This window comes from Gracilinanus agilis, chromosome 4 (assembly GCF_016433145.1).
Source record: "Gracilinanus agilis isolate LMUSP501 chromosome 4, AgileGrace, whole genome shotgun sequence".
Taxonomy (NCBI): domain Eukaryota; kingdom Metazoa; phylum Chordata; class Mammalia; order Didelphimorphia; family Didelphidae; genus Gracilinanus; species Gracilinanus agilis.
Window position 1 is genome coordinate 476409722 of NC_058133.1, and position 64374 is coordinate 476474095.

Here is a 64374-nt window from a genome sequence, read left to right on the forward strand (position 1 = left end):
GGCGGCGGCGGCTGCACCAGGCCCCGGCTACGGGGCTGCCCTCGGCACTGCCTGAGGGGGCCTTTGAGCCGCCTTGACTCAGACTGGCCAGCGCAACTACTTCTCCCAGTTCCCGAAACAAACAAAAATGTCTTTCTCCACACCGGATTCCGATGTGTGGTATCTGTTTCAGAGTCTGAGTCCTCCCTCCCTGGGATTTTCCTCTTCGCGTCCTCAGTGCTTAGGACCCCGTTGAGCCCATAGTAACCTATGGAGTCGGCTGAGGTGTCTAATGCATGCCTATCCAGAAATAGAAAAGGGGGTGTGTGTGGGTGGGAGTGCGGAGTAGCTACCTTAGGCCAGAGGCGTGGCTACTTGTGGACGGGGGCGTCCCCACTAAAGGGGCGGGGCTAACCTTCTGGGACGGAGTGCTAGCTTCTAGACTCCTACGGAGCTGACTAGGAAAATTCAGGGAGTTAGGAGGCGGAACTGAGTTTGAGATAATCGTTGACAGAAATTGCATTAGGCATTCGGGCTGGAAAAGGAGCTAGGAGTGGGGTTAGACCGGTGTGCTTTGATTATTAAATGATTATGCAAACAAGGACTATAGATTAATTAATTGAATGTCTATCTCCTCTCTACCGCATCCCAGCCCCCTCTGGGTGAAATCCAACCCGGGAGGCCGAGGGCTGTTTTGGGGGCCGGCGGCACAGCAGAGGGGTCTTTAAAGAGCCTCTAGCTGAAAGTAAGAAGACGGCGAAGCCCACAACAGTTTTTCCCTGGAAGGGCCGGGCTACGGGCTCGAACCTTCTCCTGGCTGAGTTTCCCGAGGCGCCGTTACCGGACCTCCCGCGAGGCCCCCATTTCCCGCGCTTTTACCCGCCACCTCCGAAGAGGTGATTTTCTTCCCCTCCCCCCACTCTCCAGTAATCAGCCTTCAGCTCCCGGACGTTGTAGTTGAGTTCTGGCTGGGCCCCATAAGCCAGATCTAGCTTCCCTTCCCCCTACCCGGCAGCCGACTCGGGGTGAGTGAGGGGCGGGGCAAGTGAAGGGGCGAGCCTGTGGGAGGGTCATGTGACGCGGGGGGGGGTCCCATTCATTACCCGCGCCCTAACCCACCCTGGCAGTAGCACCATCTATGTGGCATTCGAGATGCGCACCTCCAGGAAAACTCAGTCTGTAGCACTTTCCTCTGACCCCAACTCTAGGAGGTGGGCGGAACCAGCCCTCTGGCCTCCTTTTCCCAAATAAACTGAGAGGCAGGTGCCGGATTCCCTAGGCTCCGTCCAGTCTCGTCCCGTCCCGTTCCGCCCTCCCCTCCCCCGCCCCACGAGTCTCTCCAAGTGGTGGGGTTCTTGTTTCATCCCTCACCCCAAATTGGGAGCCTCTTGAGGGCAATCGAGAACCAGCTCGTATCGCTGTATCTTTCATCAATCACGGATTTGTTCGTTGAGCTCCCTCTCACGTGTGCAAATGTACACCGACATAGACGTGCAAACGGACATACATAGATTATGCATACACACACCTTGGAGGTTCTCTGTCACCTCGACTTTAACAAATCAGCAAGCAGGTATAAAGAGGAAAGGGGATTTGCCTAATGTCATTCTGTGGCAGGGGCTTAGACCTGATTTCAAATCCTGCCTTAGAAGCTGTGTGACACCGAACCTCCCCCCTCCCGGCTCAAATCATTTCACTGTTAACTCATCCGTAAAATGGGCATCATAATAGTTTCTACCTCACAGGGAGGTTGTGACTATAGAATTGTAATCGCTAGTTATTATTATCTTTATCTTTAATAGGTACATTAATAAGTAAGCTGCAAATTCAAGACTTTCAGTTTCGAGTCTGGTGTTCCTAATATCTTTCCATTATAGCACAGAGCCTCATAGGAGGAATTCCATATCTGTTTTTGGATGAATACTAGATGCAGGAGGGAAATACAGAAGAAATAAAAAATGGAATCACTCCCTGCTTAGTTTGGGTACTTTCCTCTCGGTGACTTCTGTGACATCTACTTTTGAACCAGGGCTGACTATGTTTCCTTCTGCCTAATGTCTCTCCTAAATGTCAATGCCTCCTAAATTTCTTGTCATTTTCTCCTCTGGTAATATGGCTCAGGATTTCTTAATTGGTGTGTTCCTCAAGGGTTCCTTTGGCAGCCTAGAAAAACCTATAGACATCTTAGAATAATAGTCTTAAATGCATAATATATATAGAATTACAAAAGAAACCAATTATGTTAAAGTTATCAAAATATTTTAAGAGTTCATAAACCTCAGGCTAAAAACACTAGATCTCACTTGTTACCACTAGTTTAACCTTCATGTTGATGTAGAAAGGGATATCCAAATCTGCTTTAGGTTACACCCTTTATTTGGAGTTCTAGATTTTTGTTTTCAACTACCTGGATATTTCCATTGCCCCTCAAACCTAACATATCGGAAACTGAACTCTTTCCCTTAGACTTCCCAGTTAATGGTACTGCTACTTTAAGACCTGTTTAATTCAGCCAACATGAGTCTGAGAAATCAAAGATAATAGCTAGGTTGTGAGCCTGTGTGGGAAAATAGTGGTACCCTTGACAGTAATAAAAAAATTTGGAAGAGAGAAGGAGGGTTTGAGGGAGAAAATAAGGAGTATAGTTTTGGACATTTGAGTTTAAGAGTTCTGTTGAATATCCAGTTAGAGATATGGTCTTTTAGGACATTATCAGAGCAAACGTTTAAATCTCTGTTCTGTCTTTAAAAATTTAGACATAAGCAATGTCATCTTATAGGAATGGAGAGGAGGTGTAAAATGGAGCCTGAGGGAGAGGTTAGGGCTGGATTAGCAGATTTGAGTCTCATCTTTATAACAACAGTAACAGCATTGCAGTAACAGTAATGAGGATGGTTATATCTAATTAGTCTAACCTTGCTTTCATCTTTTTTACTTGCTAAATTGGTCAATGAATGCCCTTTTCTCCAGCATCAGAATTGTTTCTATGTTCAGAATTTCATTCTTGAGAGCTTCACATCCTTCCTGGTCTAACTTCCCCTGTAGAATTTTAGTCCCTGGGAACCTACCTTTCTTCAAATCCTTTGAAATCTGCCCTTCCTATATCTAGAGTTCATGTTAGACAATGCCCAGATTTCCTTTCCTTCTTTTACATATGTTCTAAGATGGAATAGTTACTTCCCTTCAAGGTGGCTATCATTTCCATCCTAGCAGCCAGCCCTGTTGGTGAAAATCAGAACAAAAAGAGCCAGTTTTGCTCATTGCTTCTTCTGCCTTTAGAATGATAAAATTATCATGAAGATAATTCAGGAAATTATTAGTTGTTCCTGTCAGAGAGCTATAACAGATGTATAGGAAATTAAAGTCCCCTATGACACTTATGTCATGCCTCCACTTCACATTTGTGACTGATTTCCCAAACTTCTTATATTTCTGTCCAAGGGTTGCCTCCAGTGTTAATTCACTGATGTTTCTGACACTTTAAACTTCATCTTAATGTTCTCCCTCAAGCTTCCGCACTCTGCTACCTGTATTTCCTCCAGAGTACATGCTCTTAATATGTAATATAACTCTATCCCAGTGGCCCCTTTTGTTGATTTTGTTTCTTTTGAATAAGATACACTTTTCCATAGCCATAATCCAGTCTTAGATCTTATCCCACCAGCTCTGACATAACTATGAGGACTAGTTTGCTTTTTTACATTTGGGTCTTTAGTTCATCCTATTTGTTACCTATACTTGCCTATAAGTCAGGGGAAACCATGGGTTACCTTACTGGCTCCTTTCTTGAATTTGTATGCTATGAATTTGTGGGTCTGTCTGTGAGCATATTCTCTCTGCTTTCTAGTGTCAACTTGGAAAAACACAGAACTACTAAAGTAGTCAGCAAAAACCAAGTCTTTAAACAGGAAAGAATTCAGACATCACACAGAGTCAAGCGCCTAAAAACCACACAAAAACCAAGGGCTTTGGGACCAGTATCTCTGTGAGAATCACTGTGCAAGATGATTCTCCAAATAATAATAGTACTTGGGGACTTATAAACTTTTTGGGAAACTGAGGACAGGGAAGTATAATTGAGTGGCTTTATCATGGCTACAAGAAAATGAGAAGTTCAAGACAGGATTATCTGGGAAAAGCTGATGCTTTAAAATAGATACAAAAGGAAAGGGCCCAGTGGAGGACTGGGCTACCTGGGAGAGGACTCTGATTTAATGGGAGAAGCTTCTAAGACAAAAAGGGTACTTAACATTTGATTCTGCCTAGTAGTCCTACCTAAATTGGGATCATTAAGTAATTTAAGGTCTGTTGTTCAGTCTGAAACTAGTGAGTCAGGGACTTCCCTCTGGGCTTAGGACAGGAGTAAATTTGGGGTTCCCAAAAAAACCAGTTGACACAAGGTAGAATATTTCTATTAAATCTAGCTTGGTGGATATACTTAGACAGTTTACCTTCTCTTCCTTTCCTTTTTAGGTTGAAGCTCTTTTGAATAGATTTACAGGTCATCAAGCAAATACATTTTTATTGGCATCCATTTAGGTCTATCCCACTCTTGTCAAGAGCCCTTTATTCTAGGGGGCAGATGGGCAGCTCAGTGAATTGAGAGTCAGGCCTAGAGATGGGAGGTCCTAAGTTCAAATCTAGCCTAAGACACTTTCTAGCTTTGTGACCCTGGGCAAGTCACTTAACCCTCATTGCCTATCCCTTACCACTCTTCTGCCTTGGAACCAATACACAGTATTGATTCTAAGACAGAAAGTAAGGGTTTAAAAAAAATTAAAAAATTAAAAAGAGCCCTTCATTCTTATATTTTAAGACTGGACTTTGTAATATTAGCCTTGCATTTAACTTTCTTTCCAGAAATATCATTTGCCCCTATATGAATAACCAAAAGTGGGTAGTTGTCATCAAGTTTGTCAGGTCTTGAGATATGTTCCCTAGGAATTGCAGTTGGCATTTCCTTGTTATTATAATTAGGTCAACGAATAGCTATTTAGTACCCCATATTAGGAAGTCACCAATAGCTACTACTACCAATCTCTTCTTCCTTTGACCTTTACTGAATCAGTAAATATATGATGGCACAGATGGACCTACATCATCATTTCTTGGAGGACATTCATCTTCTTCCTCTTCTAGAGCTATATTCCTTTTTTGAAAATGGCCTTCTATGTGTTACTTAGCTCCTAGTGTTCACTTGTCTTTCTTCCCTCATTCCTCTTTTTCGCATATTCCCCTGATAGAGATGACAAAATTATAAGACTGGAAGGGACTGCTAAACTATAACTAGACGTGATGATAAAGGCCACATGTGATTGTCTTCCCTTTTTTTGAAAACCTCCAGTGAAGTTGAAATCCAGAGGCAACTTCATCCACTTTTGCAGAGTTAAAATCATTAAGAAGTTTTCTTTACGTCAAGCTTAAATCTTTGCAACTTCCACCCATCAGTCTTAGTTCTGCCCTCTGGGACCACACAAAGTCTAATCTCACTTTCAAAAGACAACCCCTTTAATATTTTAGGTCGTTATCATGTAGTTCCCCTTACCTTCCCCCACTCTTCTTCTTCAGGCTAAACTTCTCTGTTTCCTTTAGTTCATCCTTATATAGCATGAACTTGAGAGACCCTTTACCATTCTGGACACTCTCTTCTTGATACTCTTCAGCTTACCAATGCTTTTCCTAAAATGTGACTTTCAGAACTGAATATAGTATTCCATGTGTGATCTGACAAGGCCAAACTCTTCTCTTCTCTCCTCATATAATGAAATGAAAACTTCTGATTCTAACATTCAAGACTCTTTCCAGTCGGTTTCCAATTTTACCTTTCCAGTTTTATTGCTCCCTATTTCCTTTTATTTACCTTACGCTTCAGGGAGAGTGAACTGTTTATCTTCCTATCTTAGAAACATCCGGTATATACCTGTCTCCATGACTTCCATTTCCCATACCTGGAATGCCTCCTCTCATCTTGACTTGTTGACAGCCTCTGTCAGTCCTTTAAGGCTTAGCTTCAAAGCTACCTCTTCTGTGAAACTTGATTTTCCCCTTTTCTGAACTCTAGCATTTTAGTGCTTACATATTTCTTACATTATATATCGTCAGATTTGTTTGTATGTGTATTTTATCCCTCTAATAAAATTATCAAATTGCCAAAAGGAGAATGTTTTATTCATCTTTTAATCTCAGTACCTAACAAAGTGGCTTGTCCATAATAGATTCAATGTTGTTTGAATTGAATCATAGGATTTGGGAGTTGGAAGGGATCTCAGTGGTCATCCACTCTATTCCATACATGAAAGAAACTCTCACTGTTACACAGCTAATAAATGGTCATCTAGTGTCTACTTGATCTAAAGTTTTAGAGCTGAAAAGATCATCTGGGATAATCTCATTAATTTGAAAGATGAGAAAATTCTGGTCCAAAGAGATTGAATAACTTGCTTAGTCACATAGCTATTGAGGAGCAGAGTTGGGAAACAAAACACATAGGCCCCTTCTAAATGTAAATCTGTAATCCTTTTTCTCCTAGACTTTTTATTTTTCTTTTTTGCCACATTGATTTCTCCAGAATTAAGTCTAATGTCTGTTGATGAAATGAAGATTGGAATTGGGACAACCGTACACAAGTAGGAAAAACCTTTAAATCACCTCTAAATTGGATGTTGACAAAAACGGCACAAGACATAGTAGCCCAGTTTATTATAGGAAAGTTTATCAGAGGTGTTTTGAGCCAGGTCTTGAAAGAAATGATGGACATCGTCGCGGAGGGCACTTCAGAACTTCAAAAGACCTGTGTTGGTATAGTGAAGTATCCACTGATAGACAGCAATTCCTCTATAACGTTCTAGAATGTTATAAAAATTTCTGAGGCAAAAACAAAACACCCCCCCCCCAACTCCCCCTCCATTTCATGATGGTGAACTTTCTGGAGAAGAGCCTCATTGAACTAGAACTATCTTCAGGTGAAAACATAACATAATCTGTCTGGAGGCCCATACTTGTTTCTTTTTAAAGTGTTGCTGCCTTTTGTTATTACATTGCAGTGATTTCCTTCTTTGTATCTCTCACTACTAACAAAGGAAAAAATAGTTAAGAAAACCCATTTGCTCAGTGACTTCACCTGATAGTATATGCAGCACCTTTCTCCCTTAGTCATTCTGTTTTTCCCTATGGAAAGAGAAGGAAATATGTTTTACCATCTGGTTGATACCCTTATCATTAGACTTAGGCTGCCTTTCATTGTTTCTGTGAAACTGTTGCAGTCATTATGTTTCTTGTTTTCCTAGTTCTGCTTGCTTTACTTTGGGTTAGATCATACAAGTCTTTCATACTTCTCCAAATTCCTCAGATTTGTTGTTGCTTTTATAATACAATATTATTGCATTATATTCACATGCCACAGTTTTGGGGTCATTTTCCAGTTGATAAGAACTCAGAATGGCAGAAAGTGTTAGGAGAGACCTTGGTGGCCGGCTAATCTAATCTAGACAACAAAGAAATCTCCAGCCCAGTATACCCAACAAGTAGTTGTCTAACCTCTGCTTGAAGACTTATAAGGAGTGAATGCCCATTATTTCTCCAGAGAGCTGTTCCACTTTGGGAAATTGTTAACAAATTTTTCCTGGCATTAAGGGTAAATGTTCCTCTTTGCAACTTCCTGATCTGCCCTCTGGGGACAAACAAATTAAGTCTAATTCTTCATCCAGGTTGACAGCCCTTTGAATTTTGCAAATAGCTCTCATGTGCCCAGTGACTCTTCTCTTCTAAATAGGCTAAACATCCCCCATTTCTTCATCTGATCTTCAAATGTCATGGATTCAAGGTCCTTGAATGTTGGGTGGCTTCCTCTGGACACACTTTGTTCTCAGCTTTTTTTTTTTTTCCTACCACAAAAAATAATTCTATGAACATTTTTGGTATATGTTCATCAGATTTGTCTTTCCTTCTTTGACCTCTTTGAGATATACACTCAGCAGTGGCATGACTAGATCAGAGGTTATAGATGGTTTAGTCACTTTTCTTGAATAATTTAAAAGTATTTTCTACATTGGTTGGACCAGTTCACAGCTCAATAATATTTCAAGTTCTATGTTTGGTCTTTTCATCTTAGTGAAGTCTTTCAGAGCTTGAATTCTTATTGGCATAGTCTGCAGGAGTCACCTCTTGTGCCATGAAGCATTGGAATGGAATTTCAGTGGTGGGCTATAAAGGCAGAGTTCAATTTTTGCTTTTTTTTTTGTTTGTTTGTTTGTTTTTAAACCCTTAACTTCTGTGTATTGGCTCCTTGGTAGAAGAGTGGTAAGGGTGGGCAATGGGGGTCAAGTGACTTGCCCAAGGTCACACAGCTGGGAAGTGTCTGAGGCCGGATTTGAACCTAGGACCTCCCGTCTCTAGGTCTGGCTCTCAATCCACTGAGCTACCCAGCTTCCCCTTTGCTTTTTAATTGTAGAGCAAATGGCAAATTCATTTAGTGAGAAGAAGGAACAATGGATAATGATGAAGTTGGATCTGAAAGCATAAGCCATTAATCTGCATCTGTTGAAAGTTCCTGTACTAGGAGTTAATGAAATCATAAGACATATGGTTATTGACCTAAATTTTATGGATCCAGCCTTCTGCTTTACAGTCTCTGAAGCAAGTATCAAGTGGTAATGAACACTGTTTATGTTTGGAGTCTAAAGCCAGAACACAGCTTTAGAATAATGGTGTGGCAGTGTTCTAAAAGGCCACAAGATGGGGATATTAATCCATAAAAGAAGACCTTTTTTCTATTAAAAAGAGATTTGACACTCCACTCATCCGGAGTTGGAAATTCTTTTCCATAGCTAATGATAAAAACAGAATTTTAAGAGTACATTTGCTTTTAAGCTGAAAATAGTAACAAAAGTACTTTTTAAAAATAACTAAATCTTATAATACTTGCCAATTTTGAAATCTACGAGGGCAAGAGTTGAAGAGGAGAAAAAGACTAAGCCAGGGCCTGAAGTCATGGAGGAAAGAAGGGAAGTTTAGTGGAGGTTGGCTTGACAAAGCCTACCAGAATTTTGGATGGGTGGTAGATATGGATTGAGTGAACCTCAAAGGAGGAGAGTGACAGCGGTAGAGGGAGAACTTAAAAGTGTCAGTGGGGAACAAAGAATATTCCAATTCTTCCACTTCGACCAGGGGGTTGTGGGGGAAGAGTGAAAGTGCAGCCAGTGAAGGAATGCTAGGTGGTCAGGGAGAGTGCGCCCCAGGAGGGAGCCAGGGCTCAGTCAGAGCCAGAACATAGGAGGAATGGGGAAGGAAGAGATTGAAAATGAAAGCAAGATGGTTGCTGATGGAGTAGACATTCCAAAGAATGCAGGGGTAGTAGCTTTACAGTGGGCCAAGGGGGTGGGTTCAGGGGAATGGGAAGAAAGGACAGGGCAATGTGAGATGGAGAAGAGAGTTTGAATGAGGATGCAATGAGTTCAGAATCACTGGTGGGGTAGGATATGAGGAGGGGGGCAGTTGGTAGACTTTACAATTTTCCTATTGAATTTCATCCTGTTAGAATGTGACTAATACCCTAGCCCAGGGATTCTTAACCACAGAACCACTGTGGATACTTTTCAGGCAGTCTTTGAACTTGGATTGGAAAAAAATGACATCTTTCCTTCCATTAGGAATATTAAAAGACATTGTTCAAAGGAGAGATCCATAGGTGTCACCAAACTGCTAAAAGGTTCCATGACACAAAACTCATTTTGGATCCTGACTGTCTTCTAGGTGGCTAGGCTGTGCAGTGGCGAAGAGTGCTGGGCCTGGTGTCAGGAAGAACTGAGTTCCATCTGGTCTCATGCACTTGCCAGCTATGTGACCCTGGGTAGATCATTTGCTTTCTGTCTGCCTTAGTTTTCTTAACTGTAAAATGGGGATCATAATGTTTCCTACCTACTGCAAGCTTTTAGTGCTCCCAGAGGGATGTGATCCAGGGCAGGTGTCCTCACTCCCCTCTCCTCTCCACCCCAAAGGCTGAGTTCTGCAAGTTCTTGGCCTGGGTTTGGGTTTGAGAAACAGACCTGTAGGTTTGCCTCCTTTGTTAAACTGATTAGAAGGAAGGAATAAGCATTTATTAAGTACCTACCATGTGTCAGGAGCTGTGCTAAGCACTATAAACATTCTCTCGTTTGATCCTCACAGAGCTCTGAGGCAAGTGCTATTATCCCCATTTTTCAGATAAGTGACTTGCTCTGGGTTACACAGCTAGTAATTGTCGGAGGCTAGATTTGAACTGGGCTATTCCTGGCTCTAGCACTCTATCCAGTGAGCTACCTGGCTGCTTTAGCAGTGGCTCATCCACCAGCAGCCACCTGGAAAACTGCTGGTCAGAGCGATAGAACTGCGGGCCCTTATTGGGTTTGGGATTCATGCCCTGGTCATTCATAGGCAGCAGGCAGGGCTGGAGGTAGGAGCTGAGACTCTCCTCGGCTGCCCTATTCTTCTGAACTTGTTCCTTGCTCAGTTCCTGGCCCAAAACCAGAGACCACTCTGCATTCCAGAATGCTTGCACAGATCTGTGACCTGGAATTGGGTAGTCAGTGACAGAGCTGCCAGTTGGCATCTTTGTCTGCAGCTTGCTTGAGGTCATGGTGCCCCCGTTTGGGACTGGGACCTCTTCTTGCCCCAGTGCCCAGCTTCAATTCTCTTTAGCTCCTTGCTCTGGAATCTTCCCTGTAGGCAATCTTGGCCACTCTGACCCCATTTCTGCAGACTTCTCTTTCCTTATGCCAATTTCACTGGAAAATGACTCATCGCAACTTTTCTTAAATTTGTCATCAGCATTCAGACTGGTGCATTTTCTAGATTTTTTTGGAGTTTTGGGGAAAAGGGAGGGCTCATATTCCTGCTACTCTACCACCTTGACTGTCTTGTCAACTATTTCTTTTTTTCTTTTAACCCTTATCTTCACTAAATATTGGTTCTAAAGCAGAAAAGAGAGGTAAGGGATAGGTAACTGGAGTTAAGTGGTTTGCCTAGGATCACACAGGTAGGAAGTGTCTGAGGCTAGATTTGAATCCAGAACCTCCCATCTCTAGGTTTGCCTCTTTAAGCTCTGATTCACCTAGCTGCCCTTTGGCAACTATTTCTTAATGATCTGTTTTAGAATTTTCCTAGGAATCAAAATCAAGCTAATTGGCATAAAGTTTGAAGATTCTGTTTCTTCCCATTTTTGAAAATTGGGGCAAGATTGGCCCTTCCTTAATTTCTCTTGTTCCCCACAATCTTTCAAGATATCACTGACAAATATTCTCTCAATTCTTTGAGGACCTGAGGATGTCATTCATCTAGGCCAGGAGACTTGAATTCATCAAAAGCAGCTAGGTGCTCTTTTTTTTTTTTTTTTTTAAACCCTTAACTTCTGTGTATTGACTTATAGGTGGAAGAGTGGTAAGGGTAGGCAATGGGGGTCAAGTGACTTGCCCAGGGTCACACAGCTGGGAAGTGTCTGAGGCCGGATTTGAACCTAGGACTTCCCGTCTCTAGGCCTGGCTCTCAATCCACTGAGCTACCCAGCTGCCCCCTAGGTGCTCTTTTACTCCCTTTTTGTCTTCAACTCTGTGTTGGTCATTTTTATTCTGTTATTTTCACTGAAAAGGTCATTCTCCTTTATAGAGAAACAAAATAAGAATCAAGCAGCTGAGACTTCTCTCTGTTGGCAGCTCTTGTTGACCCATCTACCCCAAGCAAAGGCATTATCCTTCTTTTAATTCTTTTTTTTCTTCTCTCAGTAGAGACTTAAAGAACTCCATTTTTGTTGTCTGTTGCTTTCCTGAACATCTTTGACTTATTCAAAGTTTTTACATTCCTCATACAATTTTCACAGGCTCATGTGGTACACATCTTCTGTTATCTTACCTTATTTCTATCTTCCATGCATTTCTTGTTTTGGGTTTTTTTTTAAATCTTACTTTTTGTCAGTAGCAACTCTAAGACAAAAAAGGGCAAGGGCTAGGCAAATGAGATTAAGTAACTTGCCAAGGGTTACACAGCTAGGACGTGTCTGAGGTCAAATTTGAACTCAGATCATCTTGACTCCAAGCTTGGTGCTCTATCTACCGAGCCACCTAGCTGCCCTTACCTACATTTCTCTTTTAAATCCGTTAAAGCTAAACTAAAACTCCAGTCCTTAATTTCCATAGAGTTTATTAATATTTACTTGAAATAGAGAGCATAGAGATAGAGGGAAATTTAACCCTATTCTAATCTCACCACAGGGCGCTTCTTCAAATGACTATATATCTCAGCCACTGTCCTTTCACTGCCATGTCCAAGGGAATAGAGAGAGATCACTTCCTGGTACCCCTTCTTTTATTTCTTCTCCTTTACCCCTGGATCCTAACCTGATCCTTTCTGGTTCATTGTGCCTAGGTCACTTCTCCTGGGTCCTATGTTTGGAGTGCACTCCCCTGATATAAAGCTGGCAGTCCAGAGACACAGGTGAGACCCCAGGGGATTCCCTTCACACAGATCTAATATGGTTTGTCCATATTAGCCTCTTCAGAGAAATATTATTTTTCCTCCTCTTTAAAATTGTTTGCTCTTTTGTATCTTTAGAATTTCATTCTTCAACAACTATCCCTCATGGATTCACTTCCCTGAAGTATTTTATTCTATGGAATCTAGCTTATCTTTCCTGTGAATTCTTTGAAATCAGCCTTCCAAAAATTTAAGGGACATGTCAGACTATGCCTAGATTTCCTCTTCATCAGAACCTCCAAGAGTGAGTAGTCATTTCCTCACCAATTTCAATTCTTTTCAATAAATATTTTTAAGTTGTTTATTTTATCTTTTTAAATATTTCAAAATTTTATTTTTAACACTTAAAAAATTTATTGAATTCCAAATTCTATCACTCCCACCCCTTTTCCAGCTGCTGAGAAAGCAAGCAATGTATCCATTTTTCATGTGAAATCATGCAAAACACATGCCCATATTAGTCATATTTCCAAAAAAGCAAGAAAAATATATAAAGTGAAAAAATTATATTTCAATTTGTACTCAGAGCTTATCTGTTCTCTCTAGAGGTGAAGAGCATTTTTTCATTGTGAATCCTTTGGAACTATCTTGGATGGTTGTATTGATTAGAGTAGCCAAGTCTTTCACAGTTGACCATCATTACAACATTGCTGTTACTCTGTACAATGATCTCCTAGGTCAGTGATGGCGAACCTATGGCACAGGTGCCAAAGATAGCCAGCCTGCAGAGCCCTCTCTGTGAGCACACACACTGTCCTCCCCAGACTTCATTGCCAGAAAGCCAAAGGGACTCGGGGCAGAGCTGTTCTCCTCCCTCTCTCCATGCGCCTGAGGACATTCCTCCTTTCCTTTACCCCTTTGTCCAGTAGCCAATGGGAGTTCTTCCTCCCTCCTCTGTCTAGGGTAAAGGAGTGAGTGGCCCCATCTACTAGGTGGGGGTATGTGGTGTAGCACCCTGTCTCTAAAAGGTTCATCATCACTGTCCTGTCTTCTCATTTTTTATTATTTCATGCTTTTTTTTTTATTATTTCATGACTTACTGTGTTTTTCTGAATCCACTCCCCTCATTTCCCACAGCACAATAGTACTCCACTGCAATCGTATGCCACCACTTGTTCAGCCATTCCTCAATGAATGAGCATTCCCTTGATTAGAAATCAAAAATTCTTTCCCATCACAAAAAACCTTCTATAAATATTTTTTGTACTTATAGGTCCTTTTCCTTTTTCTTTGATTGTTTTGGGATACAGAGCTAGATGTATTGCTGGATCAAAGGATACTTCCAAATTGTTCTCCAGAATGTTTGGACAAGTCCAGCAATAGTTCATATTTTTTCCTTATTCTCTTTTTAGTATTTGTAATTTCTTATAGGTGTGAAGTGGTGTCTCATAGTAGTTTTAATTTGTCTTTCTCCAAATCAGTAGTGATTTAGAGCATTTTTTCATATGACTGTAGATAGCTTTGATTTCTTCTTCTGAAAACTGCCTGTTTATGTCCTTTGACCATTCATCAGTTGCAGAATGGCTCTAATTTTTATAAATTTGGTTCATTTATATACTCATGTTTTTTTTTTAATAAATAAGGCCTTCATCTGAGAAGCTTATGGTAAAATTTGTTGATATTACTTCATTGTCTATTGTCTTTTAGCAAAATGTAGTTTTCCTGATTATCCCTTTTAATTAGTTCTATTTTTGCTTTTGCTTTGTTTGAAATGCCTTTTTTTAGTTTAGGTGAAGTATATTAGATTCTGTTCCAACCCTTCATTTTAATTCTGGTTTGTGTTTTTGTGTTTCAAAACAAAAGTTTGAAACTTTGTGTTTCAGGCGTATGTCTTGTAACATCTTATAGGATCCTGGTTTCTAATCCCTTCTGTAATCTGCTTCCATTTTATGGGTGAGTTCATCCCATTCACAGTTATGATTATTGTGTTTTTTCCTCCAACCTATTTTCTTCTGTTTCATCTCTCTCTCTCTCTCTCTCTCTCTCTCTCTCTCTCTCTCTCTCTCTCTCTCTCTCTCTCTCTCTCTCTCTCTCCCCCTGTTTCTCCTCAATAATTTATTTTGCTTCTAACCACTTATTCCTTTAAATTTCCTCCCTTTAATTCCACTTTCCTTTTGCTTATCCTTTCCCCCTTCCTTATTATATAAATTATATTTTTTTACACAGCTGAGTATGTATATATATTCTTTCCTCTTTGAACCAATTCTAATGACAGTACAGTTCAAGCATTGCCCATCACCCTGTTTTCCCCTCTACTATAAAATATTTTCCTTGTGTGCCTCTTTTATGTGAGAAAATTTTTCTCATTCTATCTTTCTTCCCCCTTCTCCCAATACATCCCTCTTCCTGATCCCTTCATTTATTTTGGAGATCACTGCAACATAATTGACTCACATCTATGCCTTCTATGCATGTAAACTCTTTTTAACTTCCCATATGATAAAATTCTAAGGAGTTACATGTATCATCTTCCCTCCTAGGAATGCAAATAATTTAACTTTATCGAGACCTTATGGTTACTCTTTTCATGTTTACCTTTTTATTCTTCTCTTGAGTCTTATGTTTGAATGTTACGTTTTTCTATTCAGCTCTGGTCATTTCATCAGTAATGCTTGAAAGTTCTCTCTTTTATTAAATATCCATTTCCCCCCCTAAAGGATTATATTCAGTTTTTCTGGATTGGATGTAGCCCTAGCTCTTTTAATTTTCAGAATATCATATTCTAAGCCCTCTTCTTTTTAAAAGTAGAAGCTGCTAATCTTATGTGATCCTGTCTGTGGCTCCACAATATTTGAATTATTTCTTTCTGGCTGCTTGGAGTATTTCCTCTTTAACTTGGGAGCTCTGGAACTTGTCCACAATATTCTTAGTTTTCATTTTAAGAATCAGGAGGTGATTAGTGGATTCTTTCAGTTTCTATTTTACCCTCTGGACCTAAGCTAACAGGGAAACTTTCCTCATAATTTCTTGAAATATGATGTCTAGGCTCTTTCTTTGATCATGACTTTTAGGTAGTCTAATAATTCTTGTATTTCCTGGATCTGTTTTCCAGGTCAGTTGTTTTTCTGATGAGATATTTTACATTTTCTTCAACTTTTTATTCTTTTGACTTTGTTTTATTGTTTCTTGATATCTCATGGAATAATTTGCTTCCACTTGCCCAATTCTAATTTTTAAGGTATTAACAGGAATTAAAGGAAAGGGAAGAATAAGGGCACCTGTACCATTAGAACTTAAAACAGATTTGAGGCTTTTCATAAAGAGGAGAGAGCTAGATAATCTGAAAGGAAAACTCTTATCTTCCCAAGAATGATCTAGTAGAACCAAAGAGACTAACAAATAAGAAGTCAGAACAAGAGAAGAATAGCAAGAGTTGGTGATTTCTTGTTCGGATGTCTAGAGGCAGCTAGCTGTCAACCTGATAAAAATAGAAAAGTCTATTGTCTTCCTTGTCAGCTAGGTGGTGCAGTAGATAGAGCCCTGGACCTGGAATCAGGAATTTTGAATTCAGATTTGGCTCTCAGATGCTTATCAGTTAGGTGACCCTGGACAAGTCACTTCACCCTATTGCCTCAGTTTCCTCATCTGTAAAATGAGCTGGAGAAGGAAATGGCAAATCATTCTAGTACCTTTGCCAAGAAAATCCCAATTGGAGTCAAGAAGAGTTAGATACAACTGAATGACTGAGAAACAACAATGTGCCAGTCCCTAAGTATGTGAAGAAAGGCATAAGACAGTCCTGTAGCAAAGGATACAGGGCTGGGATGAGATTGGTCAGGGCAGGGAACGGGTAGGATAAAGACACCCTTAAGTTAGATGGGAAATGATGAGTCTGGGAGCAACTCAGAGAGAGGGAGGGGGCCCTGGGAGGAAGTGGAAGTTTCAGTGTTGATTCAATTCCATAGGAACAGGTGTTCTTGGAAGTAATAAAGTTCATTCAGGAAAGCAGCTTCTTGCCCAGGATTACACTGCCTACTTTCTTAGGCAGGATTTGAATTGAGATCTTTAGGCTCCAAGCCCAGCAGGTTCTTCACTACCCAACTAGATTAGTCACAATCTTTGAAACCTTGAAAATAGCAATTTGGATTTGGAAACACACCTTTTCATTTTCTATGTTTCATGGAAAGAGTAGGGGGATGGAGGCAGGTGTGGATAGAAGTAATGAGTTTAATCTGCAAGAAAGTGAATTTTAGCTTCCTGTAAGGTGTTGTTGAGAGGTAGCTTGCTAGCCCCTAACTCATGCTAACTGTGACCATGGGCAAGACCCTTAAACCTCCCTCTCCCCTACCTAGGACTGTGTTCTCCTAAATAGTTTGATAATACACCCCTATTAGTAAAAAATTTTGTTTATAAATTGCATGCATGTACTAATGTACTAATATGTTGCATTATGAGACATACAAAAAAGACATTAACAAATAAAAGTGAAGAAAACAATTAAAAATATTAAAGGTACAAAACCCTTTTTGCTCTCACCAAACTATTAATTTTTTAATTTTTAAATATTTATATTAGCATATAATATTTTTTTGAACTGTTTTGAGCAGTTAATTTTTTGCTTTGTTTCTTAGAATTTTTAACGTGTTTTGCACTGGCTCCTTAGAAATTTTAGGTGTTTTACTCAGATTCTTAATAATTCACACAATAAGCTACCATTTATTCAAATCCGTTTTAAGATAAATTTGTAATTATTAATATTATGAACAATGTTAGAAACTTAAATTGAAAAATTATTCCATCTAAAGAAGGGGTAAATTGATGATTGTCATCAAAGTGCTTAATAGGAGTCTTCTCTTTTAGAACCTTAATCTAGAGGTTGGATAATCAGTGTATAAACTATATTTTTTTAATTTTGTGCTTATTGCATTTTTGTGTTTAAACTGTTAAAAAAGCAAAAAAGGCAAAATGGAGTGCAACTTTTAAGAAAACAAAATTTAATATTATAACTTCTTATCAGTAATTGAAACATAAATGCTATTTAATTTCATTTTCTTAAATTATAATTTGGATATATTACATATTTAATACAAAGTGATCATTTTAATTTTGAGATATTTTTTTTCTGAGGTTTTAAAAAACATTGCACTATGCAATATAAAGACATTATCAGCATTCCATATTTTTACTGCTAGCACAACAAATAATATTTTAAAAAATTTAGAATTTAGTGTAGCATGACAAAAATTATCTTTAAAATCAACTTTCATAAAAACAAATATTATTTTAGAACTTTCTTGTTATTAAGAAACTTTTATCATGTGAAAATGTTCCAAACTATGATAAAGTTTTTATCCATTGTGTTTTATTTTTTAACACACACTGTTGCAAAAAAGGCAACATTTTCCATTTTTCTTGGAATACACAGTATTGAGGAGTGATAGTGAGCTGTTATTCCTTGTATTAATCCTATTCTATCCAAATGGTTCTGAAAATGAATCTATGGATATTTGATGAATAGTGTTGCATTATTGCCATCTATTTCTTCTTTATCCTTCTTGAGTCTCCATCTCCAAAATCCACTCTCCAATCCTACTCAGTTCTTTTATATTTTTCTTTTTTGTCTCTGACCTCTTAAAATGAGTATATCTGGACTGGTACCTTGGTCTGAATATGGCTCTTTTATATTTTCTTTAATTTCTCCAAAACTTTCCCAAATTTCTTTCCTCCAAATTCAAACTAGCTATAGGGTTTCTTTTTTTTTTTCCAGCTCAAATCTTTTTTCTCCTACTTCTTTTCCCACTGAACTGTAGTTTCTGATGGGTAAGAGTTCATATCTAGACCAAACTGAGTCTAGTTTGTCACTCTAGCTGCCCTCCCCTTTCACCTTTTCTGCCTGGAACTTTGGGAACTGTAACCAACTTAATACAATTATTTCTAGAAAACATATGACTTTTAAAAATTTTATTTTATTTTCAGTTCCAAGTTTTTTCACTTTCCTTCACTCATTGAGGTGAGAAAATAAAGCCCATTAGAAATATCTATAGTCATGCAAAATAATTTCTGAATTAGCTATGCTGGAAAGGCTATGAATAGTTTTCAGTAGAAAAATTTCAAATTATTAAGTATGTGAAATGATGTTTTAAATAACTAATAATAAGAGAAATATAAATCAAATCAATTTCAAGTTTTCACTTCACTCTTAGTAAATTGCTAAAGATGGCAAAAGATGAGAATAGTCCATGTCAAAGATATTATTTAAAAATGGACATGCTAGTACATTTTTGGTGGAGCTGTGAATTCATCAATACAACCATTCTTGAAAGAAATTTGGAATTATGTTCAGATATCTATTAAAATGTCCATACTCTCCAATTCAGAGATTCCATTGAGAGGGATATATCCCAAAGAATTCAATGATAAGGAGGCTCTATATACATGATTTTAGCAGCCCTTTTTTTAAGAGCAAAGAATTGGAAACAAAAGTAGAGACCCATTGATTGGGTAATGACTAAAATTATTAGCATTATGAATGCCATGGACACTAATGTGCATAATTATTATAAAGGAGAAACAAAGGAAGACTTATGTGAACTGATGCAAAGTGAATTTGGCAAAACCATTAAAAAATACGTGTAATCACTTCTGTATATATGGAAATAGTAATCTTTTTGATGTTTAAGTTTAGAAGTAAAAAAAAAAATTGCTGTGAAATCATGACGACTAAACTTGACAGTCTCCCTCTCCCCAGTAGACAGAAGAGCATCTTTTTTTTTTCTTTTGCAGAGGTAGAAGAGCAAATAGATTTTTTTGATATATTGACTGATTTTGCTGAACGACTTTTTCCTTCTTTTTATTATGAGATAGCTCTGGGAGCAGAGGGTGGGAAAGCTACATTTGGTAGGTAATGTAAAAACAAAGTACATCAATACAATTTATTTTTAAAATTATAATTAAGGATGGCCTGCAGAGTTAAATGCCCTGCTAACCATGTTTTTTCAGCCTCTTATCTAAGGTTTAAAAATTCTCAATTAAGGATCTTTGAAGGAAATGACAGAGATTGTTGAGTTCAGGGAATTGTTTAGAACATAGTGTGAAGAGTAGTAGTAAATGCCAGGAGAGGTAGTTACATACGAGTAATTTTGTGTATATGTTTCTATACATTGATATATGATTCTATTTGCCCTTCTCTAGAACAATTTGTCTTCCTTTTCACCTCCCCTTTCTTAGAGTAATTCCTTCTCTGATTATTCCTTAACTGATCAGTTAATATACAGAAGTATATTTATCATCCTTTACTAGTTTTGTGATCCTTGTTCTTAATGTTAAAAGTGGACGAGAAGTAAAAGTCCACCATGTATTTTTCTTAACCTCCTCCGAAAACCCTCAGATGAAATGGTTTTTTTCCTTTCTAGGTCCTTGATAGGGAAAAAAGGGTCTTTGGCCCTACAATAGGTACAATAAGTTCTACTACAACTCTGTACTTGTGTGTGGGTTGAGATATGTTCCCCATGGAACTCTCTATTGATATGCATAAGTATAAAGTTTCTTGTTCAGACAAGAATTTGAAGGAGCTGGCAAAGACAGTATCCATGAATATCAGTTGTTTAATTTTAAATTGTGCTGGAGGGGAGGGATATAGAGGAAGTTAGAGTATTGGATTCAATTAATTAGATGATCTTTATCTCTTGAGCCTCTGGGATGAGCCAGAAGGGTAAGGATGACTTCTGATATAGACAGGGATAAAGGAGACTTAGGCAAAATATGCTTTAGACAAATACATGGTATATTTGGACAAGTACCTACAGGCCTGTTTTCTTATGCGCACTATATGGTTTCTAAGGCTCTTTTCAGCTTTAAAATGCTTTGTTATATCGGGGCTTGACTGTTTGACCTGTAAACTGAGAAAGCATTCAGCTATTCGCATCTCCCTGAAAGAAAGGCAAAGAAATCAAGGTAGGAGGGCATGGCAGGTTTATTGGTAGGTAATATTGAAGCCAAGGGCACTAGCCTGGGAAAGGAAAAGGGAAGGACAAGACATGGTCAGAAAGGGGAACACAGAAATCCATATGGGAAAGGGAAGGGGACAGCCAAATAATAAGCAGGGTCAGAAAGAAGGGCTCCTCCTCAGTTGGACAGATTAGGTGCATGTAGGAATATTCAAATTTCCCCCCATGTACCTATTAAGGGGGTGTTGCTTTGGGATCTTTGTGTCCAAAGAATAGGGAACCTTGGGGCATGTTCCCTTTCGGGTCTTTATTCCCTTGTCCGGTGGTTTGTGCTGCCTCTCTTCCCATGGATTGGGGGGCCTCCTCCCAATTTTTGTTGCCCTTGATGACACTCACTTTAGGAGTGATAGGACTTTTGTCCCCTATTTCTTTGGCGTGTTGGACACTAGGTTCCATTCCTCCCTTCAAACCAGTGTCATCTTCCTTCTCCAATTTTACGGGTAACCTAAAGGCCCAAGACTCCTGGGATACCCTGGGGGAATGGGCAGCATCTGTAGCAGGCAGTGGCTTCTCAGGGGAGGAGCTCTGTTCCCCTTCACCATTTGATTTCTTTCGAGGACGCCCTCTTTTACGCTTGGCATCAATCCCTATCTCTTCTGTATCCTGGCCTAACACTTTGGCTGCTAGCTCTTGTCCCCTGGCATCACTCATAGGCACTTCAGCTGTCCTCTTCACTCCCCTGCCCCGGGGACCCATATCCACCCCTGGGCCTATCTCCCTGTTTTTCTCTGGGCCCTGGGACTGGATGGGACCTTCAGGTGGTGCTCGCCCAGGAATAGGCACAGCAGATACAGTGGGCAAGATCATGTTGATGATGGGCAGAGTTCCCCGGGGTACCCTGGTCCCACTGGGCAAAGGCAGTGTAGTGACTTTTAGGGTACCCGAGGGAAGTTTAGGGGCTAGGACTGGTGGGGAGACTCGGAGAGGCCGAGGAAGTTGCGGGTGAGGTACCCGGGGAAGGAGCACGGGCAGTCGGGCCACTAGAGCATTCACTTGGGGGTTACTGGCTGCTGGGGCTGGGGTTTCTGCAGTTTTCTTCCGCTCTCCTCGAACTGGGAGGGCAGACCCAGTTCGGGGCTCCACCTCTTTGGGGGGCTGAAAAGAAAAGAGTGGAGGAGCAAGGGATAAGGCTAGGGGAAGATGGATCAAATAGAAATATATGGAGGGGACTAAGCTCATAACTTCCTGGCCCACCTCCCCCCAGCCCCGCTGGAGGACCTAGAAGTTGGGATTCCTTGGCCTTCGCACCTGGGGCTGGCCCTTAGAGGCTTTTCCATCTGGGTTCTCCAGACCGTTCTTGGTAGCAGATGAGGGATCCCGTGGGAGCCTTTCAGGTTCATCTGAAAAGGCACAAGATTTTCCAGTGTGGGGTATGGAGGAAAACCAGCAATAAAGTATGTGGGTTGGGACTCTCGGGTAAAGGGGAGTCGGGTCAACATACCAGCAAGTACCATGGCCATGAGCAGATGGGCATGAGCGGATCGAGCAGAGATGAGATGTTGCTGCAGCAGGAATCGGGCCACCTCGACGATGGAGCTGAAGGAGCGTTTTAATATACGCTCTGCCCAGTCACAGGTCAGGGCACATGCTGCTTCCACTAGTTCGTCCCGAGGACCTGGACCCACTTCTGGGCCCAACTCTGGCTACGGGTGGTAGATGACAACACACCTAGCTCCCCAGCCAAGGCTCGGGCCCCTGGAGCCCTCCCCAGGGATTCCCAGCCCAGGGGCTTCTGCTAAGGGAAGGGATCTTCAGCCTGAACCTCTCCTTCACCAGAATCCCAGGCTTTCTGTAGCCTCAGCCTAGCCAGAAGACAGGACACGGGACCCAAACCGAGTCAGGCTTAGAAGCACGCCCAATAAACGGATTCTCATCCAGGGATGGGACCAGGGGATGGAGGGGGTCTCTGAGTGCTCGTTGTTGCTACTCACACTCTCTGAGCCCTTGAGGTCAAGTCCAGGCAAGGGTGGCATAGATACCAATGTCTTTCTTCGGATACCACTGTAGCAATATCTGGTGTAAGTTAAGGAGAAGCCAGAACCAGGGATACCCTAATACCTTATTTATACCTGCACGTCCCATCCCCCCCAATTTGTCTCACTTTGGTCTTGCAGCACTCACTTTCCCACCTTTCCATCCAAGGATACTTGGATTGGCCCCGGCCTCCCAGCCGCCGGGCCTTGATGTCAGGGAAGATCTCCCGGATGATTTTGCCAAAGTTGGCGGTGCTGAGTGGGCGGCAGCAGGCTAAGCTCTCACAGTACCTCCTGGGGAAGGTGGATCAAGCATGGCCAGGTGCCCAAGAAAGGAAGATCAATAGAAAGGGATATGGTTGGGAGGATGGTTCAGGCAGAGGGGGGGGGGCAGGGGATGTAGATCTAAGGATGACGAAGTAAAGGTAGCCCTAGGGATGAGGAGGAGTCCCAAGGGGCTCACCAGAGGGGTCTGGGGTATACAAAGGTACAACCCGGAGTTACCTGCAGTCCTCGTGTGGCCCCCACCCCCCTCACACACCTATAAGCATCATAAACATCCTGCTTTGGCAAACAGGTGGCTGTATGCTCCTCTAGGTGGTTTCGAATCCATCGGTAGGCATACATATACTCATCATGGCTGAGTGCACTTGGCTCCAGGTTGCTGGGGGTGAGAGAAGGAGGTGACTGTGACCCCAGGAGCAGGCCTTCCTCAGTGAGGCTTCCACTCCACACCACAATAGCCAGCCCACACTGAACAAACCCTTGTACCCCACCTCCCCCAGGTGATCTGAACCCAGGGCAGGAACCCTCAATAACCAGAAACACAATCCCAGCTCCCCCTTCCAATGAGTCATTTTATTAATAACGAGAGACTCCTGCTGCAAAAATTCCCCACACTGATGCAGGCATTTGGTCTGTGACAACTAGTGTGTCCCAAAGGCAGGATTTGAACCCAAGCATTCTGGCTGACTATGCCACTTGCTTCACTATTCTGTCCCTTTTCCCCCTAAACTTCATCTATAGTTCTGCAGACCAGCTTTCTAGTACTAAGCTTACCTTTTATCACCACCACTGGGGCCTGAGGGGAGCTGAAGGTAAAGATAAAGCTTGTCGTTGTCTGAGAACCTCTGCACATCTTGCTGGGATTGGGGAAAGAGGGGAAGCAGACGTGGCAGTGAGGCCCTCGATGGGTCCTGTGATGCCTACTTCACCAATTTTAGTTCAAACTGGCCCCCCACCCCAACCCCATTTTACAGGCCAAGGAGCCCAGATCCATGAAGGTTGAGTGACTTGTCTAAGGTCACACATAGTCTACTATATAACTATGATTAGAGACCCCCTCCACTGGCTTCCACCTCCCATTTTCTTTCCACTAAACTACCATTCTGCTACTGTGAATCCACTATTTCTAGCAGATTCTGTCCCATGTTACTTACCAGGATCCCCTCTACTTTGTTCTGCACCGCCTTGCTGTGGGAAAGAGAAAGCTGAACCATCAGGAGGAGGAATTCTAGCTCACCCTTTGGGCTCTAATTGCCAGGGAAGGGAGAGAAAGCCTTTAGCAGAGTCCCTGCACCTAAGAAAACACTACCATGGTTATTTACTGAGATCAGAAGATTTAAAGCAGGGGGAACCCAATTTTACAGTTGAGCCCATCATAATTAAGCCTTCCTCCCCCCTCCACTCCACCTAATAATACCTGTGTGCTGGGGAGAGACATGCCCAGGGAGGAGGCAGGGGGGCCCTAAGGCTCTGCTAAAGCAAAAGGGGTGGCATGAGTGATGGAGCAGGGGCTTACGAGATAGACCCTCGGAGCTTCTGTAGGAGAGTGGTGGGTTCACCAGCATCCCCACTGCCTGGGGCAGCTCCACCTGTCTTTGGACTCTTGGCATCAGGTTCATCTTCTGCCATCCTGGCACTAAAATTTGATTGAGACAGATTTAAATCTTGGATGTCTTCTCCACCCTTGGCACCCCTCAAGTTGCTCAAAAAAAAAAAAAGGACCCGTGAGCCTGGACCCCCCCAGTGGACTGATTCACTACTGGCCTCTCCTACCAAGTGCAGTTAAACTCTGGAAAGTCCCTCAAACTTTTTTTTGTTTGATTAGCTGCTACCTGAGGGTCAGGAGGTGAACCCCTGAAGGAATGTGGGAAAATGCATAAGTGCCACCACCCCGACCCCCTACAGCATTCCCTCCACAATTGGACAATAGGGAAAAGGGGAAATTGGGGCTGCTACTAATACGGGGAGAGGAAGAAAACCTACATGCATGACCCCCAACCCCCCATGATGTATCTCAGTCACTCGGCACAACTGCTCATCCTCAATACTCCCCCCCCTCCCCCAGCCCGTGCCTCGCTGGTTTACTCCTGGGCCGCAGCTCACCTAATCGTTGCAAAATGGGGAAGGGGCGTGGGGCACGGATCCCCGGCCAAGGAGGGGGATGTCCCAAGAACTGAGACCTCTGCGTGTGCTTGTGGCTAGGGTGGGGGTGGGGGTGGGTGGAAAAGGAGTTGGAAATACAGCTTCCATTCCCTCTGGCTTGCTTTATGTTCAACACTGCCCCCTCCCCACCTTTATGCACTCGCCCTCCTTCCCACGCCGAAAAAAGGGAGTAGAGAAAGAGAAACTACCTCCGAGCCACCTCGACTCTAGGTCGGCTTCACGGTCCCGGCTCCACTCGTTGCTCGGTCTTTTTTTTTTTTTTTAATTTTTTTTTTTTTATTGGTCGGTTCCGCCCCAATCTGCCCGGATACACCAGCTTGCCCGGTCTACTATTGGTCCCTGCCGCCTCCCGAGACAGGGCGTCCAGCTCGCCCCGGCAGCTGCTCTAGTCTGCCTAGTAACAGTGATCCAATTGGTTAGCGGGGGAGGGAAAAATCCAAAGTTGGCAATATTTGAGCGGTAACGGGGAAGTCCGGGTTGGGTTTCGGTTAAGTTGGGGTCGGTTGCGACGGGTAGCTCCGGGAGGTTCTGTTCTTAAAGGGGCCGCAGCCAGAAAGCTGGTCCCCGGATTCTTTGTGCTTTCCCCTTCCATGGGGGGGGTTTCACTTTTGTCGCTGGCACGGAGCGGCGGGCCAGGCCGGGGACTTACTGTGCCAGGGGCCTGCGGCCTGTACAGGGAGCGGGCGGGGATGCTCCCGGGGTGTCAGGCGACGCTGCCTCTGCCGCCAGCGCGGCGGCGCGGACGTTGGCGCCCCCTCCCTCCGCCGTGGTAGCCCCCGCGCCCGCTGCGCGCGCACGAACAGCTCCGGCCCTCAAGGGCCAGAGAGAAGTATCTTGCGCGGCCTGGGCCCTCCGAGGAGGGGGAGGCCGCGTTCCACTGCATGGGTAAGTTACGGAAGGGCAGAAAGACAGCCTGGGAATTGTTTTGTGTCCAACACAGCTAGAGGAGGCTGGGATTGCACCTCCTTACCCCGTTGGCATCGGACGGGTCATAAATCCAAGTCACCTGACACCCCCATCCCCCCAGGTCACACCTCCCAGTCTGAAGACAGCCAATCAGTCCGGGGCCTTGGGACGCGGAGGACTACCCCAGATGGTACTGCGCTCCGCAGGTAGACTCGGGTGAGTGCTGCTGAGGTGTAGCGGACTTTTGAGTCAACCACAAATACAACTTCATTTGAAAGATACAGGAATAGTAAGGCCCCGGCCCCTGAATGAGAGAATCTCTCAGGGTTCTTTCCGACTCCTAGCTGCTATGGTGCTGCACAATTACCAGTCTCTTTTGTGTGTTATGGGCTTGAAGGCTTCTCTCCATTTACCTCAAATTACTGTCAACCACTCTGTTGGTGTAAGCAGGGGATCTTAACCCTTTTTTTGTGGGTTATGGATCCTTTGGGAAGTCTGGTGAAACCTGGGAATCCCCTTCAATTTCTAACTTCCCTAGTACTTAAAAAAAAACAAAACAAAACAAAAACCCTTACCTTCTGTCTTATTGATTCTAAGAGAGAAGAACTGAAAGGCTAGGCAGTTATAGTTAAGTGACTTGTCTGGGATCTGGAAGGGATCAGCTAGGAAGTGTCTGAGTTCAGAAATGAACCCAGGTCTTCTGGATTCCAGGTCTGGTTCTCAAGCCACCTAGCTGCCCCCATCCCATCATATTCAACTTATTGCTTGCTCTCTATGTATGAAATTGTGAACTCATAGGGGTGTTTTTTTTTTAAATTAACATTTAATAAAATTGCCTCATTTGTTTCTGACCTTTTTCTTCTGCGTATTGTTTTTAATGTTTTATTTATAATTCTTTTCTTTTTTTGTTCCATCTCTGTCAGTTTGAGGACTTTTCTGCCTGAGGGACAAGTGAACAAGGACTTGCCAATTGCCTAAGTAACCCTTTTGTATGTCAGCAGATGTGGTGTAGGTCTGAAAACAAAACTACTGAACATGTGCTGATTAGACTTGATGGAGGACTGTTGACCGAAGACTTTCATTGCTGAAACATTGGTGACATTTCCACCAAGGAAAAAACAGAAGCTACCATAGCCAGTGACAGATTCAGCAGATGGCACCAGTAGCTTGACACCAGTCCCTTGAGAGACCTCAGAGGACAGACCTTGGGTGGAAGACAGTTGCAGGGATAAGGTTGAGGGGGAGCTCCAGAATCGCAACAAGAATGTTTCCAGAGGCTTCAGAAAGCACTAAGGCAGCCAGTCAACTGGATATCAGGGTGGGAGAACTAAGGCTGACTACATGCTCTAGCTTCAACCATGAATTTCCCGGGAAGTTGTCCTCTTGACTACCAGTGTTTGAGTCAGTTAGTCAGTAAGCCAGTCATGGTGTTAGGAACTGGGGATACAAAGATGAATATGGAAGAGTCCCTGCCCTCAAGGAGCATACATTCTAGGGCAGGAGTAGGGATGAGAAAATATACAAAATACGTATTCCTGTATGAATGAGATTCAAAGGTAGGGCAAGGTAATTTGAGTGACTCTTCCGTGCATCAGCAGATGTAATGTAAGTGTGACAACAAAACTGCTGAATATGTGCTGATTAGACTTGATGGAAGACTGTTGACCCAAAGACATTCATCGCTGAAACAGCAGTGATGTTCCCATGAAGGAAGAAATCCCAGGCTGTTGAGTGGGATCAGGGAGGGCTTTGTCAAGGTTACCCCTGAGCTGAACTTTGATGTTTAGATAATATTTTCCCTCACGGCACTGATAGTCTGCTAGGATTATATACCACAGAAGCAAATACTGTAACATGTATGTAGACATGTAAAGGGAGAACAAACATGAAGAGTACCAGCCTTTTCAAGAAATTCTCATGGATTTAAGCACCTAGAAGAGAAGCCAAGAGCTGAGAGACTATGGGAGGAATATTTAAAGATTAAGGGAGGAATGACATAGATAAAACACACAAGAGAAAGAGATCTTCAGCGTCATATCAGCCTGCCAGCTCCTTGTCAGAAAGAAAGAGAGAAAAAAAGAAAGAGAGATGGAGCAAGCTGCACTGATTTTATTTAGGATATTAGGGGTTCTCAGGATGTCAAACAAGTAAAAAGGTATTACCATAATATTGACAACCAATTACAAGATAAAGGACAACAATTGTGTATAACACAGTTGTACAGCAGGGTGCCCAGGAAAGAAGCTGACTTCAAAGTCCTTCCTGATTTTGATCTAACCTTCTTCCCACACCAAACTTATTTAGATGTTAAGTGTAAGTCTTAGACATTACAAAAAGACCTTTACAAAGAGCTTGCTAGAATTCTAGATTGCAGATAATAATAGATGCTTAATTTTTAAGTTCCACAAAATTTAAGTCCCATCCAATTCAAGGATTCAGAAATCAATCATGTGAAATATTAGAAATATATCCATAAGTCTGTTCCATGAACACTTTGCTCATTAGTGAGCTTTTGAATACATCTTTAATATCTTCATGATTTGTTATAACTGAAACCCTTCAAAACGTCATGGGGAGGAGGAGATGAGGGAAGGCTTCCTGGAAGAGGAGATGGAATATGATTTGGGCTTTAAAGAGTTGGTAGCTATCCCTTCTTCCTAAAAGGCTCCTTTAATACCTCTTCATGGTGTGGAAGTGATCCTAGGTACTTGAAAGTATTGTCAAAGAAACAAGCTCCGGCAGTGCTGGGCAGGGGCAGACCAGTGACTGCAGTGATCTGCTATATCTGCTGCTTTCTGAAGTCCCACCTACCAAGCAGAGGCTCATCAGTGGACAAGAGTCTGCTCACTTGGTGAAGAGTTCTTTGGCAGTAGCCCTTAGGTGATAGTAACAGAGTGGCAGGAGTGGGGCATTCTGTGAACATTCACTTAAGTGTTGTTAGGACAAATGTGAGGTCCTTGTCTGATAACCACTGATATACTGTAAGAACTAACTCGTGTCAGTTACAGGAGCATCAATTTCTACCTGGAAGGTCTTTAAGGGCCACATAGTCTGATTTCCTAATTATACAGATGGAAAGAGACCTGGAGAAGTTACAGGGCAAGTGAGGAGAAGCACTTGGTCAAATGGGCACCATATCTTTGGTGTCTTCTCTGTATCCATATAGCTTGACATTTTTAAATGAATTTGGAATATAAAAGAATATTGCATCTCAATGGAAGAACAGCTCAGGTTCTCCTTGGAAAATTAATAAAGGAATTTGTGGAGTTAGCTTAATTGTGTGTCTAAAAGCAACTAGAAATGTTTCATGGAACATTTTATCATTTTGTATTTCAGTAATCATGATGAAGTATTTGTAGAAAGACCAGTATGAAAAGATTTGCAGCTTATGTGCTAGCATTATTTGCAGAGTAAAAAGAGTAGTTGTTATGCAAAAGACTAACTCATACCCTCAAAATTAAATCAATATATACCTTGATGTTTAATAGCTTCAATATAAAGGTAGGCATAGAGGAGGAAGAAGAGGAATGTCTGAAAATAGTGGTTCAGGAATAAGAAGGCTCAAAGGTTTATAGACTACCTAGAAACCTTGTACCTCTATGTCATTAATATGTTCTTTTCTTTTTAAACCTTTACTTTCTGTCTCAATATCAACTCTTTTAAAAATTTATTTTATTGATTAAGAACATTTTTCCATGGTTCCATGATTCATGTTCTTTCCCTCCCTTCCTCCCACCCCCATCCTCTAGCCAACACACAATTCCACTGGGTTTTACATGTGATCAAGCAGTTGTTTTTCTTCTGTGTTTCTGCTCCCACAGTTCTTTCTCTGAATATGGATAGTGTTCTTTCTCATAAGTCCCTCAGAATTGCTCTGGATCATTGCATTGCTGCTAGTAGAGAGGTCCGTTATAATCGATTGTGCCACAGTGTATCAGTCTCTGTGTATAAGGTTTTTCTGGCTCTGCTCCTTTCACTCTGCATCAATTCCTAAAGGTCATTTCAGTTCACATGGAATTCCTCCAGTTCATTATTCCTTTGAGCACAATAGTATTACATCACCAACAGATAGCACAATTTGTTCAGCCATTCCCCAATTGAGGGGCATCCCCTCATTTCCCAGTTTTTTGCCACCACAAAGAGCGTGGCTATAAATATTTTTGTACAAGTCTTTTTCCTTATTTTCACTTTGGGGTATAAACCCAGCAGTGGTGTGGCTGGATCAAAGGGCAGACAGTCTTTTAAAGCCCTTTGGGCATATTTCTAAATTGCTTTCCAGAATCCAATCCTATCCTTCTTGATTTCTTGTATCGTTTTGTTTTTGTTTTTTGTTTTTAACCCTTAACTTCTGTGTATTGACTCATAGGTGGAAGAGTGGTAAGGGTGGGCAATGGGGGTCAAGGGACTTGCCCAGGGTCACACAGCTGGAAAGTGTCTGAGGCTCTCAATCTACTGAACTACCCAGCTGCCCCGATTTCTTGTATTGTTGGTCAATTTCTTGCCCTAGATATTTTCTCTCTTTTTTTTTGTGACATTACTGTCTCTAGGTATGTCTCCTCCTTACCTGACAGTTCCTCTTCAGTCTCCTTTATGAAATCATCATCTGTATTAGCCCTCTTGTTGGTGGTGTACACCCAGGTTCTCTATACCTCCTCAGTGACCTCATCCACTCACACTGGTTTGCTTATCTCATTCTAATGATTCCCATAGTCATATACCCTTTACTTCTGCATCAACAACTGTCATCATTAGCTAAAACTAGATGTTCCATAGGCATCTTAAACCCATTCAAAATAGTCCTTATTATCTCCTGCCTTAACTCACCCCTTTTCCAAACTTTCTTATTTTTATCAAGGGAACTGTTTCTATTTTTGTTCGGTCACCCACATTTAAAACTTTGGTGTTATCTTCAACCTCTCACTCTCAAGTCTTATCAATTCAGCCTCCACAAATAATATCTCTCACATGTGTCTCCTCTCCATTCACCATAGTTCGGACCTTCTTTACCTCTCTCCTGGATTGTTGCGGTAGTCTCCTAATTAGTTTTCCTGCTGTAATCCATCCCCACACAGCTTTCAAAGTGATTTTTTTTCAGTGCAAGTCTAACCATGTAACTCTACTCAATAAAATTCAGTTGTCTTCCAGTTTTCTTGAGGACTAAAGTTCTTCTCAGCCTTGTTTCAATTTATTCAGCAGATGGAGCAATGCAAATGTCATGGATGAGTTTTATAAAGCTACTCTTTCACTTATACATTGTGGTTCAACCAGACTAATTGACTCTTCTACATGGCACTCCATTTCCTATCTCCCATCTACAGACCTTTGCACTGACATCTCCCTTGTGCTTTGTATAGATCTTTCCTAATTATCTTTGTATAAGACAGGCTTCATATATCACGATTTTTAGATCATGACGGGAGGCAGAAGGGACCCTGTTGATGGCACTGCAAGAGGGTTTAAAGGGAGCTAGGAAGACTCAGGTTTGAATACCATCTCAGACACTAGATGGATGACCATCAGCAAATCACTTAATTTTTCTTAGCTTTTGTTTCCTCATCTATAAAATTAAAGGGTCAAATTTAGTGACTGCTAAGATCCTTCTAAATCTGTAATTGTTTACTAAACTCTCATTTTTCCTTCTAGTTGATAGGTAAGGACACCTAGGTCTGTCACTTCTATAGCAGGGGACAGTTCAAATGATACAGATGAAGACCATGATAGGAAGATGAAGACCAAAAAATAGGAACCCATCCTAGTCAATGGGATTAGCCAGGGCCAACCATTCCCCATTTCTTCACAAACCAGGTACTACTTCTGATAAATCAGTACAAAATGGCTGGTAGGGAATCTGGAAATATGAAAAGGCAGGGGCCAAATTATGGCCTCTTGAATACTAGGCAAAAGAGTTTAGATTGGGGCAGCTAGGTGGTTCAGTGGATAGAGTACCAGGCATGGTGTCAAGAGCACCTGGTTTCAAATCTGGCCTCAGACACTTCCTAGTTGGGCAAATCACTTAACCCCAATTGTCTAGCCCTTACCGGTCTTCTGTCTTGGAACCAATACTTGGAACTGATTCTAAAACAAAAGAGATGGGTTTAAAAAAAAAAGACTTGGTGAATTGATTAAAGATATGAGGTAAGGGACAGTAAAAAAAATTGAGATGACTTTATCCTGGGAAGATGGTTGTTGCCTCAACATACAGCTTATATATGTATAACTTTTATTAAGATATTTTATTTTCCCAATTACATGTAATAACAATTTTCCACATTTGTTTTCTGAAATTATAAAATGCAAGTTGTCCCCTTCCCGCCACCCCTCCTGGAGATGGCAAGCAATTTGATCTGGCTTACACATATATTTTTAGGCAAAACATACTTCCATAATGATCAGTATTATAAGAGAATATTCATATAAAACCCAAGCCCCCCAAAAAAACTAATATGAAAAATGGTATGCTTTGATCTGTGTTCCAACCACACCAATTCTTTCTCTGGATAGCATTTTTTGTCCTAAGTCCTTCAGAATTGTCCTAGAATGGTATTGCTGAGAGTAGCTAACTCTTTCACAGTTGATCATAATGCAATATTATTGTTAATGCATACAATGTTCTACTGGTTCTACTTATTTCATTCTGCATGAATCTGTATAAGTCTTTCCAGCTTTTTCTGAAATCATTCTGCTCATCCTTTCTTATCACACAATAATATTCCATCACCAACATATACCATAATTTGTTCAACCATTCCCCAATTGATGGACATCCCCTCAATTTCCAATTCTTTGCCACCACAAAAAGGGCTACTATAAATATTTTTGTACAAGTAGGTCCTTTTCTCTTTTTTATGATCTCTTTGGGATATAGACCTAGTAGTGGTATTATAGGGTCAAAGAAGCCAAGCCTACTTTCAAATTACCCGTCAGAATGTTTGGATCAGTTCACAGAGCCATCAACAATGCATTAATGTACTAATTTTGCCACATCCTCTCCAACATTTGTCACTTTACTGATATATTGGCCAATTTGATAGGTGTGAGATAGTACCTTAGAGTTGTTTTAATGTGTATTTCTCTAATCAAGAGTGGTTTAGAACATTTTTTTCATATGATTATTGATAACTTTGATTTCTTTATCTGAAAACTGTTTAGTTATATCCTTTGACTATTTGTCAGTTGGAGAATGACTTGTATTCTTATAAATTTGACTTAAATTCTCTATATATTTGAGATCTATATCAGAGAAATTTGCTATAAAAATTTTCCCCCAGTTTGTTGTTTCCTTTCTAATATTGGTTACATTGGTTTCGTTTGTAAAAAAAAATTTTTAGTTTAATGTAATCAAAATTATTCATTTTACATCTTGTAATATTCTCTGTCTCTTGTATGGTCATAAATCTTTCCTTCTCCATGGATCTGACAGGTAAACTATTCTGTGTTCTCCTAATCTATTTATGGTTTCACTCTTTATGTCTAAATAATATACCCATTTTGACCATATCTTGGTATAGAGTGTGAGATATTAGTCTATATCTAATTTCTACTATGCTGTTTTACAAATTTCCCAGCCATTTTTGTCAAAAACTGAGTTCTTATCCCAAAAGCTAGGGTCTTTGGTTTTATTAAACACTAAGTTGCTAAGGTTATTTACTCCTGTATATTGTGAATCTAATCTATTTCACTAAACCACCATTCTATTTCTTAGCCTGTACAGATTGTTTTAATGACCACTTATACTTACTTTGAGGCCATTTTTCCTTCACATTTTTTCCCCTTTAATTCCCTTGAGAATTTTGACCTTTTGTAATTCCAAATGAATTTTGTTATTATTTTTTCTAGTTCTATTAAAATTATTTTTGGTAGTTTGATTGGGATGACAGAATATAAATAAATTCAGTAGAATTATAATTTTTATTATATTAGCTTGGTTTACCCATGAGCAATTAATGTTTTTCTAATTATCTAGATCTGACTTTATTTGTATGAAGTGTTTCATAATTGTATTGATATAATTCCTGTTTTTGTCTTGGCAAATATATTACTAGGTATTTTATATTGTCTAGAGTTATTTTAAATGGAATTTCTCTTCCCATCTCTTGCTGCTGGACTTTGTTGTTAATATATAGAAATGCTGATTTGTGTGGATTTGTTTTCTATTCTGCAACTTTGCTAAAGTTATTATTTTAACTAGTTTTTTAGTTGATTCTCCAGGATTCTCTAAATATATTATCATGTCATATGTAAGGAGGGATAGTTTAGTATCCTCATAGCCTACTTTAATTCTTTCAAGTTCTTTTTCTTCTTTTATTGCTAAAGTTAGTATTTCTAGAACAATGTTAAATAATAGTGGTGATAACAGGCATCCTTGCTTCACCCCTGATCTTATTGGGAAGGTTTCTAACTTATCCCCATTGCAGATGATACTAACTGATAGCTTTAGATAGATACTACTTCTAACATTTTAAGGAATGGCCTGTTTATTCCTATGCTTTCTAGTGTTTTTTTTTTTAATTTAAAATTTTTTCATTTTGTAATAATAATTTTCAACATACATTTTCCAAAATTATAAGATCAAGCTGCTCTTCCCTCCACTCCTCCTGGAAATGGTAAACAATTTGATCTGGGTCATACCTGCATTATCATGCAAAACACACTTCTATATTGAATGGCGATTGTTGTAAGAGCTCACTCATACAAAACCAAAACCTCAAAATAAAACCAAAAATACACTGATGTAAAAGATAGTGTGCTTTGATTCACATCCATCCAACTCCAACAGTTCTTTCTCTGGAGGTGGATAGCATTTTTTGTCCTAAGTCCTTTCAGAATTGTCCTAGATCATGGTATTGCTGAGAGTAGCTAACTTTTTCACAGTTGATCATCATACAATATTGTTGTTACTGCATACAATGTTCTCCTGGTCCTGTTTATTTTACTCTGCATGAGTTTGTGTAAGTCTTTCCAACTTTTTCTGAAATCATTCTGCTCATCCTTATTGCACAATAGTATTCCATCACCAACATATACCATAATTTATTCAGCCATTCCCCAATTGATGGATTTCCCCTCAGTTTCCAATTCTTTGACACCACAAAAAGAGCTACTATAAATATTTTTGTACAAGTAGGCCCTTTTCCCTTTTTTATGATCTCTTTGGAATATAGACCTAGTAGTGGTATTATAGGATTAAAGGGTATGTATGTTCTTTCCAGTTTTTTAAATAGGAATGGGTATTGTATTTGTTGAAGGCTTTTTCTGCATCTATTGAGACAATTTTCATTTCCGTTAATTTGGTTGTTGATATGGTCATTAATGCTGATAGTTTTTCTTATATTAAACTAGCTCTGCATTCCTGGTTATACTTTAAAAAATACTACTTTCTTGATGCCTTCCATTACATTTGAGTTGTGCCCCTTAAGTGATGGGAGGGATGTTTATGCTTTTGTTCTTTGTAGTAAATATTCCTTTGTGAAAAATTGATGTCAAATAATTAAATGGACTAATAGAGATAGTCATTAGCACCTAACAGTGGGGTCAGGTTGAGGGGGTAAACACAAGTAGTGGGGAACTTGAGTCAATGATAATAGAGAGGAGACATTCCCTGCCTCCTACCCAAGGTATCCCTATAGCCCTGAGAGGGAAATAGAGCAGCTTGGCTCTGGGGTAGTGAGCCAGACTGGATACACCTCCACTCTCCAACAAACCGTCCCTTTGTCCCTTTGAACAAAGAAAAGGATGAGCAAAACCATCCTGCACAGTGACCATTCCTGACAGTACACCCATCATTCTACACCTGTATTCCATCCACCTTTCCATCAAAATCATCTTCTTCATCTCTCTTCTAGGACCATGTTTGGTTATTACATTTAAAGCATTTGGCTTCATTTAAGAGTTTTCATTTATTGTTGTTGTACATATTATTCTTTTGTATATATTATTATTATATATGGTAACTTTTCTTGAGGAATTCCAGATTGTTTTCCAGGATCATGTCACAGCTTCACCAATAGGGCATATATCAATATGCCAGTTTTTCTGAAGCCCTTTCTCCCCTTATATTTAAGTAGTTTTATCTTTGTTAAAAGAAAGGAGAGATTTGTACTTTAACCCTGAATGGGATTTTAACAAGCATAGATAGGAGTGTGGAAGAAAAACTGTATCATACTCTGTTACAAACACAAGCTTGTTAGAAACAAATTTTTGTTATTCTAAATCTAAGCATTTTTATACTTAGAGAAATGTCTATGACATAGTTCCCATGAGCTCTTGGACATCTCTCTAATATAATTCTTTTAAAAGCCACAGTTTATAGGATTTTTGGATAAGGAAACTTTTATGTTATAATTAAACAGTTTTAGATTGTAGAGTAAGGTAAAAGTTGAACTAATATACTTAATCAAACATAGTAATAAGGGGCAGCTAGATGGCTCAGTGGATAGAGAGCCAGCCTTGGAGATGGGAGGTCTTGGGTTCAAATGTGGCCTCAGTTACCCTGAGCAAGTCACTTAACCCTTTTTTCCTAGCCCTTACCCTTCTGCCTTAGAGTTGTTACTAAGAAGAGAGTAAGTAAAGGTTTAAAACACACACACACACACACACACACACACAGAGCAGTAGTCACCCTCAGGGAATCATTTTCCTAAAACCATTTTCTCTTCCTTTAAGGTTTCTTTTTTCCAGCTGGTTAAAGTTGAACAAGACATATTTTCATTAACTGAAGTAATTGGAGTATTCTTTTTTTTTTAATCATTATCTTAATCCCTTCAGGACTTGCTTGAAGGTCTTTCCACTGTTGTCTCTACCTCCCCTTCCATAGTTCCCTAAATTTCTCCAGTTAAGCTACTTGAACTTCTCCTGAATGCATGGTGTAGCATTGACTAGTTCCTCTAATCAGGGAAGGGAAGCCTTCTTAGCCAAGTTGGCTCTCTTTTATAAACCCAGTACAGAGGGGTGGTTCTGTTTATTAGTCATCTAAGCCAATCAAATCATTTCCAGTTCTGAGATTCAATTAGACCAAGGTGAAATTTGCACTAAGAAACATAAATCTAAAATCTGAATTAATGGCCTCATTCCTGGGATTCTTTAATTATAAACCCATCTAAGCCTAAAGGAAAAGAGAAAGTTGAAGGTTCAAAGTTAGGGTTATTTGGATGAAGATTATTCTTAAGTTAGGTGAGTAGGACTGGCAGAACACTACTGATAAAAGGAGAACCTGCAAAATGAGTGAAGGAATTATTGAAATATAGTTGCTTTCTTGACCAAATGCCAATCTGGTTAACAGGTTTCAGCAACATGCCCTTCCATGGGATAATTAAACAATGAATTGGCTGGGACCAATGGAAAATCCTTTAGCTGAGGCCTCCCTATGTGGCCTGCTGGTAAGGCATAAGGGCTCCGGACCAAGTAACACAGGGTAGGGGACACTTCAGAATCAAGTTCAAGAAGGGAAGGATGTCCAGGGTGAGAAGAATCCCAGGACCTGGGATGAGGGAAGAGGGAGGCAGGGGTTGTTTGGCAGAGAGCCCTTCAGCAGAACAATGACATTTTTGTACATTTTGTAAGATTGCTCCTTTGACCTTCAAGGGATAGTCTTTCTGGCCTTGTGCACATTTATAATCTCAGAAACTTACATACAAATTCTTTTCTCCTTTTTCAGTTTGGTAAATATTGTGTGAGTACATTTGGGTGTGTTGTATTTCTCCTGGTGGTAGAGATTTGGTTTTGGTTTTGTGTCTCTGTATCCTGTGTACTTAATAAATATATGCTGATTTGAGGATAGTAGGCCCCATGGCATGATGTCCATTTTGCCCAGTCTCAGGTACATATTCTCTCCATCCCAGAGATTGCCCCATTCTCTTAATCCCAATAACCTTATCAGTGGCTAGCTGGGGTAAAAGGTAGAAGACTCTGGCTATGGAGAGAGCAAAGCCAAGTAATAGGTCAATGTCTTTGGCCTCATTGGCACTCTGTTTTAATCACATGGGCTAACTGGACAATGTACATGTTGAGATGGGTTTACAAGATTGTGAATCTCTTGTATGCTTCTTTACCCTAAGCATAAAGAGCCACTCCTGCCAAGAATGTATGTAGATAAATGCCTATCTCCCCCAGTTATAAAAGACTCAAAGAATAGTATTCAATTTATTCCTTAATACCTACCACCAGTGGGAGTCGGGGGTTGGGGAGGTAATGGCAACAGCAAGGTCAACCAAGACACCATATAAAAACAGTAGATAATGAGCAAAATATAAAAGAGAGAGCTACTTCTCATGATCCAAACCAGACCCCCTCCCCCGACAAGGGCTCTGGCAGGGTAACAGGTTTCATGGGGAAGGAAGCCAGAAGGTTTGTGGAAACAAAGGCCCCACCAAGAAGCTTAGGCCCCTGTGGAGCCTGAGGAGTGTGGGCTCAGTGGTAGGGGAAGGGCAGGCTTCATATCCAGATGTCAGAGCTGCAGTCACCCCCAGGGTATCGGAGCTCATGAGCTAAGGCTGGACCCAAAGGCTCCTTCCCAAAATCGACCAGGAAGTTAGGGTTAAGTTTCAGGCCCCCCTTTTCTGTGTTTACATCAACCTGCAGCATCACTGAGCCTTCTCTGGAAGAAAAGATATAGGGGATAAAGCAGAGGTAAAAAAGCCTCTTCCAATTCTTGAGATTCTTCATTCTCCACCCTCCACCCCACCCTCCCATAGCTACCATTTCATGGGAATTCCCACGCGCCCCTCCCCCCCCCTTTGTCAGTAGAGACTTAGGTAGGTGACTTTTAGGGGAGAGTTTTCAGGACAATCCTAGGAGCTAGATTTCTATTTAAGGAATACAGGAGAGAATGTGTTAGGAGAGAAGCCTGGGAGGGAGTTTCCTTGGAGGGGATATGGGGGTGGTCGGAGAGAGAGGGATTAGGAAGCAGAGGCTAACTCTTACCTAACGAGGTCAGGGTAGAACTGCTTATCCCAAGCACTATACAGGGAGGTGGTGACATAGAGACGACGTCCATCCAAGCTAAGCTGGATCATCTGGGGACCACCTTGGACCTTCTTACCCTAGGAGAAGGAGCACCAAGGATCCTGATAGCCTCTGTTGATATAGCTATATATCTATATTTCTATCCACACACACATATATGGCCAGAGAGAGAAGACATTTCTCTGCCTCTCCCTCAGATCACCCTTTTTTCTCCTTCTACCTTAAGTAGGATAGAGTAAAACTGCTCATATGTCAGGGCTCCAGGCCTGTATGATAACTTCTGTAGTGGGGATTGTGGGAGATGTCTGTCCCTAAAAGAAGAGGTGCTTTTACCTTAACCACCAAGGGCTCCGGTTGACAGTTCAATTCCTCATCTTGTAGGACTCTCACAGGACCTCCCCGAACAATGCTGCCCCCAAGGAATATCTGTTTGAGAGAGGAGATGCTGAAGGTGACAGCTCTCTCCATACCTTTGACTTGTGTCCAGACCACCATCTCCTTCTCCCCAACCCATAGCTGTGCCTTTCCTTCTCTCCTCATTCCTTTGTCTTCACAAATACCTATCCTGTTCCCCCTAACCCCCACCATGTCTTTTTTAGCTCAACTTTCATTTCTCTTTGGTTTTTCTTCACTCTGCCTCTAGTTCCCCCCTTTTCCATAGATTTCTCCCCAGCTCTACAACCTGTCCAGCCAAGCGGGGCCTTTGAGGATCTGATATATCATATTGCCTCACGTCACCATGAATCCAGTTGCTAAAGTAGAGGAAACGGTCATCCAATGACAAGAGGATATCTGTGATCAGGCCTGAGGGGAGGGAAGAAAAAAGATGATGACTTCTGGATTCCCCACTGGCATGGGCAGGCTATGGCTCTGTCTAGCCCTCCCTTTGACAGTTACCTGGCATATCAGGCAGCATCCATCCCTCCACTTTCTTGGGTGGCACCTGGATCACCTTTTCAATTTCCCACTTGCCTCCCTGTATCAGAAGTGAAGCAGGGCATTCAGAAACCAGGAAGGATGAGGAGAGGCAGACTCGGACCCCTCAGATTGTAAGGAGAGAAGATGGTTACCAGCTGTTTACTGAACACCTGCTGTGTTGGCAGGTATGGAGGAGGTTAAGAAGAGGACCAAGAACATGAGAATGTGCAGATAGGGATGGTGGTGGTGCAATTACGATCTTGTTTTCTTGTAGGAGCATTTGGTATCTATCTGAGAATGGGGGATATGAAGGTTAATGGAGAGGGTTGATTTTGAGGGGGAATACATTTTGATTTCTGAGTTTGCTTTCTTCCCAATCTTGCATTAAAAAAAGGCTAGCATAACACACACACACACATATATATATATACATGTTTATATATATGGAACCATACAATATATGCTTTTATATCCCATTTCTTCCTCTGGAGGTTGATAGCATTTTCCTTTATAAGTCCTTCATAGTTGATTTGAATGATCGTATTCAGAATAGCTCAGTCATTTTTTGAACAAAATTGTTATCATATGTGACATTCTTTCGGTTTTGCTCTTTCACTCTACATATTTCATGCCAATATTTCCATGTTTTTATTTTTCTTTTTTCCTAAACCATTATTGTCTATCTTAGAATCTATCAGTTCCAAGGCAAAAGAGTGGTAAAGGCTAGACAAATGAGGTGAAGTGACTTACCCAGCGACACAAGTAGGAAGTGTCTGAGGCCACATTTAAACTCATGTCTTTCCAACTTCAGGCCTGGCTCACTATCCACTGAATTATTTAGTTGCCCCTTTTTTGTGTTTTTCTAAAACCAAGCTGCTCATCATTTCTTATGGCTCAACAGTATTTCCCTTACCTCATTCTTGTAGAAGCGCTGGATATTAGAGCTGAGGGCACACCCCACAAAGCCCTGGGAGGCATCTGGGTTGTGCAAGAATCGGATCTCCAGAGGGATTAGTCCATCCTGCATCTGTAGAGTTTGTATCAGCTCTCGACGCTGCCAGTCCCACACATGTAGCTGGCTCCCATATAACCCTGAGAGGGATGGAGGGTTAGGGCACAAAGGGAAGGGGCAGGAAATCTTTGGCTATTGGGACACAGGAATGGGGTGAGGAAGGACAGTGGTGAGCAAAGCTAAGGACCAAGGTAAGAAGCTAAAAGCAGAGATAAAGGGTCCTAGGAAGAGAAAAAATAGAAAAATAGTCAAGTTTAGGATGGAAGAAGGAATATTCAGAACTCCCTAGGTCATGTCCTCAAGAGTCTACAGTCCAGAAATGTGAAAATTAGGTGGTCTGAGAAATGAGAGCCAGCATTCAGGAAGAAGTAGGGAATCGGGGTGGGCGGATATGAACATGAAGAGACCCCTTACCAGCACTGACATCTGCAGGGTTGAAACCATTTTTGAACACATTGGGGGCAGCCCACTCACTGCTGATCATGACATTGTGCCGAGGCTGATACCAGAAGTCGTAGCCCATTGGAGCAGCACCTCCAGGCTTCTGCCATGTCCCCTTCACCTCAAATGTCTCCCCATCTAGCAGTACAAACCCTCCTGAGGGGGGAAGACATTAACAGTTAACATGCAGACCCACCCCACTCCAGAATGTAGCCCTATACAGTCATATAGATATATGTATTTCCAGGCGACATTAGATTCCCAATATCTTATCTCCCAATACTAGTTCCCCTCAAATTGCCATCTCTTGGTTCCATAAGTTGAGATTCAGGAAGAAAACAAAGAGGATGTGGTCCTTGGCACCTCATGCTATCATTCTTTGGCTTCTTGGTCCATAGAGGCAGGTATTTCTTCAAAAATATGGTGAGCTAAAAAGATTGACACCCTTACTTAGAATTTTGACTTTGAAGTTCAAGAAACGGGTCTATAGGAGTTCAATGACTTGACCAAGGTCACAGCATTCTAGTCCCCTAGTAGAGAAGGGACTCACTATTCTTGCCTCCACTTTGAGGCAGGTTAGCTCAGGAGTCCCAGGAAGAGCAGTGCCTACCAGACCAAGTCAGCAATCATTTGTTAATCACTCACTATGTGGCAGACACTATATAAAGCTCTGGGGATACAAAGAAACACAAAAATACAGTCTTTCCCTACTCTGATCACCAGGGCCATCATCCAGGAGATCAGTCCTTATGAAAATGTGGCCCCAACAACTGCTGCTGTGAGTCTTGTAGCCCCTGCCTCCTCAGGGGCCATAGCTACTGAAGATCCAGAAAAGAAAGTTCTTACACCAAAAGTCCTTGGCACCATCAGATGGTTCACTACCAGAAAGAGTTTTATCAAGAGAACATTATGGAGGAACCATTAACATCTGCTTTGCTGCTGCACCCAAAGGACCCTGAGATCTTTCGAGCTGACTTGGAGCTGAAAGTTCTCCTCTGCATTGTCTCCCCTGTTAGAATGTGAACTCGGAAAGAACAGGGCCCATCTTTTCTCTTTCATCCCTGGCACTTAGCACAATGCTTTGCACATAAATAATCCCTTAAATGCTTTCTCATTCATTCATCCAATATGCTAGGAGAATCTCAGATTGTTCCCCAACATCACTCACCCTGGCTCTGCTATCCCAGCCTAAACATATAGGTATCTGCCCTATGCTAAGAGAAGTCCCCAGCAAAAGATTCCTTCCCATTCATGTCCCAGACATTCTGGTACCTTTAGCATTGCCCTTAGCATCCCCCAAGGCACTGATCATCACCTCTCCACTGGCCAGACAGTGGCTAGTGTGTAGGCAGGCCAGGTCACACTTGGACATCACTTCTGTGGGCTCCACCACCTGGATGGGAGTTGGGAGTAGGAAGTCAGCAACCAATGTAGCTCAGGGGGGTTCTCTTCCCCTCTCTTTTTCCTTTCAACTTCTTCAAAACATGGTTTTACATACTTCAGAAAAGTGGAGTAGGGATGAGGCAGCCATCTCCCAGATCTTAGAATATCAGAAACTCCCTTTCCTGGTCTAGAAATCACTTCTCTTTGAAGAGGGGGTGGAATTGAAGAGCAAGCCTGGACTGATGATATACAATGGGCACAGTGGCTCCTAGGCTTACCCATTGTGAGAGAGAGGTGCTTGGCCATCTTTAGGTCCATGCCCTTAGCTATCCTATACAGAGAGATCTACTCAGATGGGATTATTCTAGGTCCCCCCACACCAATTCTTGCACCTCTCACTTCTAAGATCTGATTTTCCTCCTTCCTACTGCAGTGGGAAACTTCCTATTAAGGAGAACTCAAGAACTCTATTTGGGGCAATTTTCCCTTTCCCATAAGACAGAGGATGGGGGTGGTCAGGTAGCCTTGGGAAGGTGGTACATGGTGGATCCCTGGTTCTGGCCAAAATGAGAGGGGAACCTGCCTTATGCAACTTTGGAGCCCTGGGGTCTGAGGCCACATCCACCACATAGATGCGGGAGGAAATGAGGCTGGGCAGGATTAGTTTGGTTCGAGACTTGGTGCTGTCTCCAAAGCAGCTGCTACAGGTGTTCCAGCCTGAATGGTGCAGCTCATCTTTCATATTAGGCATTGGCAGTCTATGTATCACCTGGTAACAAAGAGGGGGAGAGCCCTGAGTAGAAGAAGGAGAGAGTTGATCAAACTGAAAAAGAGGAAAATCTGATTGAGACACCAAGTTGGAGCAATTTAGATGGAGATAAGCAACAAGGATAAGCCAAGGGTTTGAGTGGTGGGGAAAGGATGAGAGGGAGACCCTTGGGCAATTCCCTGATGCCCACCACCCAATCTCACCTGGCTGTAATAAGGAGACTTGGGGTCCACATCAACAGTAGCCAAGTAGTCTGGGGCCTCTGTACCTGTGTTTCTATAGATACAAGGCAGGTAGAGAAGCTCCTCTCGAGGCCCTGATACATCAAAGAATAAATGTTGAGGTCAGCCGAAGTAAGGGTGAGGGTAATTAGCAGAGGGAAGTAGGTAAGGTCTGAGCATTGGTACTGTGGAGGGAAAGGAAGGGAGCAGAGAAAATGGGGAGCCCAGAAGAGGCAGCATAAAATCAAGCCAAATCTTGCTAATTCACCAGGGTGCTGCAATCACAGTCATAGCTGGGTGCCTGACATGGTTCAAGAACAAAGAATCCTTTTGGTTTCTCCAAGTGCTGGGGCTACTGGCACCCCTCTCCACTCTAGGCAGACTGTGAAGAATAGAAATACTTGCCTTTCATAGCATCCAGAGGGGTAGGATAGCCAGGCCCACATTTTTGACATTTAGCTGTGAAATAAAGATTACGGATTAGATAGATGCTTTATTCTATAGCCACATGAAAAATCAGCTCAGGTTTACCCCATATTGACCCAGGCATTTGACTCAGTTTCCCCACCTCCCCCTAGCTTTGTCTCCTCCATAGTCACCCTTCCTCCATCCTCTCTTGGAATGTCAGGAAAGGGGAGGGAAAAATATAACCTGCAGATTGAGCATACATATGTCGAAGGGAGCAAAATCCCAGAACCTTGAAAATCTTTTTCTTGTTGATAATCTCTTACAAAGTCTCAGAGGAGAACTCTCCGACCTCTGACCTCTCAGAGAGGACACACGGGAATAAAGTGCTAAGAAGGACCCAAGCAGGGTGTGGTTGTGGTTAGGCAATATTCTACTTCCTGGGGCTTCTTGCCAGGGACCCACATTATATAACTAGAAGCCTGGATATAAAAGCCTCTAACGGGATAGTCGGTCTAGCTGAGTTCATGACATTTAAGGGGCTGCTGCAGTTTAGGGGTGATGTCCTGGAGAAGGCATCAGTCATTCCCAGAAAGCTGTGGGATGGATTATGGAGGACATGGTGGTAGAAATCAATGGGGTGTTAGGGAGAAGACATTCCAGAATGAGTCCAGTGGAAAGGAATTAATTCTAGCAGAGACTTTCCCTTATTCAGCTGCTAGATTGGAGATGAGTCTAGAATGGCTGGAGAGAAGAGCTTTGGGGTACAAATATAGAAGGGTAGGAGAGGAAAGAATAGGAACTGGTCCTGGTTGAAGCCTCCCTGCATTGTATCTAATCTGGCCTCTCCAGGAATGAGGGAAGTTGGATGTGGGGTAACCAGAGAGCAAGAGACAATCTTCATCCCTACAACTGAGACTCTCCTGATGTTAAACTTGCCCCAGCTGTGAGAGCATCAGAGCAAGGTTATGGCTACAAAAGAACTACTGGCATTTTAGTGTCCAGAATAGAATCTGGGTTCTGGCAATGTCCCGTGTGGGTGGAACTTGGAAGGGATCACAGAGAAGGAATTAAAGAGACCTGTTTGGCCACTTTATGGACCTTTTGTCAATAGTGACACCCTATGGGGAAGAATCCATAGGGTACAAGAAGAGAAAGGCAGAGACTCCAAGACACAAAGGCAGAACGAGTGAGACACAAAGAAACAAGATCAAAAGGGAGCTGTAGAGAATGGGAGACAAAAGTTGGATCCTATCTCTCCCAGGTAATGTGGGTGTAAGAACAATAGCTTCTCATCTTGGGTTCCACATTCCTACCTAACCATTTCTGATTCCTTCTGCATCAGGCTTGTAGAGGTTCCAAACACTGGATGCTAACCAATTCCAGTCCTCCCTCTCTCCCACCATCTTCAAGCAGGGTCCTTGTGCACCCTGAATGCTGAAAACATCCAGCCCACATAGGACATATCAAAGAATAGAGGCGAGAACTTCATATTCCCATAAGGTGGCAACACAATCTTTGGATTGCCGTCCTGTCTACCACATGGAGGTTAACATCTTGGGACAAAGAGAAGGCTACCTGAAGCCCCCAGTGATTGGCCACTGACTTCCTTTTCCCAAATGGCCTTGGGCAGTGATGGCAAACCTATGGCACAAGTGCCAAAGATGGCACACAGAGCACTCTCTGTGAGCATGTTCTCCCCTCCCCCCCAGTTGTTACTAGAAAGGCAGAGAGGCTCAGGCAGAGCTGCTCCACTCTCCCTCTCCGCTGTGCCTGATGACATTTTTTCACATTTCATCTCTCTGCCCAGCAGCCCAGTGGGAGTGCATAAGGGGGTAAAGGGGTGGCTCATAGGCAGCAGAGCTGGAGGGGAGAGGAGCACTCTGGTCACTCCCTTCCCCCTCTCTACCCTTGCTGAGGACATTCCTCATTTCACCCGCCCAATGGGAGCACTTTCTCCCTCCCCAGTGTGGGGTAATGGGGGAGGGGCACGGCACACGGTCTCTGGGGGGTGAAGTGGGGAGGGGCTGGGCACTCCATCTCTGAAAGGTCCCCCACCACTGGCCCAGGGCATCCAGGCTGGCCAGAGCCAGGGTTGGGAAGGGTGAGGGTAGGATTCTTGGGTTCACTGAACCCTGGAGACCGTTCACTGACGCTGCAGCTCCTCCTCCCAACTGAGGTAGCAATGAGAACCTGAGGTCAATGACTGCGGTGGAGCTGATTGTTTCAGAAGGGCTTGGGGGGTGACAGGGAGAGGATCTAGTTTGGGGATCCCAGGTCAAGCCGAACTGGGAGGGAAATAAAAGTCCTCCCAGTCTGAGAGGGACTCTGCCCTCTGCCTGCCTTGGTACCCGCAGAATGCCCAGAACAGCCAAAAGACACTGGCCGAAGGGGGGAGAGAAACCACCTGGGGAGGAAAATAGCGGGCCCGGCCTCTGGGGGGGGGGGGGGGGGGCTCCTGGTGTCTGTCATGGAGAAAGGGAAGCAGGGGAAGGAGGCCTTTCTCTTACCCATGCTGCACACCTCTGCTCTGTCTGCAAAGTAGCAAAGTCTGGCTGTGGCAGGAATTGTTGACCGAGAAGGGGCAGAGGGAGGGGAATTTATGTAACTGATGGGGGTGGGGCAGGGGAGGACCCTGGCGGTGGGCCAAGGCCAGAGGGAAAACGAACTGGCTGCTGGCTGGCCCGGACTCTTCCCTGTGGTCCAGCCTTCTTGGGTCTGAATGAAAGGAGTGGGGGAAGGCTCAGTGAAAGGGAGGAGGGAAAGTGATCCCCTGCCTGGAAATGAACTCTTGGCTATCCTTAGATCCCCTCCGTTTGGGGGCAATGCTGTCATTGGCACTCTTCCCTTCCTTTCTCAGATTGTGTCCTCAGATCCCAGGCCCTCAGGCCCCAGCCCTTAATCCAGACTGCCCAGAGGACACGCATAGTGTCCATGGCTCCTGCCCAGGAGCTGCTGACCTCCGCTGATGTGCCAGCCAGCGGCTTTGCCTCAGTTTCCCTCCCACCCTTTCCTCCTGGCCTAGGGTTAGGGAGAGGGGGTCAGGCGCTGTCTGCCAACCAATGGGTTAATGCTAGGCTTTGAAAAAGGGAGAAAGTTGAGTCTCCCTATTATTATCTTTATTATCTTCTTCTCTTCCCTCAGGAGGTGGAAATACAGGGAAAAGCCGCTGCCACCCCCTCATCTCCCAGCTTATTTCTCTTCAAGTCCCCGAGGGCTAAGGGATAAGACTTGGAGAGCATTGCCAACTCCCCAGGCTCAGTTGTGGTAAGACAGTTAAGTTCTCTGAGGCTTGGTCTGCCCCTCTATAAAATGGGAGCACTCTCCTTTGCCCCTGGGTCACTCAGACCTAAGAAGAAAGGAGTTAGAGGACTCCAGACAGGAGCTTCTAAAGGCTTCTCCTGGGGATATTAATAATGGCAGTAACTGTCACTCCTGTAGTCACCTGGGAAAGACTGAGGACAGACGGGTGTCTTTAAAAAATTATTATTTTAAATTAAAACCCTTCCCTTCCATCTTAGAATCAATACTGTGTGCAGAAGAGTGGTAAGGGTGGGCAATGAGGATCAAGTGACTTGCCTAGGGTCACACAGCTAGGAAGTGTCTAAGATCAAATTTGAACCCAGGACCTCCTGTCTCTAGGCCTGGCTCTCCATCCACTGAACTACTCAGCTGCCCCCAGACAGGTGTCTTAACACTTTCTGGGAGGGAAGAGTGTCAAGGGAAAGTGGCTACTAATTAGACTTCTGTCCTCTCCCTCCCTTTTCCCACCTCCCAGACACCAAAGTGTTCACTCCATCTTCCTTAAACACAGCTCTGATCTTGTCTCCTCCCCATCAGATATCTTCAAAGGCTCACTCACCATTGCTGGAGAGATGGTGCTTGGATAGTGCTGGGCTTGGGGCCAGGAAGACCCGAGTTCAGATCTAGCCTCAGACACTCATTAGCCTGTGACCTTGGACAAATTGCTTAACCCTGTTTGCCAGTTTTCTCAACTGTCAAATGGTGATAATAATAGCAGGGTTGTTGGGAGGATCAAATGAAATCAAATTCATAAAAACATTTATATAAATGTTAGTTATTATTATAATTATTATTGCTCTTAGTTCCAAACTCTTAAAAAAAACCCTTATTTTCTGTTTTAGAATCCATATTAAGTATTAGTTCCATGCAGCAGAGCAGTAAGGGCTGGGCAGTTGGAATTAAGTGGCTTGCCCAGGCTCGCCCAGCTAGGAAGTGTCCTAGACCACATTTGAGCCCAGGACCTTCTGTCTCTAGGCCTGGCTCTCTATCAGAGGAGCCACCTCGCTGCCCCAGTCAAGCTTTTTAGCCTGGTATTTAAGGCCCTCCATGCTTTGGCCTCTCCATATCTACTTTTTTTTCCCACTACTATTCCCCTAGTCTGAATTTCAGCCAATCTGGTCTGCTAGCTCTTCCCTAAACAAGTCTGGTGATTTCATGTTACCAAGCCTTTGGCCCTGCTGTTCTTTAAGTGGGAAGTGCCGTCCCTGTCTATATCTAGCTATTACAATCCAACTCATTCTCCAGGGTCTGACTGTTAACAGTGGAATAAAGAAACCTGACAGTGATTTCTTTAGCAATGAATTCGTGTGGTTGCAGAAACAAATCAGGCCCAAGGTTCTTGCTAGCCCAGGACCCAGAACCTAGCTTTCTACCCAATATGCAGTTTGGAGGGAGTAAAAAAGATGATGAGAGGGTTTGGGACACCTAACTTCTTATTGGGAGACAGTGAGGTGAGAGAATAGGGGGAGTTTTGTGACATTCCTTAAATCAGATGACTTTTGGGAAGGTGAGTGATCTTGTGACTTGTCCAAGCAGATGAAATTTAGCTTCACAAAATTGTGGGTAAAGGCAAAATGGAGTCACTAATATTATTTAATACAAGATGACCCAAATACCATCTTCATAATGAAGCTTTTCTTTTATGCCCCCAACTAGTTGCAATTTTTCCCCTCTGAAAACTGCCCAGTGAATTGTACCTTTAGGTAGTGGCCATTCTCAATAGTTATCCTTTTTTTTTTCTCTCTTTAAATCCTCACCTTCCATCTTAGAACCAAGGCATAAGAGCGGTAAGAGCTAGGCAATGGGGGTTAAGTGACTTGCCCAGATCACACAGCTAGGAAGTGTCTGAGGTCATATTTGAACCCAGGACCTCCCATCTCTAGGCCTGGCTCTCTATCCTCTGAGCCACCCAGCTATTCCCTCAGTAGTTATTCTTGAACTTGTCTTAGTTCCCCCACCATAGGATAGGCCCCTTGAGGGCAGGGACTATATCCAATTCATCTTTGTTTCCTTCTGGGCACTAGTACAGTCCCTTGTCCATCATGCTAGAAGCCCAGTAGATTGTGGTTGAGTGAATGAATGAATGAATGGAGAGAATAGTTTAAGAGCAGGGAATTCTGTCACACAGCAGAGAAAGAATGTAGCAAAACAGTAGGTATCTTCTTCTCCATTCACTTTGTTCACACAAATTAAGGACATCCCAGGGGATTTTGAGCCCTGACACTGTGAAGCTTGTCGAAGGAAGAGAAGGTAGAGGTGACCCGCACAGCTCTCCTTTGTCCCTGGCTATTGAGTCTGCCCCATCCTCCCAAACTGGCTCCTTGCCAGAAAGGACCCCTATTCTATGAATGCTCTCTTTTCCCATAGCGTGACTTTTTGTCTGCAAAAAACACTTTCATCTTCATAGATGAAAGTTCCAGGGTGGGGTTTTATAGAGCTGGAGAGTCCTAGGTGCCAGAGTATCTGGGCTCACCCAACCAGCTAGGACTAGCAGGAAATAGAGCTGGGCCCTCAGGGATCACCGGAGCCCTCAGAGTGAGAAAGCGTGTGCAGAGGATACTGACCCAGAGGGGCCCCCCTGGGCATTACTCATCTTGGAGCCCTGCTCTCACTTCCACTTATTTGGGGTCTGTCGTGTGGAGAGCTCTTTGAGTTACAAAATTTAGGAAAGAGGTGGACTTAATAAGTACTTATATAACTATTAATTATAATTATAATAATATTTTTTATTAAAATCCAAGCTCTTTAGCCTGGTCTTCAAGATCCTCCATGCTTTGGCCCTTCCCTCCCTCCCTTTTAATTTTTATTTTTCACTATTACTCCCCTATGCTGAACTATGCTGAAAGATAGCCATGCTGATCTACTGGCTTGTCCCTAAACACATCTGGTGATTTCATACTACCAAGCCTTTGGCCATGCTGCTCCTTAAATTAGAAATACCTTCCCTTTCCATATCTAGCTGTTAAAATCAAACTCGTTCCTTGGAGCCCAATCCAAATGCCATCTCCCCATCAAATCTCTTCTCTTGCTCCCAAGTAGTTGTAATTCATGGAGCTTAAAGTCTAGTACAGAACAATAAAGCGAATATTCAACAAGCCTGGTGCCAAGCAAGCATTGGGGATATGAAGAAAAAGCAAAACCAGTCTTTGCCTTCAAGAAGCTTCTGTTTTAATGGGGGAGAAAACTTGTACCTATAAAGGTCCATACAAGTTACCTACAGAATAGAAGGAACCTCAGAGCAGCTTGGGGAGTGGGTAGAAAGGTGTTTGAGTGTTTGAGCTAAGTCTTAAGGAAAGCCAAAGATTTGAAGACGCAAAGGTGAGGAGGAAGAGCATACCAGGCATGGGAGTTAACCAGTGTAAAGCCATGGAGGCAGAAAATGGAGCAAATGTACAAGGACCTGGTAAGTCAGTCGGTTTGCAGGGGTCATGGGAGTGCTTGGAAGGGAGGAATGTGTAAGAAGAATTGGAGGACAGAAGGGACTAAGTGCTATGAAAACCCAGAGAGGAGAGAATATCCAGGAAGAGAGCATGGTTAACAGCGTTAAATGCTGCAGAGAGGTCAAAGAGGCCATTAGGTAACTTGGAGAGAGTAGTTATTTTTTAATTTAAACAATTCTTATTTAAATGACCCTCCCTTCCTCTCTCCCCACCTCCAGAATCATTCTACATAACTATTTTTAAAGAAAGAAAAGAAAAATCAGCAAAAATTATTAATACATTGAAAACATCTAAAAATATATGCTATGTTTCATATCCATGGATCTCCCAATTCTGCAAAGGAGTACATTTCAGAGTGTCATCTATCTTTCTTTTTTAAAATCTTTACTTTTGGTCTTAGTGACAGCTTTAAGACAGAAAGGCAAGGCTACACAGTCAGAGTCACACAGCCTAGAAGTGTCTGAGGCCAGTTTTGGACTTGGGTTCTCCCATTTCCAGGTGTGGAACTCTCTTCATTGTGCCATCTAGCTGCCCCTATCTCTTCTTTGGAGCCAAGCTTGTTTTCAGTCATTTTGCAATATATGCTTTTGATTGTTTTTTTCTGTTGACACTATCCATGTTTGGGATGTGCTGGTACATGTTTAACAACCAGTTCTCTTGTTAAAAAAATGTAGGACATACTTTTAAGTTTAGTATTAATATTAATATAATAATGCATGTTAATGCATTATTGACATTTCTTCCATAATTTTCTTTGGTCTGGACAGTAAATAAAATCATACAGCAAGCCTTGAATTGTAGAGTTTGTCCATTTCTGGGGTCTAAATGCTCACACTGAAAATGTAATAATTGCTGTTGATGGAAGTTTGAACTGGCACCCCCAGTCATGGTTATTGTACATATTCCTTTCTTGACTCTGCTTCCTTCACTTTGTCTGAGATTGTAGAAATTTTTCCATGCTTCTCTAAACAGATCCTATCTCATAGCACAGTAATATTCTATTACATCCCTGAGGAATGAGTTAGATTTTAACAGCTAGTTATAGAAAGGGAAGGTATTTCAGGTTTAAGGAACAGCATGGCCAAAACCTTGGTAACCTGAAATCGCCAGATTTATTTAGGTACAAGCTAGTAGACCAGCTTGGCTAAAGTTCAGCAGAAGGGAGTAGTAGTGAAAAATAAAAATTGAGATGGAGGGAGAGAGGGTCCAAATGTGGCATAGCCATTTGCCACAATTTGTTAAGCATTCTCTAATTGTTAGATATCCTCTTTGTTTCTAATTTGTTTGGAATCAAAAAATCAAAAGTATATGTTGCAAAATTCAAAAATTTTTGTTACAAAAAGTGCTGTAATAAATATTTTGATCTATATGGGAACTTTTATTTATTTATTATTATTATTATTTAGAATATTTTTCCATGGTTACATGATTCATGTTCTTCCCCTCTCCCCTAGCCTCCTCCCCCCCATAGCCAATGCACAATTCCACTGGGTTTTACATGTATCATTGATGAAGACCTCTTTCCATATTCTTTTTTTTTTTTTAACAATATTGTTGTTACTATGTGCTTTCAAACAGCTCTTTCTGAAATCATCCTGTTCATCATTTCTCATGGCCCAGTAGTATTCTATCATCATCATATACCACAATTTGTTCAGCCATTCTTCAATTGATGGACATCCCCTCAATTTCCAATTCTTTGCCACCTCAAAAAGAGCTGCTATAAATATTTTTGTACAAGTAGGTCCCCACCCCCTTTTATGTCATTGGGATGCAAACCTAGTAGTAGTATTACAGGGTCAAAGAGTATGCCCTTTGGACATAGTTCCAAATTACCCTCCAGAATGGTTGGATCAGTTTCACAACTTGTCATAAACAAAAAGGGTCCAAATGGAGATGTTTAGATGTACAATGATGTTGACGTATCTATCTTTATTCTCCTCAGCTGCAGATGATGCTGTCATTTATCCCTTTCTCTCTAACAGTTGCCCACCAGCAATGCAGTAGTGTCCCAATTTTGCCACATCCCCTCTAACGTTTATCATTTTCCTTTACTGCCATATTGGGCCAATCTCCTAGGTATGGGGTGATGCCTCAGAGTTCTTTTAATTTGGATTTCTCTAATCAAGGGGAATTTAGAACATTTTTTTCACATGATTATTGATGGCTTTGATTTCTTCATCTGAAAACTGTTCATATCCTTTGACCATTTGTCAATTGGGGAACAGCTTGTATTGTAAATTTGACTTAGTTCTCTCTATATTTGAGGAATTTCAGGTCTCTGAATCTTACCACAAAGGCAGGGATGGAGTTAGCTGCGAGGTAGCCGAAGAGATAAGACAGGAAAGGGCTGGAGCCAGCATTGCTTTCTTCATGCCAAAATTGTCTGGGTCATCAACTGAAGAAAGATATTACGTTGCATATTCTTTCTTTAAAAAAAAAACAACCTCTTACCTTCTGTCTTAGAATCAATATCAGTATCAAGGTAGGTTGGTAAGGGCTAAGCAATTGGGGGCGAGTGACTTGCCCTGGATATAGCTAGGGAGTGTCTGGAGTCAGATTTGAACCTAAGTCCTCTTGATTCCAGGTCTGACGCTCTAAACACTGAGCCACCTACCAGCCCCTGTCCTCACAACTTTTGTTCCAAAGGACTGTGAGACTTCTCTGTCTGAAGGAGATATATCATGCTCCATGAGAGGCAGAAGAAAGAGAACCTGAAGACAGGACCAGATCAGATCCTGGCTCTGCTTTTTATTATCTCTGAGACCTTGGGCAAGTTTCTTTTCTATTCTGTCCCTGTATTTCACCATTTGTGAAATGAGAGAATAAGATTACCTAATCTCTATGGTCCTTTCACAGTCCAGGTAAAGAACAGAATGGATCCCCAAACAAAGCAAAAACAGAATAACTCAGTCAGCCTGTTCTGGCTAGGAAGGGCAGGGTTCAGTTCAAAAACCTACAGAGCATGATAATTAGGATAATTACTTTCTAATAATCCCTTAGCTTGCTTCTTAGAAACTCCTGAGCCTCTCTGATTCACCTCTTTTCTTTACTAGAGGCAAAAATAAGATTTTCCCCCTAGGTTACGTTCACAGAGAGATGGACTGAGGACTTTGGCTTCTGGCCCGTCTTCCCTATCCCCAGTATTTCCTTAAACCCAGAGGATTTTTTTGTGTCAGCTGGTTTTTTTTGGTATTTGGCTATAAACATTGCCCAACTCAGCACCAAATCCTTTTTGAATCTTGTAGCTTGAAGCATATTTGGAAAGAACTAGAAGGGCTACCCAGAAAGACTGATTGACTGACTGGAAGGAAGGGATGGATTTTCTGGGTGACAAAGAGGTAAAGCAGACAAGGGACTGCGGTTAAAAGGCTTGGCTGGTTATACAAATTCTGTTTGCTTGCCCTTTGCCTCTTGCTACTCTGCTTCTTATATAAGAGCTGAGTCACAGTTGACATATAAGGGGTTGATCCCAGTGTAACAACCCGTGTAGAACCATTGCTAGGCCCAGGCGCCCCAGAGTCTTTATACCTCTCCTTCTCCACTAAGGGACCCCTAGCCTGTGGGCCAGGTTCAGGCATGATCTCTGGAGAGGGAGGTCAGAACCCTGCAGAACATCACTTAGAGCTTGGATTTGGCTCAGGCCTAGGGACTTTCCCTAAAACAGGGTGGCAGAAAGTACTCAATAAATGATATAAATCAGGTTTAAGGCAGCTTCACAAAAGGAACGGTTAACACGAGATACCCAGAAGCACCTATTAAATGGCTTGTAACTGACACTTTTGACATCAAAGTGAGAGCATTTAGCAGGTCTCTTTGACTTCACACTGTTCAGATAATCCCTTCAGGGACACATCTTCTGGCAGGTCAGGGATTGGGCTCTTTCTCTTGCTTGTGGGTATCCCCCTAAAAAAGCGACAGTGTTGGCTGAGATCTCTTCCTAAAGAGAGCCTGGGGCATTGACTGGAGGGGTCCTAGAGCTCCCCACTTCTCACACTCACATGGTTGAAGCCATGCTTTGCCATCTGCCTGGTCAACCACCAGGATCAGGCACTGCTCCCAGAGGAGCTAACCCTTTCAGCTCCAGAGCTCCTGCCCCGGAGATCCTTCTACTGACCTGATTGGCGAGGACATCACCTGGCCCTTCGTCTCAGACAGGACCCAACAGGGCTTCACTCCATTCCCTAAACATCTTTTTTTTTGTTTTTTGTTAAATCTTTAACTTCCATCTTAGACTTAATACTGTGTATTGGTTCCAAGGCAGGTTAATGGCAAAGGCTCAGGGTCACACAGCCAGGGAAGTGTCTGAAACCAGATTCAAACCTCCCATCTCTAGGCCTGGCTCTTAATCCACTGAGTCACATAGCTGCTTCCTTGAACATCTTCTTGCCAATCTCTCTGCTGCCTAATAGTGCCTGGTGTGAAAAATGGAGTTGGCCAAAGGGAAGAAGAAGGGAATAAACACTTTTGAAATGCTTGCACAGTACTAAATGCTTTCCATCATGGTTGTTAGAAGTTGCCAATCCACTGAACCCAAACAGGCTCTTCTAGAGCCACCTCTAGCACAGTGATTTCTCAATCCCACCACTCCATCCCTACCTTTTCTTCTGTTCAAAGGGAGCTGTATAGATTATGTTGAGCCATACTCCCAGGGAATGACAAAAGAAACGAAAGAACCTCACTTCACTTTCTTTCACTTCTGGTCCAGAGTTCATAGCTGACCCTTGTCAAAATAGCAGATTAGGAAAAAATTGACTTCGAAGCCTGCTTTTAAGTTTGTTTGAAATTAATAAATCATATGATGGTATGTTGAAAAAAAAAGAAAAGAAAAATCACTGTGCTATCAGGAGCCATTCCTCTTTGGTCTAGAACAGGTCCCAGCCACATGGAACACAGGGACCCTAATACATTTTCTTCTTCAGTCCTGACTTTTTTCAGGTCTGGCTCCAGAAAAGCAAAGTAGAACATAAAAGTAGCTTTTATAGCATCATCTCCACCTTTTTCAGAAGGCCATTTGGCTTGAACCCCATTCTGTAGAAGCCCCAGGCAGAAAGAATTACATCATCCTCAGTTAATAGCCCATATTAGGCATCAAAGCCCTTCATAAAATTTCTGCTTTGGGTTGGGGAAGGATCTTTGGGTCCCAAGGTTCTGTTCCTGTGTCATGGCTCTGAACTCAGTCTGAAAGCAATCAGAAAGCTCAGAAGCTCTCCTCTGGCCCAAGGTACTGCCTGGGAAGGAGGTGATTCTTCATGTCCCAAAAGGGAAGAGACCCAAAATATTTGGGAGATTTGCCTTCTGATGCTCATGGTATTAACAATAGGATGGAATCAGCCTGGTAGATCTTGTTCTGACTCTTACTTCTCTCTCTTTATTATCAGTCTATGCTCTTTTCCTTCATGATGCTAAATGAAATGGCTTTTCTTGAGATCTTCCAAAGACCACATCTAGATATAGGAAACATTTAGGACTACCATATGTGAATTTTTAACTCTTACCTTTTTTGTCCTTACAACAACACTAAGATAGAAGGGCAAGGGCTAGGCAAACTAGGTTAAGTGATTTGCCCAGGGTCACACAGCTAGGAGATGTCTGAGACCAACTCTGGACCCAGGTTCTTCCAATTCTAGGCTTGATATTATCCACTGCACCACCTAGCTGCCACCTGCCATATGTCAATTAATGCTCAAATTAATTAAAAGACATTCATTAGTACCTTTTGAGTGTCAGTAGAGTGTTGGGTACCTGGCATACAGTGCAAATGTGAGACTGCTCAGGCCTTCAAGGAGTTCACATTCTACTAGGATGAGACATAATGGGGAGAGGTATCCACAGAACATTAAGTTGAATATTATTATTGGGCTGCTGGAATCTAGTATTTTTCCAGACTTAGTGAAAGGGCTGTCAAATAACTAAATTTCAAAACATTTTCAAGTTACCCCTTTTGTTGTCACTGGCAGATCAGCGAAGACTTGGAATTGTTAATAGCATGGCAAGTTGTAGGGAGTATGGAATTCACAAAGGAAAGTTACTTGAGGCATTTTTCATATCTGATTATTTGGGATATTTTTTTATGGTGTTTGGGGTGTGCAGTTTAACAGGTGGGGCAGTCAACTCCCTGACAACTCCCTTGTTAACTTGGTTTTATAGTAGTTTGTAACTATCATGCAACAGTTGATAAAAGGTAGGACTCTCAGAAGGATGAGAAAACAATAGGAAATTGCTCTTTTTGTACTTAATTCTGATCAACAAGAAAGAACTGGTCAGCAATGTGGAAGTGACAAGAACCTTAAGAGGACCAAGTTGTGAAAGGAAATTATTCTCTTTGTCTATGTTAACACTTATAAAGGGAATTCTTTATTCTCTTTGTCTACTTTGAGTTAACACTTAGTCAGCTCTTTCTTTTAACTAAGTAAAGAGAGCTCCACACTTTTAACCCAATCAGTCATTTTCACCTTCAGAAGCCTATAATAAGAATTAACACCTTTAGAGATGAGAAGTGGATCCCACAAGACATGCCTCCCTGGGCAGTGCTGGCAACTTGGAAGCTGTGATTGGCCCCTGTGAAGAGGGGAAGGGACAAGCAGCCACTATAAAAGGCCCTGAATTTCTGGGGCTGGGAAGTCGGCTTCAAGAAGGAAGTTGGCTTCAAGAAGAGTCAGCTTCAGGAGTCATCCTCAGCTGAAGTTATCTTGATCTGCCTCTTGGAGGGAACTTGGGTGAATGAATAGCAGGCTTTCCTTTCCTGACTTTTGGAGGGAGTTTAACAAGTTGTGCCTGGCTGAGTTGAGCACCGGAGCAATGTTTGATAGGCTAGACATCTTCTCTATTCTTTTTTTTATTTCTCTACTTTCACTCTTTCCACCTCTTTTGTAAATAGAAGCTATTAAAAGTCATTTTGACTTTGAACTATAATATTTTAAATTGGCCACCACCATATTTATAATTTTTCATATATTTTAGTCAAACCATTAAAATTTAATTCCTACAAAGTCATATTGGAGTTTGTAATTCAGAAGTAACAATAATGACCACAGCAACAATAATAATTGTTGTTTGTGTAACGCTTTTAGGTTTGCAGAATACTTTACGGACATAACTTCACTCGAGCCTCTCATTACATCTTGTGAGATAGATGTTATCACTATTATTATACCCAATTTAAATGAAACCCCTAGCAATGTGATGTGTTTGGTAACCTCTTGCTTCCTAGGCTGGACTGCTCATCTCAACCTGAATTCAATGTTGGAAAGTCCAGGTGCTCCCAAGGAATTATCATTATCATTTTGCTACAACAAAGCACAGTTAGCTTGTGACTGCAAAACATTTCCTAAACAACAAGAGAAAAACAAGAATAATCGTGGCATTTTCTCATATGAAGATAAAAACAATAATCAAAGCACTAAAGTCCACTCATATAAAGACTTACATTTTTATTTTCATCAGTTTCTAACTGAAATTCAGCATTTTCTCCAAACATGAATGTAATCAGCATTTCACAGTATTATTAGACTCCAAGTTACTACAGGAGTCTATGACACCAAAATTGTTGAGAACCCCTACACTAGAGGCTTCTAAGAAAGTAGCAGCCATAGTTGTAAAGCAGACAAGAAGCAATAAGAAGAGATAGCAGAGTAAGCTGAATACTGAAGGAGTCACTGGGAGTTGGGGACAGAAGATAGAAGACTTTCATCAGAGACAAATGACCCTTCAGCAGCTAAGTGGGAGCTTGCTGTTTAGAGGAGAGGCATTGCTTTGCTGATTGGCTGAAGAAAGACTTAAGCAGCTGCTAGAAATCCACTGTCTAAGAAATGAGTCCTGTTGCTGTGTGAAGGGACATTAAGTCTGTTATTTTCTGGCAGCATTTACAACTTGACAGAGGGGAAACATCTCTGTTATTCTGTATTGCTCTCTCTGGTTTCTGAAACCAACCAGAGAAAAGAAACAGAAGGGGAAAGACAGGCTTTGCATCTGTTTTTCTCTGACCTCTGCTGTGAGAAGAAACTTGGAGCTTATTGGACAAAGGAGCTCTGGTATTTATTTGCATGTCTAAGGAACTTGGCAGTTCTCTGGCTTAAGTGAACTAGCGTAATACTTTTCAACACCCTTTTCAGGGTGGCTGTGAGTAAAAAGAGCTTGTGTTAATGGGAAAGTCACTGGCAGGGGCTCAGGAGTTATAGTGGTAAGTAGTGGGAACATATTTCCCCTTCAACTTCTAGTACTTGGAGAGAGAATTTTGAGCTGTAGCCAGGTATTTCTTGTAGTTTTGAGGCAGCTAGGTGGTGCAGTGGATAGAGTTCTGGATCTGCAGTCAGGAAGATCTGAGTTCAAAGCCAGCCTCAGATATTGGGTATGAATAAAATGAGATAATAAAATGAGTGCTTAGTGCAGTGATTGGGACATAGTGGATGCCTAATAAATGCTTGTTTCCCTTCTCTGTGTGATCTGAACAAATTAGTCAATAAACACTTATTAAGTGCTTACTATGTTAACCACTGGGAACAGTCCCTGTTCTCAAGGAGCTCTCAGTCTAATAGGGGAGGCCACAAGCAAACAAATAGGTACAAACAAGCTATATTCAGGATAAATAGGATATAATTAAGAGAGGGAGGGCATTAGAATTGAGAGGTTGAGAAAAGCTTTCTATAGAAGATGGAATTTGAATTGGTCTTTAAAGGAAGGCAAGAAAGACAGTAGGCAGAGATGAAGAAGGAGAATATTCCAGGCATGAAGGACAGACAGAGAAAATGCCCAGAGTGGAAAGCTAGAGTGTCTTGTTTATGGAATAGCCAGGAAGCCAGTGCCACTGGACTGAAGAATACCTGGAAGGGAATAAGTTGTAAGAAGACTAGAAAGGTAGGAGGGGGCAAGGTTTTGAAGGGTCTGAATGCTAAACAGAGCATTTTGTATTTGATTCTGAAGGCAATAGGAAGCCAGTGGAGTTTATTGAGTGGGAAATGTGACATGATTTAACTTGTGCTTTGGGAAAATCATTTTGGTAGCTGAATGGAGGATTCATTGGAGTGGAGAGAGACTAGAGGCAGGCCAACTCTCCAGCAGCATTTCAATATTCTGGGTTTGAGGTGATGAGGGTCTGCCCTAGAGTAGGGGCAGTATCAGAGGAGAGAAGGGGTATATGCAAGAGATATGTTGCAAAGTTGACATCTACTGGCATTGGCAGTAGGTTGGAAAGGGTGTGTGAGAGATAGTGAGGAATCTAGAATGGACTCCTAGGTTGTGTGCCTAAGGGGCTGTGAGTATGATGTTGCCCGCCATAGTAATATAAAAGGTATGTGTGGGTTGTGACAGAACAGAGTTTAGGTGGAAAGATAATGAGATTGGTTTTGGACATGTTGAGTTTGAGATGTCTATGATATCCAGTTAGAGATTTCTGAAAGGCAGTTGGAAATGTGAGATTAGAGGTCAACAGAGAGATTGGGGCAGTATAGGTAGATTTGAGATTCATCAGCATAAATATGGTAATTAAATACATGAGAGTTAATTCACCAAGTAAAGTCATATAGAGAGAAGAGGACCCAAGACAGAACCCCTGGGGAACCCCTATGGTTACAGGATCTGATCAGGAAGAGGATCCAGTAAGGACACTAAGGAAGTCAGAGAGGTAGGAGAAGGGTGGATCAATGCAACTGATTAAGGATAAATGACCTCAGCTATCTAATGCTTGATAAACCCAAAGATCCCACCTTTTGGTATAAGAACTCAGTATTTGACAAAAACTGCTGGGAAAATTGGAAAACAGTATGGCAGAAATTAAGCTTAGATCAATATCTTGTGCCCTATACCAGTGATGATGAACCTTTTAGAGATAGTGTGCCAGACCCTGCCCCCACCTCCCAGACTGAGTGCCATGCATGTCCCCACTCCTTACCCCACACAGGAGGGAGAAAGCTCTTCCATTGGGCTGCCGGGGAGGGGGGTGGCAGTTGAAGTGAGGATGTCATCAGGCATGGTGCAGACTAGAAGAGGAACAGCTCTGCCGAGTCCCTCTGCCTTTCTAGTAATGAACTCTGCGGGAGGTTGGGAGGAAAGTGGCTGAGTGCCCAGAGAGCGCTTTGTGTGCCATAAGTTCGCCATCACTGCCCTATACTAAGATTTTTCACTCTGCATTAGTTCATGGGTATATGATTTAAACATAAAGAGTGATACTGTAAGTAAATTAGGGGAACATAGAATAGTTTACCTGGCAGATCTATGGAGAAGGGAAGAATTTATGACCAAATAAGCAATAGAGAACATTATAAGATATAAAATGAATAGTTTTGATTATAATAAATTAAAAAGGTTTTATGCAAACAAAACCAATGCAACCAAGATTAGAAGGGAAACAACAAACTGGGAAAAAATTTATAACAAATTTCTCTGATAAAGTTTTCATTTCTCAAATATATAAATAACTAAGCCAAATTTATAAGCATCCAAGTCATTCCTCAGTTGATAAATGGTCAAAGGATATAACCAAACATTTTTCATATGAAGAAATCAAAACTTTCAATAATCATCTGAAAAAAATGTTCTAAATTACTTTTGATTAGAGAAATGCAAATTAAAACAACTCTGAAGTACCCACCTCATATCTATCAGTTTTACCAACATGAAAGTAAGGGGAAATGATAAATGTTGAAGGGAATGTGGCAAAACTGGGACACTCATGCATTGCTAGTGAAGTTGTGAATTGATCTAACCATTCTGGAGGGCAATTTGGAATTATGCCCAAAGGGCTATAAAAGGATGTATACCCTTTGATCCAATAATACCACCACCAAGTCTGTATCCCAAAGAGATAAAATAAATGGGAAAGGACCTATTTGTACAAAAATAATTATAGCTGCTCTTTTTGTGGTGGCAAAGAATTGGAAACTAAAGGAATGTTCCTCAATTGAGGAATGGCTGAACAATTGTGATATATGATAATGATGGAATACTATTGTGCTATAAGGAATTATGAACAGGATGATTTCAGAAAGAGCTGGAAAGATCTACAATGAATTAATGCAGAGTGAAATAAGCAGAACCAGGAAACCATTATACATAGTAACAGCAATATTGTGGAACGATCAAATGTGATAGACTTTGCTACTAACAGCACTACAATGATCCAAGATAATTCTGAGGGACTTATGAAAAAGAATATTAGACATTGCCAGAGAAAGAACTGCTAGAGTAGGAATGCAGATGGAAGCATATGATTTATCACTTGTTTATTTGGGGGTTTGATTTTATAACATTATTCACTTACAAAAGTGAATAATATGGAAATATGCTTTGTGTGATAATACACGTGTAACCATGATTAAATTGCTTGCTAGCTCTGGGAGGCAGGAGAGAAGAAGGGAGGAAGACAAATTGGATCATATAACTTCAGAAAACTTATGTGGAAATTTGTTATTAAAATAAAAAATAATGAAATTAAGTTAAATTTAAAAATAGCCAAATGCAAAAAAAGCTATGATTTCTTAATCAACCATGAAGAGATTAATAAACCTAATAGTGCCAGATGCCCAGGAGGGCTGACAAGACTAAAACTTGTGTGATAAGAATGATGGGTGTCAAGATCTATTTTTCATCTCCTGATAATCTGATAAGGTCGGCTTAGTTGATAAAGAAACAGGACGTGGGAGACAATCTTGACTTGCTGCTTCTCCGAAGAGCCATTGAATCACAAGTTTATTATATATTTAAATTCAAACTCCCTTTCTCCCACAAGCACAGAAAAAGATTTATGGCTGCACAGAAATGCCATTACAATACAAAGAGGCTTCAAAAACTTCAAGATGAAGATAAGAACCAGGCTGGACTTTCAGCTTCGTGATTATCAGCAAGGTAAATCTCAGAATACTTTTCTCAGGGTGAAATGCCCCTGCCAAACTAAGGTTTTGGCCTTGGCTTGCCAAGCAGCTGCATTTCTGACCAAAGGGGAAGAATGTTAACCTCTTGACTACTGGTTTGCTAAGAGCTTAAAGCTTTCCAATAAGGCCACAATACTTTTCAACAAGAAAAAGTGTGGATCACAAAAGGGATCAAAAGAGGAGTCTCAGCTTTTTTATCTATTTGAGACTCTGTTTCTCTTATTGGCCTCCCACAGATGGGAATCATCAGAACCCAGTAGACATGCCCAGGAGAGATGCCATAAACACCTCGTAGAGAGAAATACTATGACATCACTAGGAGGCATAAGATTTTAACAGTGCATAGTGGTGAGTTGCTGTCCTATTTGTGTTATAAACTGGGCCTGATTCAGAACATTTTAATGCTTTGGGTTGTAGTGATTGAGATGAAGGTAAACCAAGGCAACAAAATTTCAAGCATACTCAATTTATTGGTAATACTAACAGTTACCAATAAAGGGGATCTTTAGTTCCTCAGCAAGCCTGCATAAGGGCCGACAGATTATTTTTGTTGGTAAAAAGAGGAACATCCAAAAACTAGACGGCAGCATCGTAGATGGGGAAAACGATATGATTGGTTACAAAGTCAGAAGCATCATTGGTATGGGGGACAATATGACTGTCTGGAAACTTGGAATGCAGGGATAGCAGCAACCCCTCCTTCTAGTTTATCACTATGGAAAGCTTATTGGTGATATCCACTTGCATGTCTAGTGCCACAGCAATAACATGAGACTTTTTTGGAGGACAGTCAGTTTAGCAGAGATAACAGACCAGACATCAGTAGTGATACAAATTGAAATGAATTACAGAATGGAATCAATTTGATTTTCTCAATTTCCAGGGTCTTTGTTAGGATGAAATGAGATACTCATAAACCACGTAGCCGTTAATAAAAGGTTTATTTAACCATAGCATGGAAAGGATAGCTGGCAAGGATACTGTAGATTCACTTGAGTGCTGCTGCCCTGCCTCTTTTTGGGACATATTGGTGAGCCATTCAAGCCTGAGGGAGAACAATTCCTGCTACATCATGGGTTGTTTTTTTGTACTTAGACCACTAAAAAACTATGTCAATGGCCTGAAACCTTGCCCTTGAGCCAATTAAATCTTGAGGATATTTCCAATACCTTTTAAAAAACCAATATAGTTTACATTATAGGTAATCCTTCTATCACAACATATATTTCCCATATATGAGCCCCTCATAGGTGATACCTATGAATACTCACTTTACCTAATGATGATGTGTATGTTTGTGGGAAAATGGGCCCTAGGTTTATGGGAGAAGTGTTCTACTGCAATTTTTCTTGCCATACTATTCAGTTAAATATCTTTGCTTTAAATAACTTTTTAGTGTTTTCTAGCTAAGAAAAAGAAGCAAGCACATTGATGGCAGTTTGCAAGTTATTGTTTTGAGATATAGACTTAATGAATGCCTTGAACCTGGGAAAAGTATGTTTAAGAAGGGCTTCTTGGGTGCTATATATAAAGCACTTAATTGTGAAGTATTCTTTTCTGTTCCTCTCCTTTCCTCTTATCCCAGGAGAGTAAATGCTACTCTTCCTTCCCTATCCTTATTCATACCTCTTAATTCTGCCAGGAACTTGCTCTATCAATTGTCCCCTTTATTTTTTTCTGGTCATCCTATGGCACAGGTCTCCATCACTATAGGTAGAGGTTCTATCCATGGTTTCACCTTTCCTGTCAGTGGTCCTGGTTACAGTAGAGATAGGCATAAGTCATGACTGCAGGGAGCACAGTCCAAAGTACACTGGCCACAGGCAAGGAGCCCCAGGTTTTCTACAGTGGTTCTCTGCCTGCATGTACATTCAACAGCTAATATGGAGTCTCTGTTATATT

The 64374-nt window shown here is 41.8% G+C and overlaps 2 protein-coding genes across 3 annotated transcripts; both read right to left on the minus strand.

The window, feature by feature from the left end:
* Nucleotides 1–20374: 20374 nt before the first annotated feature.
* On the minus strand, nt 20375–25813 carry RFX5 (regulatory factor X5). 2 transcript variants are annotated; one of them, XM_044676159.1, is made up of 10 exons: nt 25036–25813; nt 24201–24320; nt 23839–23872; nt 23459–23541; nt 22941–23063; nt 22574–22693; nt 22358–22439; nt 21868–22069; nt 21675–21766; nt 20375–21521 (listed from the first exon to the last, which is right to left on the minus strand). In XM_044676159.1, the coding sequence occupies exons 2-10, from the start codon at nt 24311–24313 to the stop codon at nt 20601–20603; spliced, it is 1770 nt and encodes a 589-aa protein (XP_044532094.1). In that variant the 5' UTR covers nt 24314–24320; nt 25036–25813; the 3' UTR covers nt 20375–20600. The 2 variants fall into 2 exon arrangements, with proteins under 2 accessions (XP_044532094.1, XP_044532093.1); XM_044676158.1 differs by lacking the exon at nt 25036–25813 and having other exon boundaries at nt 23839–23868; nt 24201–24269.
* Nucleotides 25814–37877: 12064 nt separating this feature from the next.
* SELENBP1 (selenium binding protein 1) lies at nt 37878–46414 on the minus strand. The gene is made up of 12 exons (XM_044676163.1): nt 46373–46414; nt 43863–43916; nt 43440–43552; nt 43051–43236; nt 42357–42477; nt 41058–41240; nt 40545–40723; nt 39611–39689; nt 39396–39517; nt 39047–39139; nt 38672–38790; nt 37878–38345 (listed from the first exon to the last, which is right to left on the minus strand). The coding sequence occupies exons 1-12, from the start codon at nt 46374–46376 to the stop codon at nt 38183–38185; spliced, it is 1416 nt and encodes a 471-aa protein (XP_044532098.1). The 5' UTR covers nt 46377–46414; the 3' UTR covers nt 37878–38182.
* Between the last annotated feature and the right edge of the window lie 17960 nt (nt 46415–64374).

Coding starts and splice junctions, on each gene's coding strand:
- RFX5 (XM_044676159.1), bottom strand. CDS start 24,313: ATGGCAGAAGATGAACCTGATGCCAAGAGTCCAAAGACAGGTGGAGCT. Junction 23,542..23,838: donor ACAAAGTAGAGGGGATCCTG/GTAAGTAACATG, acceptor CCCCAATCCCAG/CAAGATGTGCAGAGGTTCTC. Junction 22,440..22,573: donor GGAGGCCGGGGCCAATCCAA/GTATCCTTGGAT, acceptor AACTTACACCAG/ATATTGCTACAGTGGTATCC.
- SELENBP1 (XM_044676163.1), bottom strand. Junction 43,553..43,862: donor CCCTCTGGATGCTATGAAAG/GCAAGTATTTCT, acceptor TTGATGTATCAG/GGCCTCGAGAGGAGCTTCTC. Junction 39,140..39,395: donor GGCCCCGCTTGGCTGGACAG/GTTGTAGAGCTG, acceptor TCTCTCAAACAG/ATATTCCTTGGGGGCAGCAT.